Source organism: Nicotiana tomentosiformis, chromosome 5 (genome assembly GCF_000390325.3).
Source record: "Nicotiana tomentosiformis chromosome 5, ASM39032v3, whole genome shotgun sequence".
NCBI lineage: Eukaryota > Viridiplantae > Streptophyta > Magnoliopsida > Solanales > Solanaceae > Nicotiana > Nicotiana tomentosiformis.
Window position 1 is genome coordinate 124,902,986 of NC_090816.1, and position 72,089 is coordinate 124,975,074.

The 72,089-nt window shown below is 37.4% G+C and overlaps 5 protein-coding genes across 6 annotated transcripts; 2 read left to right on the forward strand and 3 right to left on the reverse strand.

Moving 5' to 3' along the window:
• Positions 1–4,061: 4,061 nt before the first annotated feature.
• LOC138893117 (uncharacterized) lies at positions 4,062–4,646 on the forward strand. The gene has a single exon (XM_070176886.1). The coding sequence runs from the start codon at positions 4,062–4,064 to the stop codon at positions 4,644–4,646; it is 585 nt and encodes a 194-aa protein (XP_070032987.1).
• A 15,560-nt stretch (positions 4,647–20,206) lies between these two features.
• On the reverse strand, positions 20,207–29,320 carry LOC104091338 (glycerol-3-phosphate dehydrogenase SDP6, mitochondrial). Of its 2 annotated transcripts, XM_009596659.4 has the most exons (7): positions 28,880–29,319; positions 25,566–26,039; positions 24,717–25,048; positions 22,961–23,121; positions 21,860–22,118; positions 20,671–20,966; positions 20,207–20,587 (listed from the first exon to the last, which is right to left on the reverse strand). In XM_009596659.4, coding segments are annotated over exons 1-7 (1,887 nt in total). In that variant the 5' UTR covers positions 29,244–29,319; the 3' UTR covers positions 20,207–20,586. The 2 variants fall into 2 exon arrangements, with proteins under 2 accessions (XP_009594954.1, XP_009594955.1); XM_009596660.4 differs by lacking the exon at positions 20,207–20,587 and having other exon boundaries at positions 20,670–20,966; positions 28,880–29,320.
• A 2,593-nt stretch (positions 29,321–31,913) lies between these two features.
• LOC104091337 (U-box domain-containing protein 14) lies at positions 31,914–36,857 on the reverse strand. The gene is made up of 4 exons (XM_070175306.1): positions 35,975–36,857; positions 33,910–34,026; positions 33,406–33,819; positions 31,914–33,286 (listed from the first exon to the last, which is right to left on the reverse strand). Exons 1-4 carry the CDS (start codon positions 36,245–36,247, stop codon positions 32,216–32,218), a joined length of 1,875 nt encoding a protein of 624 aa, XP_070031407.1. The 5' UTR covers positions 36,248–36,857; the 3' UTR covers positions 31,914–32,215.
• A 16,223-nt stretch (positions 36,858–53,080) lies between these two features.
• On the forward strand, positions 53,081–54,847 carry LOC104091336 (SKP1-like protein 1). Its single transcript, XM_009596657.4, has 2 exons — positions 53,081–53,464; positions 54,170–54,847. The coding sequence occupies exons 1-2, from the start codon at positions 53,206–53,208 to the stop codon at positions 54,445–54,447; spliced, it is 537 nt and encodes a 178-aa protein (XP_009594952.1). The 5' UTR covers positions 53,081–53,205; the 3' UTR covers positions 54,448–54,847.
• Positions 54,848–55,698: 851 nt separating this feature from the next.
• Positions 55,699–56,410, reverse strand: LOC104091339 (heat stress transcription factor A-9-like). Its single transcript, XM_070176887.1, has 2 exons — positions 56,312–56,410; positions 55,699–56,061 (listed from the first exon to the last, which is right to left on the reverse strand). The coding sequence occupies exons 1-2, from the start codon at positions 56,408–56,410 to the stop codon at positions 55,699–55,701; spliced, it is 462 nt and encodes a 153-aa protein (XP_070032988.1).
• Between the last annotated feature and the right edge of the window lie 15,679 nt (positions 56,411–72,089).

The window sequence follows — 72,089 nt, forward strand, 5'->3', positions numbered from 1 at the left end:
GTGAAAAATGGATTAAAATGTGAAATAGAGCCTTAAAACTCAACTGAGTTGACTTTGGTCAATATTTTGAGAAAACGGACCCGAATCAGTGTTTTGACAATTCCGGTAGGTCCGTATCATGATTTGGGACTTGGGCGTATGCCCGAAATTTAATTTGGAGGTCCCTAGCTCAAGTTATGACCATTTAACGAAAACTAGAAATTTAAAGGTTAAAGATTTCCAAGTTTGACCACAAAGTTGACTTTTTGATATCGGAGCCAGAATCCGATTCAGGAAATTTGAATAGCTCTGTTATGTCATTTATTACTTGTGTGCCAAATTTGAAGTTATTCCGTATTCATTTAACATGTTTCGACACAAGTTTTGTAAATTGAAATGTTTGAAACTCAAAAGTTCGAATCGAGGTGTGAATTGAAATTTCGATGTTGTTTGATGTGATTTGAGACCCCGAGTAAGTCCGTGTTATATTACGGGACTGATTGGTATAATTGGACGAGGTCTCGAGGGGCTCGGGTGAGTTTCAGATCATTTTTTGCAAAAACTACCAGTTCTGGTTCTGATGTTTCGCACTGGCGACTTTTGGAGCGCAGATGCGGTATCGCTTTTGCGGCTTAGCCATCGCAAATGCGGAAAATACCGCTTCTGCGGCTCCTTCATGCACATCTGTGCAGCTGCAATTGCGGCTCAAGTTCCGCAGATACGGATATACGTTGGACAAGCCATTTCACAGATGCGAGTTTTTTCTCGCAAATGCTAGCTCGCAGGGGCGAGCCCAAGCACCACATGTGCGGAAATGCCTGGGCAGTGTTAAAAACGAAGGCTTCCGAGATTTGTTTTCTCATTTTGGTTATTTTGAGCTCGGGTAAGGCGAATGTTTGGGTGATTTTCACGGAAAAAATTGGGCTAAGTGTTCCTTATCCTATATTGATTATATTTCATGATTCCATACTCATTTACATCATGAATCCGTGAATTTATGGAAGAAAAATCAGTTTTTTATAAAATCTTCCAAAAATGTAAAATGAGGATTTGAAAGCCAATCTGATGTCGGAATTTGGTAATTTTTGTATAGTTAGACTTGTCTCAGAATGGGTGTACGGATTTCGTAAGTTTTTTTGAGATTCGAGACGTCGGCCCCACTGTTGATTTTTGAGATGAATTTCGGATTTTAATCCGGAAAATTAGCAATTTGAGGATTTCGGACACGAATTCGCGAGGAAAAGGTTTATTGGATTCTTGAATTTGGTTGCAAGCGAGGTAAGTGTCGTGGTTAACCTTGACTTGAGGGAGTAGGAATTATTTGTCTATTTGCTATATGATTTAATGTGCGGGTACAACGTATATGTGAGGTGACTTGCACTTATGCATTGTGGCTGAGTCAAAGCATGCGGGTGGAATTTGTTTATTGTGAATAATTGTCTCTTTAATTAAAGATATTCATGTTCAAGTATTATTGATTATTTGATCATTCGTGAAATTATTATTTATTTAATTATTGTTGAATATTTTGGAAGGTGAAGTCGGTATTTTGGTATTAAATTGATTGATAAGTGTATATCTCCGCATTTAAATACTCTTCCGAATTTATATTATCATTTTCATGGTAAGGAAGAGTGTAAAAGCATGAAGGGTGTTGCCGTGCCATTTGTGATTGTAAAAGCACGAAAGGTGTTGCCGTGCCATTTGTGAGTGTAAAAGCACGAAGGGTGTTGCCGTGCCATTTGTGAGTATAAAATCACAAAGGGTGATATTGTTTCAAATGAGAGTAAAAGCACAAAGGGTGGTGCCATGACATTTTCATATTATCATTTGCTCATTTTCTTGTTGATGAATTAATTGACTGCTAAGTGATACATCTCCTGCTGAAATTATTATATCTTTCCCCTTCGCATGTTCCCTCCCAATTTATAAATTGTTATTTATTGTATCATTGTTACTTCGTATTTGTATATACTTGTACATGTTGTGTATGTACGTGTCTTGTCATAGACTCGTCACTACTTCGTCGAGGTTAGGCTCGGCACTTACCGGTACATGGGGTCGGTTGAACTGATACTGCACTCTGCACTTCTTGTGCAGATTACGGAGTTGGTCCTAGTGGCGTATAGTAGATTTGCCCGGATGCAGCTACCATTGGAGACTTGAGGTATAACTGCACATCGTTCACAATTCTAAAGTCCCCTTCTATCTTGTCTCAGCTGTATATTATATTTCAAACAACTTGAATTTTATTTAGAGCTTTATTTGTATTATTCTAGAAGCTCGTGCACTTGTGACTCCAGTTCTGGGATGGTATTTAGACATCGCTATTATTATGGATTATTCACTACATTTCAGACTTTACTTCCGCATTTGTTTCTTTGTTATTAATTAATTTAAAATTATTTTAAAATGGCTAATATTATTCTTACGTTGGCTTGCCTAGCAAGTGAAATGTTAGGCGCCATCACGGTCCCGAAGGTGGAAATTTCGGGTCGTGACAGTTGGTATCATATCACTAGGTTACATAGGTCTTACGAGTCACGGGCAAACTTAGTAGAGTCTTAAGGATCGGTACAGAGATGTTTTTACTTATCTTTCATAGGCTATGAAGTTTAGGAACAATATCACTTCTTTCTTATCCTGTAGTGCGATTTTATTCTATCATTGATAATTGAACCATTCTATTCTTATTCTTTCGCAGATGGTGAGAACACGTGATACATCTACCGACGGACAGGGACCAGAGCCCCCGGTGACAACTATGGCCAGGGGTAGAGGTCGAGGCCGAGGTCGTGCTAGAGGCCGAGGCAGGGGCAGAGGTAGAGCTCAGTCTAGAGCTCGAGCGGCAGCACTTGTTGTAGAACCTCAGGTGGATCTTCAGGAGAAGGTTCCCGTTCAGACTGTACCGGTTGGACCAGTTCAGGTCCCGGAAGGATTTATAGCTACTCCAGTATTTCAGGACGCTCTAGTCTGTTTGGTGAGTCTGATGGAGGGCGTGGCCCAGAATGGTACATTTCTAGTGGCACCAGCCGTCTCACAGGCTGGGGGAGGAGCACAAACTCCCACTACTCCCGCTTCGAAATAGATTACCCCTAGAATCAGGCTCCAGCAGCCTCCCCCAGTTGGGATAGTTCAGCCAGTTATTGCGGCACATACCGGTGATAGGCCCGCCATGTCTTTTGAGGCCTTATTGAGATTGGATAAGTTTACTAAGATCTTTTCAGCTCACTTCAGTGGTACACCTTCTGAGGACCCACAGGATTATCTTGACCGCTGCCGTGAGGTACTGCAGAACATGGGTATAGTTGAGACCAATAAGGTCGATTTTGTTGTATTCCAGGTGAAGGGTTCTGCCAAGAGGTGGTGGAGAGATTATACATTGACCAGATCAGTTGGATCGCCTGCATTGACTTGGGAACAGTTCTCACGGCTATTTCTAGAGAAGTTTCTCCCTATCACATTGAGAGAGGATTATCGCAGGCAATTTGAGCGTCTACAGCAGGGCAGTATGACTGTTACTCAATATGAATCCCATTTTTTGGATTTAGCCCGCCGTGCTCTCCTTTTACTACCTAATGAGGGAGAGAGAGTGGGGAGGTTTATTAAGGGACTCACTCACCCTATCAGGCTTCAGATAGCCAAGGAGGTCGGAAGTGAGATTTCCTTTCGGGTAGATGCTAATGTCGCGAGGAGGATCGAGATGGTTCTTGCACATGAGAGAGGGCACAGGTCTGATAAGAGGCCTCGTTAGTTCGGTAGATTCAGTGGTGCCTCGTCTAGAGGCAGGGGTAATTTTGGTAGGGGTCATCCTCCTAGACCATTTCATTCAGCACTTCAGGCATCTTCCGGTGCTTCAGGGAGTCACAGTCCGATTATGCCTTACTCTGGGCAGCCAACGTTTAGTGCACATTCAACTCCTATCAGTGCACCACCACTCCAGAGTTACTACAACGGTTACTCGGCCCATTCGGGTCAGCAGTCACAGTAGCCGAGATCTTTATACTTGTGGTGATCCGAGGCACATTGCTAGATTCTGCCACATGTCTTAGGGTAGCATGCAACAGTAGGGTTCTCATACTATGGTTCCAGCACCGGTTGTTTCATCGCCTGCTCAGCTAACTAGAGGTAGGGGTCAGGCAGCTAGAGGCGGAGGTCAGACAGTTAAAGGTGGAGGTCAAGCCGTTAGAGGTGGAAGCCCGCCAGTTAGAGGCCGCCCTAGGGACGCAATTCAGAGTGGCGGGGCCCAGCCCCGATTTTATGCCTTTCCAGCTAGGCCTGAGGCTAAATCATCCGATGCCATGATTACAGGTATTGTTCCAATTTGCCATAGAGATTCTTTAGTTCTATTTGATCCAGTATTTACTTATTCCTATTTGTCATCTTATTTTGCTTCATATCTGGTGATGCCTCGTGATTCTCTGAGTGTTCCTGTGTGTGTGTCCACTCCGCTAGGAGATTCTATTATAGTAGATCATGTCTATCATTCATGTGTGGTTACTATTGGGAGCCTCGAGACTAGTGTGGATCTTCTACTTCTTGATAAGGTAGATTTTGATGACATCTTGGGAATGGATTGGCTGTCACCTTATCATGCTATATTGGATTGTCATGCCAAGACGGTGACCTTGGCCATGCCGGAGTTACCACGATTAGAGTGGAAATGAACTCTTGGCCATTCTACCAGCAGGGTTATTTCTTATATGAAGGCTCGGCGTATGGTCAAGAAAGGGTATCTAGCCTATTGGCTTATATTCACGATCCCAGTACGGATGTTCCTTCTATGGACTCAGTACCAGTTGTTCGTGAATTTCCAGAAGTATTTCCTGCAGATTTGTCGGGGATGCCACTCGACAGAGATATTGACTTCTATATTGATTTAGCTCCGGGCACTCAACCTATTTCTATCCCACCATACCGTATGGCCCTGCCATAGTTGAAAGAATTGAAGGAGCAGTTACAAGACTTGCTTGATCAGGGATTGATTAGATCTAGTGTCTTACCCTGGGGTGCACCAGTACTATTTGTAAAGAAGAAAGATGGTTCAATGCAAATGTGTATAGATTATCGGCAGTTGAACAAGGTTACTATCAAGAACAAGTATCCACTGCCAAGAATTGATGACTTATTCGATCAGCTTCATGGTGCCAAGGTATTTTCAAAGATCGACTTGAGTTCTGGTTACTATCAGTTGAAGATTAGGGCATCTGATGTCCCTAAGACAGCTTTTCGGACTCGGTATGGGAATTACGAATTCCTAGTGATGTCATTTGGGTTGACAAATGCTCTAGCAACATTTATGGATTTCATGAATCGGGTGTTCAAGCCCTATTTAGATTCCTTTATAGTTGTATTCATTGATGATATCTTGATTTACTCCAGCAGTCGAGAGAGTATGAGCAGCATCTTCGGAGTGTGCTTCAGACTTTGAAAAATAATCAATTATATGCCAAATTTTCAAAATATGAATTTTGGTTAGACTCAGTTGCTTTTTGGGGGCATGTTGTATCGGCAGAAGGCATAAAAGTGGATCCTAAGAAGATTGAGGATGTCCAGATTTGGCCTAGACCTACTTCAGTTACAGAGATCCAGAGTTTCCTAGGTTTGTCAGATTATTTTCGTCGGTTCGTGGAGGGGTTTTCATCTATAGCAAGCCCATTGACCAGACTGACCCATAAAGGTGTTCCATTCGGATGGTCAGACGAGTGTGAGTTGAGCTTTCAGAAGCTCAAGACTGCTTTGACTACGATGCTAGTGTAGGTATTACCCATAGGTTCAGGATCGTATACGGTGTATTGTGATGCATCTCGCATTGGGCTTGGTGCAGTATTGATGCAAGATGGCAGGGTGATTGCATATGCGTCGTGGTAGTTGAAAGTTCATGAGAAGAACTATCCTGTTCATGACTTAGAATTGGCAGCCATTGTCCACGCTTTGAAGATTTAGAGACATTACTTTTACGGTGTCTCATGTGAGGTATTTACTGATCATCGTAGCCTCCAGTATCTATTCAGGCAAAAAGATCTCAATTTGAGGTAGAGAAGATGATTGGAGTTGTTGAAAGATTATGATATCACTATTTTGTATCACCCCGGAAAGGCCAATGTGGTGGCTGATGCTTTGAGTAGAAAGGCTGTGAGTATGGGCAGTCTTGCGTATATTCCGGTTATTGAGAGACCGTTAGCTGCAGATGTTCAGACTTTGGCTAATCAGTTCGTGAGGTTAGATGTTTTGGAACTCAGTCAGGTTCTAGCTTGCACAGTCGCTCGGTCTTCTTTATATGACCGCATCAGAGAGTGACAGTGTGATAATCCTCATTTACTTGTCCTTAAGGGGCACGGTGATGCTAAGCAGGTTGTTGTGGGGGAAGATGGAGTTCTGCGAATGCAGGGTCGTATTTGTGTGCCTAATGTGGATGGGCATCGTGAATTAATTCTGGAAGAGTCCATAGTTTCAGGTATTCTATTCATTTAGGTACCGCCAAAATATATCAAGATTTGCGGCAACATTATTGGTGGAGGAGGATGAAGAAGGAATAGTTGCATACGTAGCTCGGTGTCTGAATTGTCAGCAAGTTAAGTACGAGCATCAGAGACCTGGTGGTTTGCTCTAGAGGTTAGAAATTCCTGAGTGGAAGTGGGAGCATATCACTATGGATTTTGTTGTTGGGATCCCATGGACTCAGAGAAAGTTTGACGCAGTTTGGCTCATTGTGGACATGTTGACCAAGTCAGCACATTTCATTCCGGTGGCAGTTACCATTCTTTAGAGCGGTTCACTATGGATTTTGAATCGGGAGAGGCTCGGTTGTTGGGTACCGATTTGGTACAGGATGCCTTGGATAAGGTCAAGGTTATTCAGGATCGACTTCGCACAACTCAGTCTAGGAAAAAGAGTTATGCCGACCATAAAGTTTGTGATATTGCATTCATGGTTGGAGAAAGAATATTGCTCCGGGTTTCACCTATGAAAGGTGTAATGAGATTCGGGAAAAGGGGCAAGTTGAGCTCTAGGTATATTGGACCCTTCGAAATTCTTGAAAGGGTGGGTGAAGTAGCCTACAGGCTTGCAATACCACCTAGTTTATCAGTAGTTCATCCGGTATTCCATGTGTCTATGCTTCGAAAATATCATGGTGATCCGTCCCATTTGTTAGATTTCAGCTCAGTCCAATTGGACAAAGATTTGACTTATGAAGAGGAGGCGGTACCTATTCTAGCCCGACAGACCCGATAGTTGAGGTCTAAGAGTTATCCTTCAGTTCGGGTACAATGGAGAGGTCAGGCGATAGAAGCATCTACTTAGGAGTCCGAGTCGGACATGCAGAGTAAATATCCACACCTTTTCATCAGCTCAGGTACTTTTTCTAATTCAGTTCGAGGACGAACGTTTGTTTTAGAGGTGGAGAATGTGATGACCCAAAAGGTCATCTTTAAATTTAATAATTAATTATGAGTTTTAAGACGTCGAAAAGACTATTTATCACTCCTCGACTTGTGTGCGCAGTTCGTATAATTTTTCGAAAAGCTTTTGTGTGAAAAATGGATTAAAATGTGAAATAGAGCCTTAAAACTCAACTGAGTTGACTTTGGTCAACATTTTGTAAAAACGGACCCGGATCAGTGTTCCTTATCCTATATTGATTATATTTCATGATTCCATACTTTTTACATCATGAATCCATGAATTTATGGAAGAAAAATCAGATTTTTATAAAATCTTCCAAAAATGTAAAATGAGGATTTGAAAGCCAATACGATGTCAGAATTTTGTAATTTTTATATGGTTGGACTCGTCTCGGAATGGGTGTTTGGATTTCGCAAGTTTTTCCGAGATTCGATACATCGGCCCCACTGTTGATTTTGAGATGAATTTCAGATTTTAATCCGAAAAATTAGCAAATTCATATGGAATTAATTCTTACGATTTGTATTGAATATATTGAATTGTTTATGACTAGATTTGAGGATTTCGGACACGAATTCGCGAGGCAAAGGTTTATTGGATTCTTGAATTTGGTTGCAAGCGAGGTAAGTGTCGTGGTTAACCTTGACTTGAGGGAGTAGGAATTAGTTGTCTATTTGCTTCATGATTTAATGTGCGGGTACAATATATATGTGAGGTGACGAGTACTTATGCGTTGTGGTTGAGTCAAAGCATGCAGGTAGAATTTGTTTATTGTGAATAATTGTCTCTTTAATTAAAGATGTTCCTATTTAAGTATTATTGATTATTTGATCATCATTCGTGAAATTATTATTCATTTAGTTATTGTTGAATATTTTGGAAGGTAAAGTCGGTATTTTGGTATTGAATTGATTGATAAGTGTATATCCCTACATTTAAATACTCTTTCGAATATATATTATCATTTTCATGGTAAGAAAGAGTGTAAAAGAACAAAGGGTGTTGTTGTGCTATTTGTGAGTGTAAAAGCACGAAGAGTGTTGCTGTGCCATTTGTGAGTGTAAAAGCACGAAGGGTGTTGCCGTGCCATTTGTGAGTGTAAAAACACGAAGGGTGATGCCGTGTCAAATGAGAGTAAAAGCACGAAGGGTGGTGTCGTGCCATTTTCTTATTATCATTTGCTTATTTTATTGTAGATGAATTAATTGACTGCTAAGTGATACATCTCCTGCTGAAATTATTATATCTTTCCCCTTCGCATGTTCCCTCCCAATTTATAATTGTTATTTATTGTATTATTGTTACTTCGTATTTGTATATACTTGTACATGTTGTGTATGTACGTGTCTTGTCATAGCCTCATCACTACTTCGTCGAGGTTAGGCTCGGCACTTACCGGTACGTGGTGTTGGTTGTACTGATACTACACTCTGCACTTTTTGTGCAGATTTCGGAGTTGATCCCAATGGCGTATAGTAGATTTGCCCGGATACAGCTACTAGTGGAGACTTGAGGTATACTGCACAACGTTCGCAGTTCTAAAGTCCCCTTCTATCTTGTCTCAGCTGTGTATTATATTTCAAACAGCTTGAATTTTATTTAGATCTTTATTTGTATTATTCTAGAAGCTCGTGCACTTATGACTCTAGTTCTGGGATGGTATTTAGACATCGCTATTATTATGGATTATTCACTACATTTCAGGCTTTACTTCCGCATTTGTTTCTTTGTTATTAATTAATTTAAAATTATTTTAAAATTGCGAATATTATTCTAACGTTAGCTTGCCTAGCAAGTGAAATGTTAGGAGCCATCACGGTCCCGAAGGTGGGAATTTCGGGTCGTGACACAAAGCGAGAAATTGAGTTTGCTATTGACCTCTTACCAGATACTCGGCCAATATCTATTCCTCCATATAGAATGGCACCTGCAGAGCTGAGAGAGTTAAAGGAACAACTAAGGGATTTGCTTGAAAAAGGCTTTATCAGACCTAGTACATCACAGTGGGGAGCACCTGTGATATTTGTGAGGAAGAAAGATGGTTCCTTGTGGATGTGTATTGATTATAAACAGTTGAATAAGGTGACGATCAAGAATAAGTACCCGCTCCCGAGGATTGATGATTTATTTGATCAGTTGCAAGGTGCCAAGTGTTTCTCGAAGATAGACTTGAGGTCCGGGTACCATCAGGTAAGGGTTAAGGAGAAAGATATTCCGAAGACAACATTCAGGACCAAATAAGGGCACTTTGAGTTTTGTGTTATGTCATTCGGTTTGACTAAGGCCCCAACAATATACATGGACTTGATGAACCGAGTGTTCAGACTCTTTCTAGATCTATTCATGATTGTATTTATCGATGATATATTGGTTTACTCCCGTTCAGAGGCTGAGCATGCAGATCATTTGCGTACGGTGCTCAGAGTTCTTCAAAAAGAGAAGTTGTACGCAAAACTCTCTAAATGTGAATTCTGGTTGAATTATGTAGCTTTCCTTGGGCATATTATTTCAGGTGAAGGTATCCGGGTTGATACCCAAAAGATTGAGGCAGTGAAGACTTGGCCTAGACCCACGACACCAACGGAGGTTCGTAGCTTTCTCGGTTTGGCTGGTTATTACAGGAGATTTGTAGAGGGATTTTCTTCTCTTTCAGCACCATTGACAAAGTTGACTTAGAAGGGAGCTAAGTTTCAATGGACTGATGCTTGCGAGAGGAGTCTCCAAGCATTGGAGGACAAATTAACTTTAGCACCGGTTCTAACACTCCCAGAAGGAACCGGGGGTTATACTATTTATTGTGATGCTTCGGGCGTTGGATTAGGTTGCGTGCTGATGCAACATGGTAAGGTTGTAACTTATGCTTCTAGAAAGCACAAGAAGAATTACCCGACCCACGATTTAGAGTTAACAGCAGTGATTTATGCACTAAAGATGTGGAGGCACTATTTTGTATGGCATTCATGCTGATATCTATACAGATCATAAAAGTCTTCAGTATATCTTCAAGCAAAAGGAAATGAATTTACGTCAAAAGGAGATTGTTGGAGCTACCAAAAGACTATAACGTTTATATTTTATACCATCCAGGGAAGGTGAATGTAGTAGCCTATGCCCTCAGCCAAAGATCTATGGGTAGCCTATCATATTTACAGCCAGAGAAGAGGGGGATATCCCATGAGATTCATCAGCTAGTTAGTCTTGGAGTTCGATTACTGGATTCAAGTGATACCGGAGGTACTATTCTGGACACGGCAACATCATCTTTAGTAACTGAAGTGAAGGAACGCCAGTACGAGGATCATGTGTTAGCTCATTATAAAGATACCACCCCTTAGAAGGAGAAGACACCTTTTGAGATTACAGAATATGGGGTCCTCAGGTATTGAGGATGATTATGTGTCCCTAATGTTGCAGGGTTGCGTCAGGAGGTTATGGGAGAAACTCACTATTCTCATTATTCTGTCCATCCAGGAGCAACAAAGATGTACCATGATATCAGGAAAATATATTGGTGGGACGGAATGAAATAGGATATATCGGAGTTTGTTGCTCAGTGCCCTAACTACCAACATGTTAAGATTGAGCATCAAAAACTTGATGGATTATTGCAGGCTATAGAGATTCCGACTTGGAAATGGAAAGTAATTAATATGGATTTCGTCATAGGCTAACCTCGTACCCAGTTTAAGTTTGATTATATATGGGTGATTATTGATAGACTTACAAAATCAGCCCATTTTCTACCCGTTAGGACTACATATTCCGCAGAAGATTATGCAAGGCTTTACATTAATGAGATAGTACAACTTCATGGTGTCCCTATATCTATTATCTCGGATAGAGGAGCTTAGTTTGCAGCCAATTTCTGGAGGTCCTTCCAAAAAGGATTGGGAACTCAGGTAAGTTTCAGTACAATATTTCATCCCAGACAGACGGACAGGCTGAGCGTACTATTCAGACACTTGAGGATATGTTACGGGCTTGTGTGATAGACTTCAAGGGTAGATGGGATGATCATTTGCCGCTTATTGAGTTCACGTATAATAATAACTATCATTCCAGTATTCAGATGGCTACATACGAAGCTCTTTATAGACGGAAGTGTAGGTCGCCTATAGGATGGATCGATGTTGGGGAAACTAAGTTAGTATGACCAGAGCTGGTAAAACAGGCAATCTAGAAGATTAAGCTTATACAGGAAAGGTTATTAGCATCTCAAAGCCGTCAGAAGTCTTATGCAGATAATCGACAATGAGACTTGGAGTTTCAGGTTGACAACTGGGTATTCCTAAAGGTATCACCGATGAAAGGTGTTATGAAGTTCGGTAAGAAAGGAAAACTTAGCCCTCGGTACATTGGAGCATATAAGATCATACGCAAGGTAGGCCAGGTAGCATATGAGTTAGACTTGCCTTCTGACTTGGATTCTGTATATGCAGTCTTTCATGTGTCTATGCTTCGTAAATATATCGGAGATCCTTCCAGAGTCATGTCAGTTGACGATGTTCAGGTTACAAAGCATATATCATATGAGAAAACTCCCATTGCTATACTAGATAGACAGGTTCAGAGATTGAGGACTAAAGACGTAGCTTCGGTGAAAGTACGTTGGAAAAACAAAAATGTGGAAGAAATGACTTGGGAAGATGAAGAGGACATGAAGTCTAGGTATCCTCACTTGTTTCCTCTTCCAGAGGAGGATCCGACTGAGACATCACAGCCTTAAGGTACGATTGTGGATTCTTGTGTTAATTATTTTCATTGGTCGTGTGAGGCCATTGTCGTGATTGATGATTGTGGCAATATGTGGCATTGCATTATTGAGTTTTTTACAGGAAGGGTTGATAGTAGTACTATTACAAAGGCGACTCTGCTAAAATTTATATAGATCCCGAGGAGTTAAACATTCGAGGACGAATGTTTCTAAGGGGAGAAGGATGTTACATCCCGCATTTCGTACGTTAAAGTTTCGCCGTAAGTTAATCGACGTAAGATCGGGAATGAGATTAGTTTTGAGGTTATAAGCACTTATGTTATTTATAACATGCGATAAGTAAGAGTCGTGAAGGTTAGAGGGTAAACGAATCAAAAAAATGCGTTTCGTTTAAGGTTGTCAATTTGGGATAAAATACGGTCCGAGCTATAATACTCGGTATTTATGGACTAGTGCCATATAAGGTACCACATGACCATGATAGTAAGGTGTATAAGGTATGTTAAAAGTGAGTAGTAATTTAAGTAATTTAGGATAATTCTTAATTATCTGGGTAATTGATTAATTATTGGATTAGTGGAGGATTAACAAGTTAATTAAGGAATTGGTGGATAATTATTAGGTGGAAAATTTCCCCCCAACGTGGCAGCAAGCTATGCCCAATTAAGTGACTCTTTACTCACAAAACAAGGAGGCACATTTAGAGGAACTCTTGGCTAAGTCATCATCTACGTAGGGCCCACACCCACTAAGGTAAAAGACTTCTCAAATTCACAAAGAGAGATATCATATGGAATGGCAATGTGATTGCTTCAACAAAAGTCATACAAGATTATGTAATAGCAGCGTGAGATGTAATTCTAAGAGAACACGGTACAATCTTTCTCAAGAATATCATACGGATTTTTCCCTACTTCGATCTGCCGTTACGTGTTTTGTCGCAATTAACATGTGTTAGAGGGATTGTCAAGAGAATCGGCTCAGGTATGTTAAGGCTATCTCTTCTTTCTTTTTGGCATGATTCATACGATACAAACGAAATGAGCAAACGCGCAGCTTTCATAAATACCTCTATTCATAGAAGCACTAGGGGTGCCTATGTTCTTGAATTTCCATGTGTCTCATTATTATATCTTCTATTCATGGGTCTCAGAAAAATATATAGTTGATTAAGTTTATCCCAAGGTATATTGATCTTATGACATTCCGAGAAATCTTATTAACGTACTTCTTATGCATTTCATTCATTTATACATGTACATTGACCCATGACCAGATGGCGTTATATACGTGTATATTTTATATATATATATATATATATATATATATATATATATATATATATGGGAAAAGGTTACGGCGTTATATACGCATCACCACCTGATCAGCTGGTATATATTGATGATTTTGCCCACAGTGGCCAAGATGATATGATAGGATGCCCTCAAAGGTTTGATGATGTTATGTACACCTATACCTATGCATGATACAATATTTATACGCACGTGCATGGCATTATAAATGTTTTAGGATTCATAAAGTTATTTAGACTCACAGGTGAAATTTTTTATTCCATGTTTCACCTATGTCTTTATGTACTGATTTTTATGCCTTACATACTCAATACATTATTCGTACTGACGCCCCTATTTCCCGGGACCTGCGTTTCATGCTTGCAGGTGCAGGTAGATAGGCTGACGATCCCCTTTTTTAGGATCCTTGATCAGCGAGAGTTGGTGTGCTCCACTTGATCTGTAGCTGTTACTTGTTTTGGTAAGCTATTTTTTGTATGTAGATATAGGTACGACGGGGTCCAGTCCCATCCTTTATACAGTTATACACTCTATTAGAGGTTTGTAGACAGTCATGTATAGTTGGATAGTACGTGGACTTGTCGACTTCTAGTTTTGGATATGTAGTTGTCTATAGCCTTGTCGGCTTTCCCTACTGTTTTTCGCATGTATATGTATATATGTCTTTTGGACATGATTTCCTCACGTATGTTATTCACGTGATTCAGCAGTTTCATGACAGATGTTATTCATGACTTACCCTTAATTAATATTTATATCTTAGACGCATGATTAAGGGTATTCGATAGGTAGGACTCGGGCATTCGTCATGGCCCATCGGTTTGGGTCGTGACATTAAGTTATGAAGTAGATAAAATGATATGGTGATATAATGGTTTCTTAATTCATTGTCAAAATAAATAATTGACAATATAATCTATTCCAAGATAACAAAAGTTTTGTGTAAGGAGCCCGATGACAGGTTTGGACAGTCCAATGGAGCAAAACTTTATCACCTGCAAAAGCAGTTAAGCGATTTGGTGTAGTGGTCAAATGACATTGCATGATACTTCACAAAAATCAAAGAATTGTGAGATGAACTAGATGCCCTAAATACTAATATTAACTACACTTGTGCATGTTATTGTGGAGGAAAATCAAAAGTGGCAAAGTCTCTTCAAGATGTGAGGTTGATTCAATTTTTGATGGGTTTGAATGATGTTTACTCAGATATAAAGATACATACTAATGATGTCACCACTGCCTAATGTCAACCATACATATGCACTTCTGATGCAAGATGAGAAACAAAGAGAGGTTTATGTAAACTCACAGTTCCCTAGAGAGTCTGCATCATTCTTGGCAGGAAATCAAGGCAGTTTCAATCAGAAATCTGGAAACTTTGAGTCCAAAGGAAAGAGGAACAATTTGCTTTGCTCTCAATGCAATAAAACTGGACACACAATTGATAAGTGCTACATGATAATATGATTTCCAAGTGATTTAAAGTTCAATAAATCTAAGAGATTTCAGGGAAATGTGAGAAGCAATGCAGTTTTTACAACAGAGGGAGAACAGGACGAAGGTGCAAACTCATTTGATGCAGGAAATAAGGGGCAACAAATCACTCAACAATAGTACTCATAGCTCATGCAACTTCTTCAGAATGTGAATGCAAACCAGGCAGTAACATCAGCACTCAGAGATTGCAGTAAATGTTGCAAGTTGTTCTGGTAACATTTTCAAGAACTCAATTTTCAGAATTGTTCATTTCAAACAAACCACCTGGATATTGGACGCTGGTGCAACAAAGCACTTGTGTTTTGATTCAAAGACTTTCTTAGAACTAAAACCTCTTATTTTTCCTCATTTTGTCAAACTTCCCAACTCATTTAGGGTTAAAGTCACTCAAGCTGAAAATGACATTCTTAACTCCAATATTACTCTTAGGAATGTACTGTTTGTTTTTAGTTTCAAGTATAATCTGATTTCAATTCAAAGATTATGTCAACAATTATAATATTTGCTAATTTTTTCCTCATATGGTTGTCAGTTGCAGGCCCCTTCAATGAAGAGGCCTCCAGAGTTTGGTGAAGCTAAGACATGCCTTTAACTTCTAGATTTTATCATTCAGCATCATAAGAAGTTAGCTTTATAGAATACAGTTTCTTTATGTAGTCAAGAGCAATCTAGTTGCTTTTCAATTTCCAGTTGTGTTTCAATTCCTGTAAATAATGCTTCTGATGTAAGGTTGTGGTACCTTAGATTAGGGCATATGCCGTTTTCAGAAATGAAGAATATTTGTTTAAAATCATTGTCTCCCTTTCATTTAGATTCTACTTGCAATATTTTCTTGCAATATTTGTCCATTAGCAAGATAATCAAGGTTGCCATTTTTATCCAGTGATATCGGTTCTAGAAATGTCTTTGAATTAATACACAGACCCATACAAAATATCTACACATGATGGACATAAATATTTTCTAACTATAGTTGATGATTATAGTAGAGGTACATGGAGTTATCTGATCTTAAAAACCAAGAGCAATGCATTTTATCCACTGAAGTATTTTTTTGGCCATGGTGGAAAGACAATTCAATATAAAAGTGAAAGTAATTGGATCAGACCATGCTTTAGAGCTTGGGGGAGTACAATTTCTTCTGAATTATTTGCATCTCATGGCGTAATTCATCAGACATCATGTGTTCATACTCCACAACAAAATGAGGTTATGGAGAGGAAACATATACATCTATTTGAAGTTTCTAGGGCACTGCTACATCAATCTAAGGTACCTATGTCCTATTGAGGAGAAGTTTGTTGACTGTAACTTTTTTAATCAATAGATATCCCTCCAGAATTCTTAAGAACAGAACACCATATTAGATTTTGTTTGGGAGGGTACCCTCTTATTCATTTATAAGAAGCTTTGGTTGTCTGTGTTACACTTCCAAAATTTCACACAACAGAGGAAAGTTCAAACAGAGCCAATGCATGTATATTTATGGGATATCCTTATAGAAAGAAGGGATATAAAGTGCAAGAATTAAAGAGCAAGAGAATGATAGTATCTAGAAATGTGAAGTTCTATGAACATATTTACCCATTTTCTGATTCTTTTTCGCCAACAAATGAATATTCTACACCTTTTTTCCAGTCCAACACCTTCACAAAAACAATCTGAATTCACACCTTCAACTACTAAAGACATCAGTAATGTCCCTTCTCAGCCAACAGTTGTCTCAGACCCTCATCTCACATCTGACTATTCTTCTCATCCTATTTCACCAAGTAGAGAGAGTCCACAACTCCCATATTATCCTTCTTCTTCTCCCATATCACCAATCAGACAGAGCCCTGCACAAGTTTCTGAAAGTCATTTAAGAAGATCAGAAAGGCCATATACAAAGTCAGGATATTTAAATGATTATATATGCAATTCAGTTTATCTTACTGATTTGACAGACTTTTGCTTCAACCAACCCATTAGCCCCTAACATACTCTTTCTCTGCTTTATCAACTTCCAACCAGCAGGTTATAAACTCCATTTGTAATATCACTGAACCAACTAGTTTCTATGAAGCATCCTTGCATCCAGGATGGAAACACGCAATGGAGTCTGAAATTTAAACTCTAATTGATAATCAGACTTGAGAGGTTGTTAATTTCCAAAAGGAATAAAGGCTTTACCTTGTAAGTAAGTGTATAAGGTAAAACATAAGTCAAATGAAAGCATAGAAAGATTAAAGGCAAGATTGGTAATTAGAGGGGACATTCAAAGGGAATGGATTAATTTCAATGAAACACTTAGCCACGTGGTAAATATCACCACTATTAGATGTATTCTGACAATAGTAGTCAAGAAAGGTTGGAGAATTTCACAACTAGATGTAAATAATGCATTTCTGCATGGTGAGTTGGAAGAGCAAGTCTACATGAGATTTTATGCAGGAATAACTTGCCCCAGTTCAAATCATGTATGTAAACTCAAAAAGTCTTTGTATGGACTAAGACAGGCATCACGACAGTAGTATGTAAGGCTTACGACAGCTTTGAACTTCAAAGTTTTGTCTCTTCTATGAACGATTATTCATTATTTTTTAAGAGGACAAGCACTTCTATTTCTATCATAGTAGTCTATGTAGACGATATCGTCCTAACATGGAACAATCTTGAGGAATTGTCTGATTTAAAGGGTTTTCTAGACTTAGAATTCAGAATCAAAGATCTAGGGGATTTGGATTATTTTTTGGGTTTGGAAATACTCAGAAAAACGCATGAAATGATAGTTAATCGGAGAAAGTTTATCTTGGAACTCTTGGATAAGTACAATTGCAGTCATCTCTCAATGGTTTCATCACTTTGGATCCTTTACGCAAATTAAGTGCAGATTCTAGAGAATTGTCAAAGGATCCAACTTCATATCGGAGGATTTTTGAAAAATTAAATTGCTTGACTCATACTCGACCGAATCTCTCTTTTGTGGTACATCATTTAAGTCAATTCATGCAACAACCTCACACTTCCCATTTCTCTGCTGCTCTTGGAGTGATTCGCTATTTGCGTTTGGATCCAGTTCAAGGGCTCTTCATTTCAACAGATCCCCTACTCACTCTGTTAGCATTTTGCGATGCTGATTGGGATTCTTGTATAGACTCGCATCGATCGATTAGTGGATTCTTCATCACTCTTGGAGGCTCTCCCATCTCCTGAAAATCAAAGAAACAATCCTCAGTATCTCTCTCTTCCGCCGAGGCAGAATATCATTCCATGAGAAGAGTTGTGACAGAAATTACTTGGCTAGCTCGTTTACTTATAAATCTGAACACTGCTCCATCTCTTCTTATTCTGGTGCACTCCGACAACCAAGCAACAATCCATATTGCTCGGAATTCGGTCTTTCACGAAAGGACCAAGCATGTGGAACTTGATTGCCACTTTGTTAAGCAACAATTCATCTCTGGACCGATCTCTCTCTCGTTTGTCCCTTCATCCTCACAACTAGACAATCTATTCGCAAAATCTTTGTCTGGTCCTTCCCATCATTTGATTCTTGGCAAGTTGGGGGTTTCTTTACTACCCTCCAACTTGAGGGGAGTATTGAAATTGAAACCTTCAATTCCAATTCTCATAATTCTCATCTCAAGGATTCACAAAAGAAAAGCAGAATGATTAAAGAGTTCGAAAGATAGAGTTTTGATGAAAGCAAGAAGAAGGTTCAGGAATGCAAACAAGTACAAGAGACTAAAAACTTGGTCTCTCAATTATCTGATAAAGTTAATGGGACATGTGGGGTTGCCCAGCCCACAAGATCAAGCACTAAAAGACTCAACTAGAGCCGTCCGATTATTTTGAATAGAGCTTGCAAAAATGCAAACAAGCCAAGTGGAGGAATGTGTGCTTTTAGATCAGATATTGCTGCTTCATCACAGCCATTAGATCAGGCTGATTCATTACACAAACTAACATATATATATATATATATATATGGAAATTGTACAACCAGTACATTAGCTGTATAGGTACAATAGTTGTATACTAAATAGGTACAATAACTGGATTTGAATTATAGTGTATAACCAATAGATAATGTACAAATATAGCAGGTTTTTCTTTTCTGTTTTTAGCAAAATACTTGTATAAATGCATTACACTATAGCAATGAAAACGCAAGGAGTATTTCCTAAATTCAGTCTCTAAATTCCTACAACCTACTGGGGTAAGAAGGTCTAAAGAAGCAAATTTTACATAACCTTTGACTCTGAACATCATAAAATCTAGTATCTCATAACCAAAACTATGTAGATACAATAATATCAAGAAAAAAAAAGAAGCCAAACCAAAATATGTAGGTCACACCGTGGATGTTGTGGTTAGGTCCATTCATATAGAGGATAAAGCACAAACAAAATAGAGATCTTGGTGGACAGAGGTACCAGATATCTACTAGAATAGTTGAGCTATCTATACCACCTTAAAAGAAAACAACACATACAATAGAAAGAAACAGAGATACCTTTATAGATATGATAGGAAAGTATTGGTTTCTTTATCTTCTTATGTTGACATCTCGAAAGCTTAAACTTTAGCGTTCCTTCTAGTTTTAGAGGTAACGAAAAGGGAACCCTTTTGACCCATAAGTCAACCCAAAAAATGGAAAAGATCTAGCCATGTTTACAAAATGTCATTACTATCCCTTGGTTGGAGTTCCGGATTAATATGATTAATTATTTTCATTTAAAGAAAAACATATATTTAAAAAGGCATATCATTACATTAATAACATAAACTTGGAGTTTAAATATATTATTATTATTATTATGAATTCCTTTTCAAAGGAAAAAGGGAACTAATTTTTTTGTGATCTCCTTTGCATTATTCTTTTTACTTATCAACAACTTTACTATCCTTACTATGGTCATCTAACGTCAAGAGCCTTTGAGCAATACAGATTTTATATATTCCATTTCTCTTCAATATTCCTTGATTAATGCAAGCAGCCAAATAGCTAATCTTCTCAAAACTATCTGATAGTTACTTGAAAAAGGTTGAGAAATATCCAACTCAAGAACCAAAGTTATTTGTTCTTGAATAAAGCAGAAAAAGGGTCTCAACCTTATAATACAAGAAAGTTTAAAGTCCTAAAAAACAAGCTTTTTCTGATACCATGTATTCAAGCTGAATCATTTTTATAAAGTTTGGTACGTATTGTAAGCTATAAGTGGAATTTGTTCCATTTCACTTTCCCACATTCATGAACAGTACACCATCCCAAAAAGAAAAAAGAAGAGGAAAAGGATGGAGAGAATAATTGAACCAAATTAATACTAAACAAATGAATCAACAATATTGAAGTGCATTAATCTATGCTAAATCAAATTAGAAATTATTACATCTGAGGGGCCATGAACCATGATTTCCCGTCCTAAATCCAATAACTATAAGATCGAGAAAAATTATTTCATTGATGGTTGCAATAGGCAACTGACCGAGCAAAAATGATTTGTTTCTAAGAAATTTATAAGCTTTGACAAAATGGGTCATTCTGCAGCTTTAAGGCATATATAACGCGTACACGAAAAAAGGGATGTATAATATTTTTGTCACTCCTCGTAACAAGATTTGCTAGATAACACGGAAGAATGTAAAAGCGAAATCCTCCGCTTGAAGATTGATATACAGCTTTATGAACCTAGAACAATGATTAGGTGAATGTCAGAAAGAGGAAATACCACTCTAAAAGAACTTGTTTCGTATATGATAGAATTAACTTACTAGTGCTTCCCGTCATGGAATTGTGCATTTTTTGATGACTTGAAAGTTTCTAAAAATTGTTTTCCCTTCTGCAACTCTTGTTTCTGCCTAGCCCTGTCCCATTTGTGCTCTGCAGCCAGTATCTCTATTATTCGCGGCAGTGCTCGCTGTGCAGCATCAGTGTCGAGGAAGGCAAGACGACATCTTCTAGCTACAAAATCTACAGCGGATTCACAGTACTCTTCCCGAGCACAGTAGGCAACCTCAGCTTCCAAGAAAGGGTATCCATGTGCCAGTCGTTTTCCCAAATTTTCGTTCTATCATTCAGATCAATCAATTAAGCTGGAATCTCATAGAAGTAGACATGAAAATGCCAGAAAATACCCTCCTCACTAAATGACTTTGAAGTGAAACATGAAGGAGCCGATTGAACAACTTTAGTATAAAGTACTTTGAGAAACTCTTTCGGGAAAAAATTGTGCAAAAAGAAAATGTGCTTGGAAAATCGTACTTTTATGAGCATTTTCCGAGTGTTGTGTGAGTAGAAAAGAACCTTTTTCTTTAAAAGACGCTCAAACTTTTGTTTTTGATTTTTTGGCAATAACTTCTTGGAAAAACTTAAACAAAAAAGTACTTTGGAAAACCCTTTTGCATGATTATAAAATATCTTCCATGACAAATGCCTTGTAAAGATCTTGAAATCATACCGAGGGGCTGTGAAATCGTGTACGTTTTCCTAAAGTATTTTCAAAATTCTGCTTGACAAGGGCTATAAAGCCAGAATGTCTAATCGACCTTGCATTTATCATGCATCCTATTCAACAAGTTCTAGTACCTACTGACAGTACAAGATTCTCAAACAGCAAAAGTTCTTATTCCAGAGTGATACTGCCATGACTCTTTCATAACATAGGAAGCTTGTATCAAAAATCAAAATTTACTCCATATGCAAGTGTTGTTGAGAATGAATTTTAATTCAAAGTTGACATGCTCCTCTCCAAAGAATGAACTAGTGTCTAAATCAGCAAGCATGTTATTGCCTAACACCTTTTATGTTTAGTTTTGTCCTCTTCATGTATTATAGAGTAGTTTGTATTGCGATGAACTACCTTAAGAAGCACTTAACATAAAATGATTAAGGTCAGTATAAAGTTATATACCCAAAGAGCCAGCAGAAAAAGGAACAGTTGGAACCAAGAAGAACGCGAACCTGAGCAATAGCAGCCACTCGTTCAGACAAAGCACCATATGCATGAGATAGATGTTTAGCGGCAGCGGTGTCCATCACTCCTGGAACAACCTTTCCTCCATGTGACCTTTTCATGCGGACATACTGTTGAGCAAGTATCGTAAAAGATGCAGGTTCCCATCCATCTGCACCTATAAGTTGTAGGTTGTATGTCAAGCATTTATTCGCTGGGTTCAATTTTCCAGATTTTACAGCCGCATCAACCGCATCTTCTGCCATGCTGAAATGGGTTAAACCTTCAAAATCTTAATAATGGAGAAAAAGAACTTAAGCAATGGACATTCATAAGATAAGCAGATCTTGGACCGACAACCTTGTATACTTGCATATTGATCTATGATTTAAGCCGTTTAAAGGAAAGCTCCAAAGATAAAGGAGTATGAAAGACTCAAACAGTGAGCTAACCTAGTCAGCCTGCCTTGAAGAGAGAAATTAGGAGGTGTTCCATTCTACCTTGCGTTTGGATTAGAATTTTTTGTTGGGGCTCTGCAAGAAATGGATTCTATTTCCTTTTTTTCCAGAAAACAGTTGAGTGGTCAGATTCAGTTTTTAGGAAAATGGTTTTGGGTTTGGCCTTTAGATAGTATCACTATAACCACAAAACATTTTCTGAAGCTTTCACAGGGGTGAGTTTTTTAATATATAAAATCAAATTGATTTCCCCAAGATGGTGTAAAAAACTATTAAATTCTATAAATTTATTAAACCAACTAAACAACTTCAGATGTTACAAAACGTGTCCCCTAATAGTAAATTTTTATTGAAGAATAAACAAAAATTTCCAAGTTAAAATGAAAACACGACTATGGTCCAAATAGCAATTTGGCTGAAAAGGGGGCACCCAAAAAAGAGGAAGCTGAACCACTGTTCTCGGAACAAAAAACACCCTCTGCTTCGTGTATAAAAAGTAGCCTAAGCTGGTTTCCAATTGAACAGAACTGCACCATTACAAAAACAACTTGGGCTTCTTTCTAATCCAAACAGGCCTCTTTCCGATATTGAAATGGATCCGTATCTCTCAAGACAGCTAATACTACAACCATTAGTTGAGATGTATGTTACCTTCTATATGTAGTCCATTTTCCACCAGTAATTGTCACCAAACCAGGATGCTCTTCAGCGACAACATGATCTCTGGAGATGCTCTCTGTACTCTTTGCCTTGGGATCAATTGCTAGAGGGCGGATACCACTCCAAGCAGATAGGACATCAGTACGCCGTACCTAAATTTGAAATCTAACATCATTCTCCATAAGCAAGAAAGAACGCTATAGGTGACACATAGAACAAGAAAAACTGTATAAACTGGCATTTTGGCTGCCCTCAAGAAAACAGGGAAAATTAGCATGCAAATACAGGATGACAAACATGCTCATTGTATTGACAACTTCAATGCTGCTCACTGAAACAAGAAGCTCAAACCTAGGAAAATCCATAAGCTACTGAGAAATTTTAATTCAAGTATTGAGCAAGTCTGTGCAAAGGAAATGTTTCCCTCCCATCAAGAGTGTCACCACATACATAACTGCTAACAAGCCCACTAGTGAAGTTCCTACGTCTCACGAACAAAAAGATGGACCACGTTAACTGCTAAGAAGCTCATGATATGGGTTTTAAATTCATGTCATTCACAAAGTCCTTTTGTCTTCTATCTTTTTTGCTTTGTCCTTTTTCTGCTCCCCTCTTTCTCTCTCTCTCTCTCTCTCAATATTTCCCTAGGGTCAGACATTTTCCTCTGGAATTTCTGGGTCCTCACACAATTTGTTGGCTACTATATTCACTGGAGTTGAGATTAGTCACTAAGTTTTCCCATGTTGTCAATACAATCTTTTAACACATTAAAATATTATTCACAAGTCCTACACACCACACCGAGGGACTTAAAGCTCAGTTTCATGAAGAAGTTTTGTTATCAAACAATATAATCAAGAAACCGTCATCCACTGTTTGTAAGTTAACAGTGGAACAAGATTTTGCAAATTACAAAGACGTCTCTGTTTCTAGTTTCTTTTTGGTGTACTCATGAGGTCCCTACTTGCATAGAGGATTGGACCTCCTTTGTTGAGAACCATATTATGGTGTGGGTTCTCCTCTTTTGGTATAAGTATTGTATATGAGATTTCCCCCAATTGTTAATAAAATTATTTACCTTATCAAAAATAAAAAAGTTAACATGGCTTTGATGGATATGCATACGTGCAGCTTGACCACAGCAGTACTACCATCTAATTGTGGAGTTAGCAGTTTACCCCAGATAAGAAAGAGGACCTGTATTTATTTATCAAATATAAATTTGGCAAATAATTCTTTATGCAATATCATTTATATAACAAGAAGATCTTACCACACACTATTACCATAATCTACTTCAAACATGTTGGATAGCAAGACTAGATCCCAATTGGAATATATAGTAAATGGTCCATGATCTATTCATGGATTCAATACAATATACATCAGACTCTGGCTTAACTGATTGTTTAGTCAGTAATCCAAGATATCACCTGTAGATAAGCTACCAATTTGTTCAATTAAAATGCACGAAAAGAAATGATGAGATAATAGTTAGCTCAGTGAAAGTGATAGAGGAAATATGCTATTGATCAAGAAAACTAACATTTGAAATTTGATATCAAGCCAAAACGGAGATGAAGAGGCCAGAAGGGGTCAAAATATAAACCTATATTCCAGGTGCCCAATGAAGAATAGCAATTATATAAATAATTGGCTTACAGGGATTTATATTAGAGGCACTCTATGATATTAAGAGAAGGGAATAGAGATGAGGATTGCTATCATATCACCGACATCAACACACCTTAACATTAAGATAATCAGAGATGGCATCCAAAATGAATTCGATCTCATTCTCATGAGGTTCTGGCAGCATCGTTATGCTGGTGTTTGAATCAGTAGTACCAGCTACTGTTCTACCCAACCATGGAAGCATAAAGACCACTCGACCATCCTTAGTTTTAGGGACAATTAAGCCCATTCCTTCTGGAGAATAGTAATCAGGAAGTACAACATGAACACCACTACTGGGACAGATCATGGGTTTTGCATCTTTATCAGCCAACTTCCGTACAGCATCACAAAAGGGCCCAGCAGCATTAACAACAACTTTTGCATATGCATCAAACTCCTTACCTGTAAACTTTAACCTAGAGTGAGACCTTAGAGACAGATGAGTAACACACGAACAAAAGGAGCAAACCATAAGAGGTCAAATTAATAAATTGTACTAAAAGCATTTCTAATCGTCTAAAAATTGAACAGTCACACACATGGACATATATAATTGGGTTGGCAGTGCTCTAAGGACAAGTGATACACCTAAGATATCTTTTCTATTCACCCCTCCCCATTTTGTCGTCTTGACCAACTTTCTGCTATGTTGAACCAAAACTTAGTCTAGGTCCAGGGAAATAGGAAGCTGAAGTGTCAGCAGCTAACTTGTTCACACGTTTATGCATACAGAAAATGTAGTGTTCTTTTTTTATCAAGTTGTGCAAGTAAAGCCACTATAAATTTTTTTTCTTTTTCAAATCAGGAAATTAAAACTATAGTTTATTTAACAACCTTAATGAGTCATGCAGGATTACAAGGTAACTGTAACCAGTGAACTGAGTAGGAAAACAAATTATAAATAAAATTCATGAAGTACCTGACAAGTTGTTCCGAATACGTGCACCAATTATTCTACCATCACCCTCATCTTTGAGAAGGGATACAACCTCTGCATGGTTAAGCACTGCTGCACCAGCCAAAGCAGCAGAGCATGCTATTGCAACATTGAGGCGCGAGTCGTTCATTTGTCCATCATAATATACCACAGTTCCCTTCAGAGTTTTATCTTTACCATTTCGTGCGAGGGTAGGAAACAATTCAACCGACTCTTGTGCAGAGTAATACCTAGACAAATGCAGTAGGTGTCGCCCTGCGACCAGATCATACATTTTCAGGCCAGCCCAGTAGTAGATCGCTTCAAACCAATCAAAACAAGGAGTCATGCATGGTAAAGCATGACAAAGGTGCGGAGCATTGTCAATGACCTGTTTACGCTCCTCTAGGGCATGGAAAACTAGCTTTAACTGCCCGTAATCTAAGTTGAAAAATGCTTTCTCCAAATAGCGAACTCCTGAAACATGGGTCTTAGGATAAGCAGTTTGCACATCTTAGATAAAAGAAGGTAACCATGACAAATGAAGGACAGATTCATGGAAATATCTAACTACTAATTCAGAGATGCCTCAATGAAGAAATCAAAAGGGACCCTCTAAATTCCTCAGTAATGTTATTCACATTATCTGCAGGGTCAAGTGGAATCCATTCTCAAACCACCACCAAGCATTTAAGGTAGTACAAAGAATAACGAGTTAACCTGTAAGGCAGTCGCTAGCTATACCATTCAAAGCTTAGAGTGGTCTTATAGAAGAGAAAACAAGATAATTTGATATGAGAATCTTAACTCACTGGCATTTTCTTTGATTTTTTTGGCTTTCCCCAATTCCCTGGTCAAGATGCACCTATTATTTTGGACGTGATAGAAGTTTTAAAGGGCTAATGGCTAACGAAAAGTTGTGAGGGAGACAAAGCACCTATTGCAAATGGTTTTAGAGACAATGTCCCCAGGCTGAGATAAATGTTTGAAGCATTTTATACCGAGCAGTGTCAATTGAAAAGAGTCTTAACTCTTCCTTCATCGTGCCTATCCCAAAGAAAAGCCAGAGGCTAAGGATACATTGGAGTTTTGGCCTATTAGTTTGTTCTGGAGTATATGCAAAGTAACAGCGAATGTATTAGCAATGAGACTTAAAGATGATGGATAATCTCATATCCACATTTTACCCATCACAGAAAAAAATCTCATATCCACATTTCAGAATGCCTTTGAGAAAAGAAGAATTTTTTTTGACGGAATACTGAAAGGAAATAAGCAAGTGGATTTAAGATTAGCGGAGAGTAGGGTTAGTCATGCAACTTGGATATCCATGAAGCTAACAGATCATATAATCTAAAAGTTCCTATTCTAAATGTTTGGGAGAATGGTTGAAATAGTTTCATAGATGATTGTGGTTGATCCAGTTACATACTCTGAACATATTTTTGACACCGCCTCGGTAAAATATTGACTAATAAAAATGGCTAATGACTTTGATTTCGGTAGTTCCTATTCAAGGAGCTGAAAACATCAAGATTTTTTCCCTAGGGAAAAAATGGGAGGCATAATCACTTAGATAAAATATTAAGAAATCACACAACCAAGTAACTACTGAGCATACTAAATTGATGAATTTAGTAATTCTTCTCCTATTGGAACTCTTGAGATTCTTAAATAATAAGATAAGCTTCCTAATCCTTTCTCATGTACCCTCATGTACCCTGTCTGATGAGAGATACATGTGTATCCAAGCTCCAAAGTCAACATTACAAAGAAATTTCAGTTGGATATTTTTTTTGATATTCCCGTATAATTATCTCACAAAGTCTTTCTCTTCAATCCAAATTTTCCTTATGTTGCCAATTCAGACGCCCAACAATCGAGTAACAATGTTCCTAACATCAAGACCCCTCCTCCTCAAGGATAGCTTCCAGAATTTTTAGAAACATAGACAAAAATACTCTCCAAGAAAGTTTTCGTAAACCACACTAAATCAACTTTTGAGATTTCACTTTAAACGCATTTATTAGCAGTGTTGTCAAAGGCGAAAAGCTCTAAAAAGCGCTCTAGATCTATTAAGGCTTTAAGCGCAAAGCGCACTTAAAGTGACGGCTTCACTAAAAAAAGGCACAATGAAGGGAAAAAATAAAAATATATTTGTAATTCAAGAACAAAGTAACAAATTCATTCATAGTGCTTCCCTTAGCAACTGATACACTAATTTTCAATTACATTTGTTGTTTAGTGCCACTTGATTCAACAGAGAACTCGTGGGCAATGAGACGCAAGCCTTAGTGCCTTGCCTTACACTGAAGCTCAACTTAAGTGAGGCGAAGCGCCCTCCTTGCGTCTTAAATGAGCATTTGACACCACTGGTTATTAGCGCCCCAAACAAGAATATATAGTGTAGCACGCAGCAAAAATATGGTGTCCCAAAACTAATGTTGCTTGCCTATTATAAAGATACTACACAAGTTCCAAATTTAAAAGTTCCATCTTCTATATTAAGTTGTCCTGAAATTGTGTCCACTTTCATAAAAGAGAATATGATGATCCACACTCTTCAATTCTTTTAAATATCTTATTATTATTATCAAAAAGAGAATTTGTACACTACTTTTATCTTTACAAAAATTAATTTTAAAAAGAAAACTACTAGTTTTTATTCTCTTTTTTATCTATGGACACCACTATTGTTTTCACAAGTGTTACCTCATCCCTAAGCTTGAAACTTTTATTTATGAGTTTAAGATCTATGAACTAAAGGTGTAAGACTTAATTTATACAATAAGGCCGCTTAAAAGAAAAAATAGTAAGTAACCTGCTATAAGATGTGTAAAAAGATCATTACACTGTCGGTTTGTACTCATCCCTACGCCCGAATCACTTTTATTTATTTATTTATAACTAACTAAAAAATGACTACGTGTTAGCCAATATTCCAATAGCTAGGTATTGTGGACACCATATAGGAAATAAAAGCTCGCATCTCAATCACAATTCAGTACCCATCAACTATATGAATCCTCTATATCCATAAGCGGATTCCTCGTTATTTGAATATTTTAAGCTGACTGTTATCACACCATTTACTTTAACACGTAACTGAATTAACTTAAGCCTGGTATACCATATCGGTAAGTTTTTACCTGTAGCGTTTACGCCAAATAAAGCAATTTAACCTTAGCAATTAAAATTAAAGTGAGAATATACATCACTTAAGCATGATGACTTTAAGAAAGACACGTGTTATCAATTCATTGGTTTGACATAAAATGACTACACATCAAAATTGATGAAATTTTTTAAAGGCTAACCTCCATGAATTAACTTAGTGGACCTTGAAGAAGTGCCAGAAGAAAAATCATCTCGTTCGACAAGGCCAACACGGAGCCCACGCGTTGCAGCATCAAGTGCGACACCACAGCCGGTGGCACCGCCGCCGACAACAAGGATGTCGAGAGGATTAGACAAGCTGGAGCCGATCAGAGCCGCTTCCTGAGTGGCTCGAGACGGAACGACGGCGAAAGGATCAGCAATTTTCCGGCGGAAGGTGTCGAGTGCGGTGGACTTGTCGCCGCGGTCGTTTGATGAGAATGAAGGATTCCGTACAATTGTGTATGCTCCGCCGGCTACGACGGCGATAGCGCCGAGACGACGGAGGCGAATGGAGGTGGCCATACGGTGGTGTAGAGGTGACGAGTATGGAGTGACCCGAAGATGGAGCTGAGATTTTGAAGATTGAATTGTTTTGCATTTTAAAAGGTTGCATTGGGAATCTAAAAATGGAATGTGTACGCTCTCAAATGACTAGAATACCCTTTTACGTAAGTCTCGTGCTGGTTTCTTTTCTTAACTTTTTAAAGTTTTTATTTTGCTTTTTTTTTTCTTAATTTTTTATTTTTAAGGGGAAAGATATAATGAGAATGGAACTCCCATCTATGAGTTTTAAAGCTTTGATTTTTTATGTTTGGAGCAATAATTATAGCAAACTTAAGAAAATACCCCACCTATAAGGAATAATTCAAAAGAATTAATGAAATTTCATATTTTTATATACTTTTAAGTAATAGAATACTCCTAAGAGAAATTAAATGCTAATAGAACAATATGTTGAATAATATTTTCATATTTTGCATGTACTTATGATGTCATTTCATTTAATAAAATAATATACTTCTAACTCCTATTCTAGTTATATATATATTGGTCAATATAAATCTTATTTGTCGTGCATATTAAATTTCTTAACATGTGAAAAATCAATTGTAAATTTACTTTGCAATTTAACTCTTGATGAAAAATCAGTTGTAAATATTCTTTGCAATTTAACTATGAAGTTTGAGTTGAACACTTAGGGGTCCGTTTGGCCATAATTTTTTTTATTTTTTTCGGAAATGTTTAGTCATAAAAATTTTAAATTTCACTTGAAGTAGAAATTTGAATTTTTTTGATAATTTAAAAAATTCAAAAAAACTATTTTTCAAAATTTTGACTTCAAATCACTCACAAAAATTCAAAAACAACTTCAAGTTATATTCATGTCCAGATACAATTTTAATTTTTAAATATCATTTTCACTTGAAAAAAATATCACTTTTTTTAAAAATTTTACAATTTCTTATGTCCGAACGCCCACTTAAAGTTGATTGTCTCTTAATATCTAAATCATTTTCATTGTCTTCTTTTACCTAAAAATCTAGCTTTTATTGCTATGTTAAAGTTTTTTATAAAAGAAATAGCAAAAATTCACAATGATGGACCAATTTTGTCATTACGTAGTGGAATAAGGACATAAAAGTAATTAAATTAGTGGGTCAACAATTTCAACTACTGCCGCGCAGAAGAAGCATGGGCTCGTGACACGCCCACCCACCTTTTATTAGCGCTAACAAACATATTGCTAACTGTTTCCCAAATTCTTCTACTTTTGAATTTTCAACCTCGTAGTTTGAATTAATGCCTTTCCGCCCCCAACTCAAGTTTCTTGTGATCCTATTCAATTCATTGATTCAACAAAATTACTTGCTTCAAATTACTTCTTCCAATTTTGCTTTTATGGTGGACGGATTTCCATTCAAATAGATGCAAGTAGTAACCATGACTGTACTTCTTTATGCTGGTTTTCGATGATTTTTTTTAATGATCGAGGTATCCGAGTCAGCTTGTGCGCACTTCGACTAATTCCACGCGATGCATATCACCTAGTATGTTTTTCTCCGCTGGGATTTGAATCTGAGATTTCATGGTTCTTTATGCTGATTTTTGATATTTTTTTAACAACTGTGGTGTCCGAGTCAACTTGTGCGCACCTCCACTAATTTCACGGGATGCATATCACCTAGTGTTTTTGTCTCCGCTAGAATTTGAACCTAAGACCTCATAGTTTTTTATGCTGATTTTCGATGATTTGTTTTTCATAACAGTGGTGTCCGAGTTAGCTTGTGCGCACCTCGACTAATTACACGAGATGCCTATCACCTAGTATTTTTACCTCCGCTGGAATTTGAATATGAAATCTCATGGTTCTCAAATCACTAGACCACACCCTTGGATGTACAATTATGAGGATAATGAACAAAGATTATCAAAAGATTAATCCAATTGAATTGGTTTAGAAAAGATCCAAGGGTTGAATTTCAACCGCAAGTCAATTTGACGATATTTATGCGGTACAAAATTGAGTTTTGACTTCAGTACTATGTAACAAATGAATCAAAATAAATTTTGTGACTTTTTAAGTTATAGCGAGTGAAGTTCAATGACTATACTGTTATAGCGCGTACGGTTCGGTTATATTAACGGGACAAAAAAAGTTTTTGTAACTTCATTGTTATAATATATAAAAATACATAATAATATAAAAATTATTTACACTAACTGTCTAAAGATTTGTTTATACTATTAGTACATTTTGACATGTTATAACAAGTTATTAACTATTTCATGTAACAGATTAATATGCTATGTACAACTTACCTGTCGTTGTAAGTAATCTTAACCTGATAGCGTTAACAAACTGTACAATCAGTGCCCAAAAGTTAAACTCAAAAAATAAACAAGAATTGGAGCCGGTTATGGGTGGTCAAAGCTTCATTTCTAAGGGCAGCCCGGTGCAATAAGCTCTCGCTATGCGCGGGATCCGGAGAAGGGGCGGACCACAAGGGTCTATTGTACGCAACCTTACCCTGCATTTCTGCAAAAGGCTGTTTTCACGGCTTGAACCCGTTACCTCCTGATCACATGGCAGCAATTTTACCAGTTACGCAGAACCTTGTCAAAAGCTTCTTTTCCGATTCCAATAATCCTTAGCACTGAAATGGTAGAGCAGTGTGTAACACTTGTGATAGATTGAACACTAAGAACAGCACACTTTCTCTTCATTTCTCATATTCAAAAGTGGAAATCACAGTGCTTACTTAATAAAAAACTATGAAGAAAGTATAAACAACAAAATTTTACATCTACAAACAAACACTGATTTAAAAAATAACCCATTGCCCCTGGACCAAGCTGTCAAAAAGAAGATGAAAACATACATATAGAGGTACAGTTCTATATCTTTGTACATTCATAGACGTGGTCGTGCAATTACTGGATCGTCTGACCTCAGTTCTCAGGTTGAATTTAGTCCTTCACTGCCAATCTAGGTGTCATGAATCAACTGCATCAGCTCGTTGGAGAAGTTCCAAAACACTTCCGGCTTTTCTTTTGGCTCTATCAGTGCCATTCTCGGACAGTTCCTTCAGTACCTCTTCTACTCCAAGATCCCTAGCTACCTTTAAGTTCTGTACATCACCTGTACATAGAGACCACAAAATAGCTGCTGCATTTTCTCGGTTCCGAGAAGAACCTGTCCTAATTACCTCAACTAAGATGGGGATTGGCTCTGCTTGACCAATAGCGGCCTTACCCTCCTGATGACTTGCAAGTATTGCCAATATTGCGAGTGCTTCATCCATCATTCCACCTCCGGGATCCTTGAGCAATCTCATTAGCGGTGGCACAATCCCTGCCCGTACTGCCCTTACCTTGTTTCCTTGATAGATTGAGAGGTTGAATATAGCAGTGGCTGCATCCTTCTTTCCCCTTGGAGTTCCCTGACAAAGCAAATCAATAAGTGCTGGGATAGCACCAGCGGCTCCTATTGCCACTTTGTTTTCGTCAACCACCGATAAACTAAAAAGGGTAGCGGCTGCATTTTCCCTTGCTTCCATGCTTCCATTTCTTAGTACATCTACTATATCAGGTATAGCACCAGCATTTACAATAGTTCCCTTGTTAGATTCATTTATGGATAGGTTAAGGAGTGCAGTAACAGCATGCTCCTGAGTACGAGAATCTGATGAGGATAGCAGTTCAACAAGAAGAGGAATTGCTCCGGCTTCAGCAATGCAGACTCTGTTATCAGCATTTCTTTTGGCCAGCAAACGGAGCTCGCCAGCAGCTGCTCTTTGCTGTTCCGGATTACCATTGGCAAGTTTTTGTAACAACGCATCAATAGCAGCACGATCACAGTCCGAACCACCAGCTCCAGACCTTTTGTTCCTACAATTTCCTTGGTTTTTAGGCAGCTCAACACCATTGTTCTCACACCACAAGGCAATCAGGCTCTTCAAAACATAGTTTGGAGTCAACGCAGTGTGCAACAATGTCTGCTGAGTCTTAGGGCAGGTCTTGTGTCCTGCATCCAGCCACTTTTGAATGCAAGACCTTTCATAGGTCTGCACATGAAAGAAAAGCAGACAGCGTTTAATCTAAGCAAGTTATACAAAGAGCAATTAATTTAATCCTATAATCTGCCAAGGTAAAGTGAACTATCAAGAAAATAAAGGTACTAAACCTGTCCCGTAGATACAATAACAGGATCTTTCATCAACTCAAGTGATATTGGACAGCGGAAATCATCTGGAATGACCGGGGATCTGTGCTTAATCATACTCTTGTCACCCTCAAGGGCATCCATTTCAGGATTCCCCGTCATTGCGCAGTCCTTTAGCTTTCTAAGGAGGAACGCAATCGTTTCAAAGCACTCTTCGGGAACTCCACCACTAGAAATGACCATGTCATGGATGGCGAGTGACTCCTTCTTTAGATCATTTACGGTCCTGAGATGCAGCTTCTCCGACAACCGTTTAAAAATCATGGATTCAGGATCTTGTTCCCTTTCTGCCATAGCTAAATCGATTACCAGTTGCACATCTGGTGATTCCATCTTTCCTTTTGCTCTTTTAAATTGAGTATGCACAAGTTCAATCTGGAAGAAGCCAAACATTGTAAAGATTTTCAGTAAAATAGAATGGACATCGGCCATAACTAACTAGTAAAGGATTGCTAAATGAAGTACTTGTTCTCGGACTTCCTCGGATATATCAAGCTTATTGTAAGGAATGTGGCTTAGTGCATCTTCAATTTGCTCTGTTACGTTTAGGAACCTTAATGATATGGTGTCCATCTGCAGAGCCTGCAAGACGAAAGGCACAGGTGACATTTAGAAATATGAAGCAAGAGACAACCATGATGATAATGTTTAGCACAGCGACAGAACGCGCTTGATGATACTGCACAAAAATCATCCTCCATGCAGAGTGTAAAACTAGAGCAGAGAGCATTCATTTGACCCCTCGATTATGGAAGTACAGATCGGGTACAATCTATAGTAAAAATGGCAACTTGGTGCAGTCCACATCTCAACAGAAACACAATTAAATGAATCATACTGGGTTCACACAGATGACGCTTTTAGATGTGATGCTTTACATGTTTCGACATGGTATCAAGGAAGGCAGAGACATTGGTTTGAATCTCACGTCAACTGTCAATGAAAATATTTCCATGTACTCGGGCCAAGGAAAAAAAATAGGCTAGCACGTGAGGAGGTGCTTTGAAGACCAAATTAAATACTGAAAAGTGTTCTCTTTCAAACTGTTCGAGCTTTTAGATGAGATGGTTCACACAATTTAACAAATCTCATTGTCACATGAGAAAATTCAAGTACCGGATATCCTAAGAAACTGAATTTTCCATATGAGAGATCCAAGGAACAATTCATTCTATTTCCTTTTTATGTTTAATAATATATGTTAGTGTGTCTAGAACATAAGCCAGAAGGAAATTAGACTTAGAACAGAAGGAAACTGGAACCATTTCCAAATTTTATTAAAAAACAGAGAATTTCAGTTGAAATAGAATATACCACTCCCCAAATTCTTGCCTTGAAAGTTTCAAATAGTAGGAGTAAGATACCAAGATGACTTAAGTTGAAAACTAACCAATTTCAAAAATCAAATCAAAAAGCCTAAAACATTTTGAAAACACTAAGATCTTGTCATTTGGCAAACAGTACTTGCTACAACTTCATTTTGGCATACTTCTTGAATTTTCATACTCTTTACAAAATCCTGTCATTGGACATACAGTAATTGCTACAACCCTATGTTGCTCGGACTCTCCAAAAGTATTGCCGCACCCGTGTCGGATCCTTCAAAAATGCACTAAATTTGGAGGATCCGACACGCACCCACCAACATTTTTGAAGAGTCCGAGTAACATAGCTACAACCCGCTTTGAAATTAGAACCACCAAAAATATACTGGAAATGGAACATGGTAAAAGGTGAGACGGAAAGTGTAGATTTTGATTCAGGTACTTAGTTAATGACTTCGAACTTCTGAAAAGCTCATAGAATCTACAAAAGCTTCAAACTTAACAAGGAAAGATCAAAAGTTTCAAGCCAGGGCTGTCTGATGAGTCTACTAAGAGAAAGGTTCGTAACACAATTATATGAAGACAGGAACTACTCAAAAACACGTAATGTAAAGGCTTAGAAATCCATATTTCTACTGCCTAGATAAGATTATGATTTGAATATTTCTAGACCTTACTGCCTTTCAGGAGTACTTAATCCGATTTTACCTAAGTAATTAAAATATATGATTCAACTTTGTTTTGGTTGACAAATATGTAGGACAATTACCAACTAAACTCAACACCTAAATTTCACCACAGAGTATAAAAAGGGAAAAAGTTGAATATCACATTGATCTTTCCAGCAGCCATACAATCAGCAAAACATACATAAAAGGCAGCCCGGTGCACGAAGTATCCCGTGTTTAGAGGGTCTGGGAAAGGCCGCACCCCAAGAGGGTATAATATAGGTAGCCTAACCTGATGCAGGCATCAGTGGCTGATTCCACGGCTTGAACCCGTGACCTATAGGTCACAAGGAGACAACTTTACCGTTGCTCCAAGGCTCCCCTTCAATCAGTAAAACATACAGTAAGATACAAATTGATAGCTCTTATACTTAGATTACCTATATAATTGATCACTTATATTACTTTCTCATTTTCCGAAAAAACGCAATTGGCATATATCATTCAGCAGTGAAAGATTAAGGTAGAAAACAATACCTGAAAAATCTTACTGCCTTCATTTACAGATTTGAGAAACTCCAAAGCTGAATTAAGAGCAATTCTCAACAACTCAAGCCCATGAACCACCTCATCTCCAACCTCAACAATATCACTATCTTTCATTTCCTCAACTAAAGGGCTCAAAAGCTTCACCCTTCTCACCAAATTACTGTACATCCTCTTAGACACATTCTTGCACTCCGGCAAACCTGAAACGGCGTCGATTAACTCCGTCAGCTCATTGATTAAGGCCTCTTTCTCATGATCCATGTGTGCACCTCCTTATAGAAAATGGATTCTTTAATCAAATTGGGAAAACCCCAGTTGGAAAAATTGAGCAAAACCCCAGTTGGAAAAATTGAATCTTTGATCAAATTGGGAGAACCCCAGCTGAAAGAATTGAATCTTTAATCAAATTGAGCAAAACCCCAATTGGAAAAATTGAATCTTTGATCAAATTGGGAGAACCCCAGCTGGAAAAATTGAATCTTTGATCAAATTTGGAGAACCCCAGCTGGAAAATTTGAGTCTTTAATCAAATTGGGAAAACCCCAGTTTGAAAAATGGAATCTTTAATCAAATTGGGAGAGACCCAGTTGGAAAAAGAGCAATAATTTGGCAAATCTTTGCTGAGTTGGTGGTTGGTTGTTGAGTTGACTGAGGAAATTACAACTGATCTTCACCAATTATTTTAGGGAAAATTTTGAGAAAAGCCATGAGGTTTTGGGTTCTAGAGATAATTTTAAGAAGAGCCAGCTCAAAGAACTGATTGAATTTCAAGAATCAAGAGAGAAATTCAAAGCTCTGTGTGAACATACAAGGAAACTGAGCAGGTGAAGCAAAAGATGAAATGAGCAATTGATTAGTGGAGTTTCCATTTAGTCATTTTAAAAGGAGTTATTATTAATACTATAGTTTTTGGGGGTAGATTTGACAGATATAATCATGATTATGATAACTAATAACGAGAGTAATGGTACAACTAAGGGGTTTGTAATGAAAATTAATGCTTCCCTCGGTAGATAATAAGTTATTTTTTAATTTTTTTATTTTGATCCAAAATAATTTTTTTTTATATTAGAGTAAAATATATTTTACCTCCTCAACCTTTTGGAAAATAATACCCCTCACGTTTTGAATGGGAAAGGGACCCTCTTATGCAATTATTTTCCGGTGAGAATTTATATTTTTGAGTAAAGAATTTTTTTTTTCTAGTCTTTCAAAGGTGAAGTTTAATATTTTTTATCCAAACCAATATTTGAGTTTCGTCTTTTTTGCTTGCAAAATTTAAGATGTTTTTTTGTTACATTGAGGTCATTGTTAAAATTTTTATAATAAAAAAAAATATCTTGTATACAAAATTCAAGAACTATACTAAACACACATTCACCGTAGATGCTTTAGCATATCAATTAGAAGGGAAAAAATATACTAAATTAGTTAATTCTCTAACTTATCTATTAGATAAAAGAATTGTTACATGAGTATTAATTTATTTATGTATTTTTGTGTATATTAAAATTATTATGCTAAAGCAATTATTAAACTTTACTTATTTTAAAAATATCTTTATCAAACAGAAATTATAGTTGACAAGGTCATATTTGAAAATTTATTACGGAGGCATTTTAGCATTACATCATATCTTAAACTAGTAGGAAAAGGCTAAAGGGGGCACTCCAAAAATTATATAGATCATAATTGTTGTCATATGCAGAGCTTTTGGCTATAATGAAAGAAGTTGGTTATTTTAAAAATTATTTATTCAAAAAAAAAAGATTTTTATTCCAAACAAAATGTTTCACCGGAAAGTTATTGTACAAGGGGATTCCCTTTCCCATTCAAAAAGTGAGGGGTTATCATTTCCCAACCATCAAAGGTTGAGGGGTATCCTTTCCCATTCATAAGTTTTTTTTTATCTTTTTATTTTGGTCCAAAATAAGTATTTTTTTTATATTATCAATACGGTATTAACTTTATTTTTCAAAAATTTGCCCTTATTTACATATTCCAAGGTGTCAAGTTAATAATATACAAATTTTAATTAAGGATAATTTAGTCAAAATATTTTTTTTCTCTATGAATTAGTATTTTCTTAAGGGATATGTCGAAGGCCAAAAAAGTCATTTATTATGAATCGGAGAAAATAAAATATAGTGGATTACTGTAATGTGTGAATTGGCAATTTAAGAAGTGAGGGAGAAGAGGGAAAATACGGGTATGATCAATCTCAACATAAGATAAATTTGTATCATCTGTTTTTTGGACAATACCGCCCTTCTAACATTTCTGGTGTTCTTTTTGGGGCAATAAGTAGTTGAAGATACATTGAAAATATGTTGGAATTGTTCCCCATCACATTAAACCAACTCAAAGAGTATATAACTTGTCACACATGCTAATGTGTACCTTATCCAGAAGAAAAAAAAGTAGATTATAATTATATGAGTATTCGTTTGTAAGGAAAATGTTGTTCACACAATTTGATGATGATTAGGGTACAATTACTATTAAAACATTTCACTGCATGCATCATGCTTGAATCAAAGAAAAAACCCAAAAAAAATCTTGTTACACATAATTTACATATATTTTTATTATTTAACCATGGTTATTTTACATGCTCAGAGACAACCGTTGTATCCAAAACAAATGTTACAATCCAAGTCGGTGACAAGTATTGTCCATTTTGGATCTAGGCCCACATAGATTTATCTTTCGAATTACGTCACATCGAGTACCATGTGAACTTGTGTCATGCTTTATATAACTCTTTATTTTCCTTCCTTATTCCGATATGAGATTCATCTAAGGTGACATGTGCGAGATTCGGCTCTGGTATCATATTTGTCACGACCCAAGCCAATGACACATATTATTCGATTTGGGCATAGGCCCGCATGAATTTATCTTTCGGGCTACGCTACCTCGAGTCCTAAAAGTACACATACTATATGAACTTGTGTCATGCCTTATATAACTCTTTACTTTACACTCGTTCTGATGTAGGATTCGTCTAAGGTGACATGTGCGCCACTTTTTAAAAAACTTGTCAGCCTAAAAACCTGTCAATCCTGCTTGATCCGCTCTCATCAGTATTGCTCCGACATGAGCATCATAAGTCATAACAAAGGAACTAGTCTACTAGCTATGGTCGTACTGGAGTGTCACAATCTAGGTGCAGCTATGTTTCTTTAACTATGTTTATTAAATTGTCAAAGTTTATAGTACTATTTAATTTTACTTGGCGATACTAATTAATATGATTTGGTGGAAATATTGAATATTAAAAATATTTTTCCGAATAAGACACACCTGTCTACTTGCCTATTGGGTGACACAAGATGGGAAAAGGCTGACTTGGCAAAGAGGGGAAGATTTGGTCAAAATTGGGAGCATGAAACATGATGTGTTTTAGACATTTGGCCTATTTTTATTGACGTGTCTGCCGCATGCCTATTGCCTTTTATTACTCCTATTATTATTGTTGTTCTGTAATTATCAATTAATTAGTACATATAACAAAAAATTAAATTATGGTGGATGTCTACTCTTCCTATATGATTTTTCAAATGCTTAATGACATATTCAATGACATATTTCTATGCTTAATGACATATTTTTCTTCACTTTTCATGCCTATATAAATGTCTTGTAATAGATAAGAAAATATACACAATTGAAGAAGAAATAAAAATCTCTCCTCTCTTTCTCTTTATATCTCTTAACTTGTTTTTTCTTGTTCTATATTGTTACTTTGAGTCATATTTCATAACACGTTATCAGCACGAAGTCTCTAACCTCAAGGTTGAATTCCACTTATGTGTTACAGGCACGTCTTTCTGCTACAGCAACAAGTCCGAGCTTTAAACCATATAAGTTTATATCAATATTTGGAATAAGCAATGGTCCGATTATTAAAAAATTAGTATTTATGTGGCTGCTAAGGATGTCACCTTGTTAAATTTTTTATTAACTAAATAATAGGTGGCATGCGATATACTAAATAATCTACAAAATTAAAATTATATATTATTATGTATGCTTATGGTTTTACCTTATAATACGATTTTAGTATGCCTAGTATAATGATTATACATTAGTTTACTATCAAATATAATATAATAATAATAATAATAAACGTAACTATTTTATTTTAATAAGATAAAATATTAGTACAAGAAGTGTGTACTACACTAAATTTTTCATTGATGATAGTTCTTATCAAATTAACATATTGAATCATTTCTATATGGAAAGCATATAGTAGTAGATAGTAGACAAAGATTTGTCCCTTATTTTTTTTTGATTTCCTGATTAACCTAAAGATTCTGCTATATCTCTTTATTTTTCTAGAGAGCATAATACTTAATTTCCATAAAAGTGCATGGTAACTAGTAGTACTATATTATTCTATTTGATACATCATTTTTCTTTAATGTTCTGGTCATATCACTTTCATCCTGAAGTAAGCTTATTGTAGCAAAGACCACGTGTGAATTTTTAATATTATTTTGTATTTTCATATATCTGTTTAGCTGATTTGAGCAAACGAAAGTCTATTGTTGAGAATTATATCCAAATGACATTATGAAGAGTTTAACTCAAGAGCTACGCATTTTCTTCGTATTTGAAATTATTTTTGTCCTTTGCTATTAATGATATCAATTTCAATGAGTTCAAGTCGCAATGCACCATGAGGGTAAGACATCAAGATCAAGTCCTGATACTCCATGATGATAAGAGTTGGGTTTGAGTCCCAATTCATTATGGCCTAACATGTCTTTATATTGGTAAGATATTGGGTTTGAGTCTCACTATACCATATTGATGATATAATGATGACTAAAGAAAAATAATATATTTTTCATGAAAAGACATGAATATTGCTCCACTTGATTTGCTCCATTCTTGAAGTAAATGTGATAGATGCGCATAATAAGTCTAAATGAAGAAAAGTGGTTGAATAATGAACGTGAGCGTTCCAAAGATCAAATTAATAATAATCATCAGTATGATTATAAAAGGAGAACAATAAGGGTTCTCAAAATAGTCCTTCAAAATGTGATGGCAATGTTTACCATCAAATTGATATGAAAAATAATAAAGCACGCCGCTGATTATGATCCATTCCTTGAAGAGAATGTGACTTGTAATAAGCATTGAGAATGCAGATCCATTCCTAAAAGTTAATGTGGCAATATGTGATAAAAGTAATGAATAAAGACATGCAATGCATGATTAGATGAATACCACACAACTCACTTCTAAGGGAGGTTTGAGTGAAATAAAGAGAATAAATATTATTGCGTGGTTACATGAATATATCATTGGTCGCGTACATGTGATACGCCAAAAAATATTTTGGTGTGCCTTATAAAAGGTTATTAAAGGCAAAATTAAAGCAAGAAATGATTTTGCTTATGATGATTTTGATCATGACAATTTATTATGATATAATTTTCTCCGTGAATGAGACATTTACCATATGAATGATGTGACAAAAGAACTTGTAGTACAAAAGTTGTTAAGAGCTCTGGAAAAATTAATTTGTTACCACCCGGATGAATAAAATTATTCACGACATTGATATTGTAAAGTCTCAAAAGAAACTTTTTGAGTTTCAAATGTATAAGTCAAAGTAGTTGGCATATTGAGACTACAAATGAAAGGAATATTGAATATCTTCATATTTCTATAATCATAACGGGTAAATATGAAAGATTACCCAATTTTTTTTTATTTGTACTACACAAATATAAGCATGATGATGGAATCATATGTCACAAGTAAACTAGAGGTTTACTAAAACAAATATTAGTTGGCATGACCGGTTGACCATCTCGATTCAATTATGATGTGAGAAATTAATTGAGAATTACATTGGCATATATTGAAGAAATATAAGATTCTTCAAAAATTCTCTTGTGCTGCTTATTCTTATGATATACCAGTTAAGGTTGGGATTGAATCCCTTGATTTCTGGAACGAATAAAAGGTGATAAATATATGGGCCCAGTCACCTTCCATGTGGACCGTTTACTATTATATGATTTTAATAGATGCATCTATTCTATGGTCACATGTGCATTTGTTATCAACTTGCAGTTTGGGTTTTGCAAGATTGATTGCTCAAATTATTAGAGCACAATTGCAGAATATAAATTATGATGATTTATCTTGATAATACTGGTTTAAATTCAAGTTGGTTTAACAGAAATTGTATGCCTCCAATTATATCTAAACCATTGGTTATGAGAAAAAAAACTGCCAATTTGTTTTTTGGTATGTGATGTATTATTTAATATACAACAGCACTTGTACGCATCTAGCCAAGTTATGATAAGTTCTCCCTATCACAATCGGTTCAGGGTCAGGAACCAAATAATTTCCATATAAAAATATGAATATGCTATATGATTTAATTGTTCCACCGCAATGCACAAAGATGGATCCCTAAATAAAGCTAGGGATATGTGTTGGTGATCCCAACAATAGGGGGAGAAAATGGGCAGCTGAAAAAGTAATGAATATAATTAATTATTATGAGTACATCTAGATCCTCGTACGAGAAAATGTGAACTTAAATTTAATTGATAATTCATTTGCAAAATATTGCCAGGCGTATTTGCTGACCCAAAACTAAATGTCATATTCAACTGCTAATGCTCCAAATAAAATAAAGTTCATAATGAATAGAGTCTATGATATGCATGAAGCATAATAGACTAATCGGTTCCAAAGATAAAACTCCTTGAAGAAGGAGAGGAGCAAATGCTCAAGATGGTCATAATAAGGAGGCAAGTGCTCTAGAAGAGCACCTTGACATACCACTTCATAAGACCTCATGGGAGAGGCTCAGGTACCTGAAAATAATAAGATAAAGAGATCTCAATAAGTGATGTTTTTATTGGATAATAGTAGAACCGATATAAAATGATCGTCGACGATATTGTTAATATAATGTAGCGCTTAATATTATTAATATTGACGAGGATCTTGAGCTCAAATCTGTCATGAAATTTGGATAGATATATGATTGGCCAAATGAAAAATACGCAATGAAAATTGATTTTACCTGAAAAATATGAAGTTGGACTGATAGTCCCAACACCTGAAAGTATAAAGCCAGTGGAGGTATAAATATGCTCTTGTGCGAAAAAAAGGTCAAGTCAATAGACAAAAAGACGACTTGTGTCACAAGAAGATTTGTAAATATCCTGCCATTGATTATATAGAGACATGTTCTCCTGTGGTGGATATCGTCATTTCAGGTTTTAATCTTGCAATACAAGAAAAATGTGATATTTGTATAATGAAAATCATTGAAAGATTTATTGTTCTGAAGCATATTAAGGTTTCCAAGAAATTTATTAAATAAAGCTTCAAAAATCCTTATACGGATCGAAACAATCAGGACGCATGTGGTATAATCGCGTGAGTGAGTACCTGTTGAAAGAAGGGTACAAGAATGATTCAATTTGTCCTTGTGTCTTTATAAAAATATATGAATTTAAATTTGTTATAATCGCCGTGTATGTTGATGATTTAAATATCATTGGAACTCCTAGGGAGCTTCCTAAAGCAGTAGACTATTTAAAGAAAGAAATTGAAATGAAAAATCTTGGAAAGACAAAATTTTGTCTTGGTCTAAAAATTGAGTATATGAAAGATGAAAATTTTGTCCAAACATGCACTAAAAAGATTTTTAAGTGATTCTATATGGATAAAGCACATCCATTGAGTACCCCGATGGTTGTGAGATCACTCGATATAAATAAAGATCCATTCTGACCTCATGAAAATAATGAAGAGTTTCTTGGTCCCGAAGTACCATATCTTAGTGCAATTGGTGCACTGATATATCTTTCTAACATTACAAGGTCCGACATAACTTTTTCAGTTAATGTCTTAATAAGATATAACTCTGCTCCTACAAGGAGACATTGGAATAGAATTAAACACATATTGCGGTATCTAAAAGGGACTATGGAATTATTTTATGGCAATGATTGCAGTCCCGATCTTGTTGGTTAGGACGATGCTGGGTATTTATCTGACCCACACAAGGCTCGATCTCAAACAGGCTATATATTTACATATGGAGGCACTGCCATATCTTGGCGATCGACTAAGCAATCAATTGTGGCTACTTCATCTAATCATTTTGAGATAATTGCTATTCATGAAGCAAGTCGAGAATGTGTATGGTTGAGGTCTGTAATACACCTTATTCGAGACAAATGTAGTTTGAAGTGTGACAAACTACCCACAATTTTATATGAAGACAATGCAACATGCATAACCCAATTGAAGGGAGGATTCATAAAAGGGGATAGGACAAAGCACATTTCACCAAAGTTATTTTTCACACATGATCTTCAAAAGAATGGTGATACCAATATGCAACAGATCCGTTCAAGTGATAATATGGTTGATTTGTTCACCAAATCTCTACCGACGTCAACCTTCAAGAAACTAGTGTACAAGATTGGGATGCGAAGGCTCAAGGATGTGAACTGATGCTCTCATCAGGGGGAGTTAATAAGCGTTGTACTTTTTTTCCCTTACAAGGTTTTGTCCCACTGGGTTTTCCTTGCAAGGTTTTTAACGAGGCAACCAAAAGGCGTATTTCTAAACATGTGTACTCTTTTTCCTTCACTAGAATTTTTTTCCCATAGGGTTTTTTTTCCTAATAAGATTTTAACGAGGCACATTATCTATGGACATCCAAGGGGGAGTGTTATAAGAAAAAACAAATTATGGTGGATGTCTACTCTTCCTACATGATTTCTCAAATGCTTAATGACATATTCAATGACATATTTTTATACTTAATGACATATTCAATGACATATTTTTCTTCACTTTTCATGCCTATATAAAGGCCTTGTAATAGATAGAAAAATACACACAATTGAAGAAGAAATAAAAATCTCTCCTCTCTTTCTCTCTATATCTCTTAGCTTATTTTTTCTTGTTCTATATTGTTACTTTGAGTTATATTTCATAACAGTACATAGTATAATTTTTAAAAATAACTTATGCTTACAGTTTTATCTTTCCATATATTTCATCAATGACTGCAACTTACTCTCTATCCGTATACTAAGCTATGAATGGCTTAATATCGAATACTGATAACAATATCAGCAAACGAACGACCTTCTCATATACTTCTAGTTATACATTCTCAAATTAATTTGAATTGAAGAAATGAATATACATAATCTTTTATATTTCACTCACTAATTCTATGTAAAAAAGAGCATCTAACAAAAAGAACATTTATAACGAGTTATAAAACTGAGGGGAACATCTCAAAATAACGAGTTTAATTTAATTCAATTTTCTATTTTATCTTTAATGACATAATTTTATAGTAGTATACTTAAGACCATAAGTTTTAAAAAAAATTCTTTCTTGCTTAAACTTCGTATACAATCAAATAAATTCAAGTAAAATGAATCGGAGGGAGTATTATTTACTAATAAGTTTCTTTTATAATAATATTGTATTAATATAGTACTCATAGTAGTTTCTTAACTTCTTATTCAATTAAATGGTGTTATGGAGTAAGTATTTGGTAATTCAACCAAATTATTTGCTAGGTGCAGAAAATTAAATTTTGTTATCGCCTAGTCGTTATCTATAAGAACTGAGGCCAATTAAACAGCGCAACGTTGGCGACAATGGAGAATAATTCCACCTTTTCCTTTTTTTTGTTTGTGTGTTTTTTCAACTATTTGAAGGGAAGTTTTGAAGCAATAGTAAAGTTGCATTCGGGTTATCTATAGGTTACGAGTTTAAGTCGTGAAAGTAGCCACTAATGTTTGCGTTAGAGAAGATCTACGGGGGCGGAGCTACAGTGTTGGTTGTGGGTTCGGCCGGATATAGTAGCTTTTGTTCAAACCCTGTATTTGTATATGAATAAATTATTAATTTAGAATCCAGTAACTTAAAATAATTATAATTTTGAACCCATAAAATTTAAATCTTAGCTCCGTCTCTGATTGTCTATATCACTTTCTCCCTTTTTCGGGCCCTGTATGAATGCGACATGACTTGGGTAGAGAAGTTTCCCTTTTTTCAACTCTTTGGAAAAGTCTGAAGAATAGACGTTAGTTTGCCTGTTTGCCTTTTGGTGAAGGCATTAACGATGTCCATTGGCTGTTCAGTCTTTGAAATTTAAACTAATTATTACAAAAAGAATATTCAATGAAACAGGAGTCGTTTAGATTTCTCAATTCTTAACATATATTTTAAAAAGTAAAATGTTAAAATAGAGTAATTAAAAATCAAAGGTGACAAACTACAGTTTTTTGTTTAGTGGTCGTTTGGTTAAATTTTGGTTGTTTGATTTGTCATTGTGTAATTAATTAAGGGTGTTAAATAAATAATTTTAATTAAGTACAGATGGATTTAAAACAGGTCGATCAGTAAGCTAATGATCAAACCCACACAAAATTAATTTATTTGAGTTAAAAGTAGTTAAGTTAAAATTAGTCGAGTCAAGTCAAAATTCAAGTCGTTCAACTGAAACTTAACTAAATATTTAGCGCGAGTAATTTTTTTACTGATGAGATAAGACCATTCACACTCTTTACATACACTCTTTTTATTCTCTCTCTGAATCTAGTTCTTTGCATTAAAATCCAATTGACGAATTTTTCCTTTTATTTGGATTTTTTTTCTTCGTTTTATTTTTTTAAAAGAATTGATCATTTGACATGAGATTTCCGAGTTTTATACGCGTTTTCACTTTTCTATGCTTGACTCGCTCTTGTCATCATTTGGTTTCATTTTCAGAACTCTTATTCACAAAGACATAAGTGAACCTCAATAAAATAGACCAACAATATAATGCTTAACATGCATCTTTCATTTTTATTTACATTATAATAAATCAGAATTATTTGGAGTGCATTTGCATCTCTTCTACTCTTTTCGCATTTTCTTCAAAAATTAACTAATCCTTCTTTCTGAAATTAATTTTATCTCTAGTTTACTTTAACAACCAAAATTATTAAAATTTGATGACTGCTAAAGTTTTTTCTAACTTGTTTGAGATTGATGTGTAATAGTTGTTGTTATTCATGATTATCAAAATGCTACTACGAGTTTGTGTTTCAAGAATCATAGGTATAAATATATAATTACTCTAGTAATTGGTCGCTTTGACCAGAAAAATCTATTGAGATTATCTAATTATGTAAAGTGGCTAGTTAGTTGTAAAGTGATTAGTTAGATGCAAAGTGACTATGCCAGACATTCAGTTAATTAGATAGGATATTATTTATATATATAAAACACGTGAGGTTTATTTTCCGAATGCTCTCTCTTTCTTCTCGAATGCTCTCTTTCTCTCTCTCTCTCTCCGACATCCATTGTTGTTCAAGCTGAGCTCGAGCCAACGTTACTTTGAACAATTAACATGGTATCAGATCTTGGTTGTTCCGATATATCATCTCTCAATTATCCATTTCTCCTTTGTGTTCGTCGATTTCTGAGAGCGGTCTTGTTTTTGCCTGACTATCTGATAAGGGGCCTTTTCTTCCAAAGTGTGATACTCACACAATTAATCTCAATCACTCATGGTTGTTGATGATTTGAGCGATGTGGCTAACACAGAAGTGAACATCGGAGTTACAGGAAATTCCAAAATCGATCCAAGTGATCCCTTGTATCTGCACCCGTCGGATAATCCCGGTGCTATGCTTGTTTTCGTTCCCTTCAGTGGAGTTGGTTATTGTTTATGGAGGCGTAGTGTGTTGCGAGGTCTGTCAGTGAAAAATAAGTTAGGGTTTATAATTGGCGAATGCAAGCGTCCAGACCCTCACTCACCCATGTTTCGTCAATGGGAGCGATGTGATGACATGGTGACTTCATGGATCCTTAATTCTCTATCAAAGGCAATCACAGACAGTGTTGAATATGCAAATGACGCTATGGAGACTTGAATTGAGCTAGAAAATCGATATGAGCAGACAAATGGAGCTCGACTGTATCAAATCCAAAAGGAAATAAACGATACATCTCAGGAGACTCTTGATACTACCAATTACTACACCAAATTGAAGAAGCTCCGGGAAGAATTGAGCACCTTGAGTAAAAGGTCTTAATGCAGTTGCAATTGTACTTGTGGCGCGAAGGAAAATCTACAAAGCTGAGCAAGATATGCGACTAATACAATTCCTCATGGGATTGAATGAAACCTACACTGTGATTCGAGGAAGTATCCTCATGATGAACCCATTACCAAACTTAGCTCAAGCCTTTTCTCTCCTAATACTAGATGAGAAGTAGGGGGAAGTCAAACCAAACACTCAGTTGTTTATCGAATCAACCTCTATGAATGCTGCTAGTTTTAGGTCCAACACTTATAGGATCAACTATTCGACCAACAACAACAACTATGGAGGACAAGGAAGGGGAAGACCTATATGTGACTACTGCAAGAAACCAGGGCATACTAAGGATAGGTGTTTCAAATTACATGGCTACCCTGAGAGTTCTGGATATCCTTGCAATCAAAACCAAAATCCAAACCAAAACTTCAACCAGAATCAAGGCTTCAATTGAAACCAGAATTATAACAAGGGAAAAAAATAGTGGCCAATGTACATGGAAATCAACCCTCGGATATGTTATCTAACAAAGGAGAGGAACAAAATAATTTGAATGAAGACCAGAACATCAACCTGTCAAAGGAGCAATATGGACAAATTATGAATCTGCTACAATGCTTTAATTTCAAGCTGGAATGAAGGAGAGAATGCAGGTGCCACCAATCTATCAATGGAGCTATGAACTTTGCAGGGATAATATTTTGTACTTCCTCTATAGATTTTGGTAAATTGTCATGTCAATATCTCAAAAACAAGACTGATTCCTGGATATTAGACTCAGGGGCTTCCAATTATATGATCTTCAATAAGTCCATATTAACCAACATAGTAACATTGCCCTATCCACTCCTAGTTGTCGTACCAAATAGATATAAAGTGAGAGTAACAGAAATTGGTAGTATAACACTTATGCCTGATATCATTTTACATAAAGTAATGTTTGTACCTTCTTTCAAATACAATCTAATTTCCATTCATGGTCTGACCAGTTTTAACCTAGAAGCGTAGTAGCCTTCACTGACAACTTTTGTATTCTGCAGGCCCCTTAAATGAAGAGGGCTCTGGAGATTGGTAAGGCTTGTGATGTGTTGTACCTTCTTTGCCCAAAATGTCTGAGAAACAAGTACTCAAGTTTTGATGTTAGCAACTCAGTCTCTTGTCTTGGAAATAAGGCTCATTGCACACATAACTCACACTGTCATATTGATTCATTTGTACATAGTTCATTGTCCACAAATAAGTGTGTATCCCATCCACCTATAAATGGTTCATGTTTGAATAATAAAAACCTTAGTCTGAATTCTTGTGTATCACCTGATCAAGATGTGAATGTTCTGTGGCATAATAGACTTGGACATGTACTCTTTGTCAAAATGAGGGGGATTTTCTCTATCCCCATTTCCTTTCCTTCAAAGCAACCCTTTCTTTGTTCCATTTGTCCAATGGCCAGGCAGGGAAGACTACTATTTCCCTAGAAAATAATTTTTTCCACAAAAATCTTTCAACTACTACACATAGATATATGGGGACCCTATCATGTGGCAACACATGACAACTACAAGTACTTCCTTACACGGGTAGATGATTATAGTAGGTCCACCTGGACTAACCTTCTCACCTGCAAAAGCAATGCCTTACAAGGTTATAAAAATATTTATCTCTATGGTTGAAACCCAGTTTAATACAAAAGTTAAAACAATCATATCAGGCAATGGCTTGAAATTCACTAGTATAGAGGCACGTATATTTTTTCAATCCAAAGGCATCATTCACCAAAAGACCTGCCCTTATATACCACAACAGAATGGGATAGTATAAAGAAAATATAAACATCTCATGGAAATTTCCAGGGCACTCCTATTTCAATCAAAATTAACTGTAAAATACTGGGGTGAGTGCATCTTGTGTGTAACCTATATCATAAATAGATTACCCTCTTCACACAGTTATCCTAAATCCTTATTCGAATTACTTCATAAGAGAAAACCAACATGCTCTCACATGAGAAGTTTTGGATGCCTGTGTTATCCTTCTATACCAAAAGTACATAGAGACAAGTTTGAACCTAGAACATCCCCACACACATTCATTGATTATCCCTATGGTGTCAAAGGGTACAAGGTCTTAAGTCTTGCCACTAAAAATATGTCTGTTTCCAGGGATGTTGTCTTCGTTGAGAATGTGTTTCCTTTTACTATATCACCTGAAAATACTTCATTTCCTTCTGTTCTTAATTATGTTCCCTTCATTGATTATATACAGAAGGGCACTGAACATACTTATGATAGTGATAATGGCACCAATGTTACACATGGACAATCCCAACACCTTGAGTCCAACACTAGTTCACCCACTTTGAGTCCCTCCAGTCCTTTACCACAACTTGGAGCACCACAATCTTCAAGCCACACCTTATCACCAATTGCCTATCAACCTGTTAACACACCTATTGCCTTAAGGAAATCACAAAGGCCACACATGACACATGTGTATTTACAAGACTACCTACACTCACTCCCTAAGCTAAAATCATCACCATTTGTTGCTCACAACAACTCTGTTGTACCTTTCTCCCTTAATGCCATTTTCTCTAAAAATCATCATGTAACCTCTGATGTCTTAAATCGTGAGAGTCAAAGTCTTGTGAGAGATATCTGCAGTGACAGTGAACCCTCATCGTATGAGGAGGTAGCTATGAATCCTGCTTGGCAAACAACTATGAACCAAGAGTTTGAGGCATTACATGCCAACCATACTTGGGACTTAATTCCCTTACATGTTGGAAAGAAAGCCATAGGATGTAAGTGGGTATATAAAATAAAACATAAAGCAGATGTTAGTATAGAAAGACTCAAAGTTAGACTGGTTGTAAAGGAATATACCCAACATGCTAGAATTAGCTACACAGAAACATTCTCCCCTGTAGTTAAGATGACAACTATGAGGTCCCTAATAGCCATTGCTGTCAAGAGAGGGTGGTACATATCCCAATTAGATGTAAACAATGCATACCTACATGGGGATCTAAATGCAGAAGTGTACATGGAGGTCCCATAGGGCCTAGCAGTAGATAACTCAGAGTTGGTCTGCAAACTCAACAAATTTTTTTATGGCCTAAAACAGGCAAGCAGACAGTGGTATGCCAAACTCACTAAGGCTTTATGCTCAATGGGTTATGCACATTCAATGTATGACTACTCTTTATTTTACAAGAAAACTGAGCTCTCATCTGTTTATATAGCAGTGTATGTCAATGACATTGTAGTTACATGGACTGATACTGTGGAGATTAAAGATTTAAAAACATTCTTGAACAACAACTTCAAAATAAAGGATCCGGGGAGGCTACATTACTTCTTAGGACTTGAGGTTCTTTACAAAGATGATGGGGTAATAATATCCCAGAGAAAGTTCATTCTTAACCTGTTGAAGGAATACTAGTGCATGGATTACAACAACTTCAACTCTCCACTGGACCCCACTGTGAAGCTCAAATCTAAGGAAGGAGAAGCATTAGAAGATCCCGCTTACTACAGAAAATTGGTAGGGAAGTTCAATTTCCTCACCAACACCAGACTAGATATAGCTTACATTGTGCAACACTTGAGCCAATTCATGGATGACCTCAGAGAACCTCATCTAAAAGCAGCCTTTCATTTGCTCAGATACTTAAAAGGGAATCCCACATATTCTTGTCTAAGGATCCAAATTATATAATCAGAACCTATTGTGACTCTGACTAGGCAGCATGCCCAGACTCCAAAAAATCTGTAAGTGGTTACCTTGTGTTGATGGGCAGCAGTCCAGTTAGTTGAAAGTCCAAGAAGCAGGACACTATCTCTTTGTCCTCTGCAGAAGCTGAAAACAGAGACTTGAGGAAGGTAGTAGGAGAACTAGTGTGGCTGAGTAGATTGTTTGAAGAATTCACATCCTTTTTTCCGAAGCCCATTGCAGTGTTTTGTGACAGTCAGTCTACCATGCACATAGCCAGGAACCATGTGTTCCATGAGAGAACAAACATATAGAAGTTTACTGTCACTTTGTGAGAAGCAAGCTACAAGAGGGATTGATTTCACTACATCATGTGGGAACTACAGACCAGCTTGCAGATGTTCTAACAAAGGCCCTGACAGGAGTCAAGCATTCAGCAGCTTTGCACAAGTTGGAAGTGTTTTCCACACCACCAATTTGGGAGAGGGGGGGGGGTATTGAGATTATCTAATTATGCTAGTTAGTTGTAAAGTGGTTAGTTAGATGCAATGTGGCTACACCAGACATTCAATTAATTAGATAGAATATTATGTATATATATTCATTACATGTATCACTAACACGTGAGGTTTATTTCCCAATCCTTTCTCTTTCTTCTCGAATGTTCTCTCTCTTCGACCTCCATTGTTGTTCAAGTTAGCTCGAGCCAGCTTTTACTTTGAGCAATTAACAAATCAACTTTGGGGTTAAGTTGTACAAATTACTCCATCCGTCTCAATTTATATAATATTTTTTTCCTTTTTAATCGGTCCCAAAAAAAATAACACCTTTGTATATATACTAACAATTCAACTTCAAATGCACTCAACGAATAACACGTTGAGCTAAAAAGGAGACATATAATACAGAATATTATTTACGAGAGCTATCCTCTAAAATAGAGATAAGGACAAAAGTTTCAATCGCTCATTTAATATTATTGTATACTTAATTATTCCTACTCTATAAAAAGTGGGAGTTTAAATCAGTAGCACTTATCTAAAGTGAAATCTTCCTCTCTCTAACGACAAAATTAAAAAAGAAAAAGAAAAACACAAAAACAAAATTAAAGTCTCTTGTCCCCGCTATTCACGATCTATCTTGTCCGTAAAAGAACTAGAAAAAATGACACCCTTTTTTCAAACCAAATATGAAATGGTCTTTCGGAATTCGTTACGTTTTTTTTTTTTTTTCAATTTCTAATCAACATGATCCATTACTTACGGGACTTTGTAACCTACATATATACCAATAATAAATCCCAAAATTCCCATAACACTTCACTGCATTTCATCATTCATTTCTTTCTGCTTTTTTGTCTTAAAAATATAGAAAAGTTTTAATTTAATTATGGCAACCGAAGGCAAGAAAATGGTGACATTAAAATCAAATGATGATAAGGTATTTGAAGTTGAAGAAGCTGCAGTTATTCAATCAGAAATGATCAAGAACATGATTGAAGATGGATGTGCTACTAGTGTTATTCCACTCCCAAATATTGATAGCAATACCCTAAGCAAAGTCATTGAGTATCTCAACAAGCACATTACTAGGGACGAGGATGAGGACGAGGATGATGACAAGGACAAAGGAAAGGAGGCGGAAACAGGTGAGTAAAGTTGGAAAATGAACGAGTTGAGTCAAATTTGGACAGGTCTAAATTAAAAAATAAGTCGTAATCCAACTTGCCCAGAATTTGCTCGAGTCAGAATGGAATAAATAATTGGTCATAATTTAAGATGCCCAACATGACTCAATTTTTTGCCCTTTTAGGCTCTTGATAGAATTCTTTCAAATTGACATAAATATCAATTTTTTTGCAAATTGATATAAATTGTAATCTCAAAAATTGATCCGTAATGTTTGGGTTTGGTTAGATTTGACCCGTCAGATCATATAATTTTGGCTCATTTGATATGATATTTTGATGGTCATTTCGAGTTCAATCTGTTAGGTTAAATCAATAATTGAGTCATAACCAACCCCGTTTAATAGTTCACTGGTGGCGGAAGCCAATGTCCAAATATATCGGCGGACTCATTCTAACTGAAACAAGGGGTGAGTCTTTACCAACGTCAAAATATTCTATTTTAGAAAAGCCAAAAAAGGTAAGAGCCTAATGCAAAATGTTGCTTTACTAAGATAAGACAAGAAGCAAGATCGTCATTACTTCTTAGCGCATCCATTTTCTTGCTCGTTAGCGTTTGACTAATAAAATAGAAAGAATCTTTCTTGCTTGTTTAGTAAAGTCTCATTTTTTTGTTTAAGCTCGGACTAGTTACGAATAAATGAGTTGATTTTGCTACCTGTACAGGTGATGAAGAAGATCTCAAGGAATTCGACGAGAAATTCGTGAACATGGGATGGGAAGAGCTTTTCGACATAATAATGGCTGCAAATTATTTGAACATTCACGAGTTGATGGAATTGTGTTGTCAATCTGCAGCTGATAGGTTGAAGAACAAGAGTGTTAGAGCAGTTCGTGAGATGTTAAAGATTACTAATGATCTTACTGAAGAAGAAGAGAAAGAGATTATTAATGATGCTCCTTGGGCATTTGAAGGACCTGAAATTGATGATACTGTTAATTAGACTATAGTAAAATATCAATTTAATTAATAAACAATAGGTAAAGGGATTTGTTTTTGGTAGTGTGGGGATTAAGGAAATAATAATCTCCCCATTAGGTTCTATGGTTATTTTAGGTCTAATGTTACGTTGGTTCTTTAATATTTTTTGGTTATTGTACTCGCATGTTTGAAGGGAGACTTGGCGCAATGGTAAAGTTGTTTCTACGTGATCTATGGGCTCGAGTTGTAGAAGCAGTCATTAATGCGTACATTAGAGTAGGTTGTTTACATCACACCCCTTGGGGTGCAACCTTTCTCCGGACATTGTGTGAACACGGGATGCTTTGTGCACACCGTGCTGCCCTTTTACTCTGCATGTTATTCATGGTGTTTTAATGAATTTGAGTTATTTTGCTTCGTTAGTTTTGTGTTTCTGATTTTTCTTTTAATTGCCTTTTTAATATGCAAAATCTATTGAGGATTATGTGTATCGTTTAATACAGTTTATGGTTCCTGTTTCTTGAATAGAACATGGAAATTTTCATTTCTTGATGATTCAATTGTCATAGGAATTAAAAAAGAAGAATCGATATTGAGGAAAAAGCTGTTTTTTTTAATAGTTAGAAATATCATGATATGGGCTAAAAAATCGATTGTAGTGCTTACGATAACAACCACCTCAGTATAATCCACAAGTGGGATATTGGGAGTATAGTATATACGTACACCTTACCTATCTTAATGGTATAGAAGCTGCTTCCGATAGACACTCGGCTCAAGAAAAGATGAAAAGAAAGTATTAGCATCAAGCAATAACACAATTTTAGTGCTTCTGATCCTAATTTAGTATGTTACCTTTGCTTTCAAAAGATAATCTTTTTAGTTATCAAACACAACCAGAAAGATGAATCAAAACCTGTTGCTACAGATTGGAAAAGAAGTACAAATTTTGAAATATTTAACTTTAACACAACACATATATCTATAGAGTTGATCATATATAAAAGTGGAGTAATTATGTATTTCAAACTATAGCGAGTTTAACTAAACCCTAAACTAATCAACGAAAGGAAAAACAAAAAAGAACAAATAAACTTCAAACACAATAGTTAAACATAATCATACTGTAAAAATAATAATTACCAAGACAAGAGAACACTAGAAATCATCCACTTCTCTTCTCAATCTCAAGCTTCTGCCTCTTCTGCATAATATTAAGTCCTTGTTTTAAAGCTACCAAAACATCCATTTTTTTCACTAAACTTTTGCTACTTTATGTTGTATCCTCTACTTTACGTTTCTTTGTAACTTGTTTAATTCCTCTTGCCAAGAAAAAGAGAAGTTTCCTAAATTTGGCATCTGATTTTTCTAAGTATTCCCTCAACGAAGCGATTCCATTAGCCAAATCGTCTTGTTTCTCCTTCATCTTCTCGATTTCTGACATCAATGTAACGTTGAAATCTCTCTGGCTCCTCAACTCTGTCTCTACCCCATTGCAATAATTTTCTTGATAACAATGTTCTTGAACTTTCTGGTTTTGGTTTCGTCGCTTTATGTTAGACAACAATTGTTTCTTCCCCGGTTGAAACCAATAATGTTCATACTCCCATTTTTGCAATCCAATCTTCTTGAACCCCTGTTGATCATAGTATACAATGAACATTTAAATAAGATTCACTGTTATATTGAAAATAGTAGCATAATATAAACAAGAAATAAACAAGGTAACTTACATAGTTATTGAGTTGGTAAATAAAGCTAGATAGATTTTCATGCTTGAAATATTGAGGTAGAAGTTTGGAACATAGTCTGATATGATCCCAAATAATAAAACTGGTACCAGTTAAACTCCAGCTAATAATAGAATTCGTATTCGGATCATCCACCATTTCATATGTCTTCGTTAAGAAAGGAGGTATACGAGGATTGCGTAATACTATTGCACCATCAGAACCAGAAAATTGACTGATATTGTTCGTCGCCATGTTAATTTCTTGTGTTAAGAGAAAAAGGAGAAGTTTTTTTCTGAAAACTTTGCAGATATGTGCTATTTGTTCTTTGTATTTAGTAGCTTTTCTTTTTATTGTTTAGCCACTAATTTAAATTAGAGTCTTTGGATTTAGAATATATATAAGTGATCACATGATATAGTTCCTTTTGATAGATAGTACTATTTGATTCTCCTTGAATTGCCCTTAGTAACATGCAAATTGAAACTTTTCCTTCTTGTACTATACCATTCTAGAAACAGTACCTTGTCTATAGAACATTGTGAAAATTCGTCATAGATTTCAAAATATTTGAGGGCAAAAAGAGCAAAGGCTAGAGTTAAATGATAAAGTTCAGAAAAGGGGTGTTACTCCAATTAAGAAATTGATGATGGAAAGCAGAACAAGAGATACTTTTTCATATGATCTTTATGTAGAAAAAATACAACAACAACAATTAAACTTTTACATCCGAACAAGTTGGGATCGGCTATATGATCCTTATTGATTATGTTACTCCATATAAACTCATTTCAGGCCAATATGAGTATTTAATAAGAATAGAAATAAAAAAGTGCTAAAAATTCTTTAAATTTTCTACTGACCTATAAATTTATGAAAGGCTAAACAACTCCTAGAAAAGCATGTGACATAAAGTAAAAGTGCTAATATAACTAAAACATAATCTCCACTAATATGTATCACTTATATAAAATAAAATTCTTTACTGTACCCCATCTTTCGACTAAATTTAAATGGATTCCAAGAGATTGTAGGTCTTTCGAACTAACTTCCTTCCAAATTATTTTATGTCTACTTCGTCGCCTTTTAAGACCTTCATAGATGTGAAAATGATGTTTGACTATAATTTCATATTTTTAGTGCATTACTTACCTTATATTTTGGGGTTTTAATGCGAAACTATATTATATTTATGATTAACTGAATTTATTTTATGTGTAGGTACGTATGAGATGAATTTTGAACAAAGTGACGAATTTGGAGTACATGGTGAATTAATTGTAAATAGTGTCTTTATGATCGAGGACCAAAATTATTCAATGTGGAAAAGAAACAATGCAAAGGAGTTGGAAAGGAAAGACAAAAACGTGACTCGGAAAAGTTAGGCAGCAAATCAATTGGAAACAAAGTAAGGCGTCAAAATTCAGCCGCCATATACCAAGCGACGCGAGAGAAATTCCTCGCGTTAGGCTTCGCGACGCGAGGTCCAGCGGCGCAGGCTGCTTCGCGCATTCCACGTGGCGACGCGTGATCCGAGTTTCGAAGTTATTTTGTATTCTATTTGATTTTGGACTTGGTTATTTCGTTTAGGTCTTTTACCTACACATATAAATAGTCATTAAACACCATTTTTTAGGGGTGGATTTGACCTAAGGAGGCAAGAACACACTAGGAGCAAGGCGAATAATTCTTCTACTAGTTTTTCACTTCTGTCTTCCTATTTTCATTATTGGTTATGAATTCTAGTATTATAGTTTTGCATACTATTATGAATAGCTAATTTGTTATCTAGAGTTTTGATAAAACCTTTTGTAGGATTAATTCTTGTTATGTTTCTATATAATTGAGTCGTTGGATTTCTCTACTTATTCAACTACGTGTTTATTGTTGTTGATTGAATATCCATCAAGTGACTGTGCCTATTTAGTATGTATTGCTTGCAAAAGGGTACATATTTAGGTAGTTGTTGAATAACATCACTCCTGACGTATGTGAGGAATCAATACGAAGGGTTTAAAGGTGAGAATAGGAATAACGAAACCTTGGTGCGATCTTAGTAAGCAGTAAACTAGTACCAACTAGCGTAGTTTGGAAGAATATATCTAGTAAATTGTGGTAGTTGCTCGGAAGAGAATTATGACACCCGAAGTACTCACGATCGGTAGAAAATACTTAGGCAAAATTATAGAAGGCATAGCGGGAAAGATTCCAACAATTGGAAAAATCATAACTCTAGACCTCCTTAGTCTTGTCTCAAATTTCATCCTTGTTAGTTGATAATTTTATTGCTTTATAATAGTTGTTAGTTAATTAGTTAGAAATAAATATTATAATCTGTATAATTAGGAAATTATTTGGACTTGTGTTTTTTAGCAATATTGAACAGCTGTAGCTAAACCTTAGTTCTCTATGAGATTCAACTCCGAACTTGTAAACCGGATTATATCTGTAATGACTGCTTAGTCCTTTTTATAAGGTATAGTTGGGCGTGATCAAATTTTGGCGCCGTTGCCGGAAAAGCTAACGGTATATCTGTAGGTGTACATATTGCTAGATTTCAAGTTTGAACTTTGTTTTATTTTATTTGTTTTGTTTTATTTTTTATTTTATTTTATTTTATTCTACTTGTTGATTTGATAAACATGACATCTTGGAATTATAGGAGTTTAGGTGTTGGTAATTCTACTATTGATCCTTATGCATATTGTGGAGAAAACTACCCATTGCAAAATTATCAAAATATTTCCGAGAGCGAGTTATGTGCACCAACTCAATCTTATGTGTGGAATGTGTGTGATATGTGTGGTGGTCAAGATGGTCACTTTCATGGTTGTGCTTATATTTCTTATCTTCCCCTAACCCCTTACTTTGATGGTTCTTCTTTTTCTTGTGAAGTTAATAGGAACAAAGAATCCATGGATGATGACCTGAAAGAGATCAAGGATATGCTAAGGTGCCTTGTGGAACAAGATAATGAGAAACAATTGCACATACAAAGGCAAGATGTTGCTATTCGCAACCTGGAGGCACAAGTGAGTCAACTAGTTGAAGCATTTAATGCTCAACAAGCAAATATTGTAGCCAAGAAGAGCATGGATTAGATGCTGAAATTGAGGTGCACATGGAGGAGGTCAAAGTAGAAAACAAACAATCTAACCAACTAGAATTTGAAGATGTCGATATTGAAGAAGTAATACTAGAGTCAACCAGAGACGTTGGAGATACAAATTTAGTTGACTCTAGTGTGATTGGTGTTGAGGAGGTTAAAAATCTTGAAGTTTATGTATTTGAGCGCGTTGGACCTCATTCCAAACACTTCTCTACATTATGTTCAGATGGTGAAATGGAAATTGATCTGTATGAGCCAATGCAAGAGTCAAAGGAAGAGGTAGATGAGCTCTATATTCTGAAATTTTCAAGGCCGTCTAGGCAAAATGATACCCCTCAGTTGAAAGCCAAAAAGTGCATAAAGAATCATTTAATTTTTGGATCGCAACAATTTGTATCGCTCCAAGAGCATGATCATAGAGTATAATAAAAAATTAGGGTCCAATTCATAAGTTCAAGGTGGAGGCAAAAAGTAGTTCAAGTCGTGTTGCGACGTTAAATCAGGCGCTTGTTGGGAGGTAACTCATCTTTACTGCTTTTTTTATTTTTATAATTATTTTTATCTTATTATTGTTGTAGTGTTTATTTTTGTTTTGTAAGATTATAAGCATATGAGGCAAAGTCATTGGAAGAGTGCAAAAGCGAGTTAGATGGTGAGAACTAAGTGTGGGGTGCCCACACAAAAGACCATGCTTGGGAGAAGTCTGAGTATCCATGAGCCGCTATTGCATCGGCCTTTGGCCTTTCAGGAAATTTCTTGTCCACCCTCGTTATTGTTTTGCTTTATTTGTGCATTGGGGACACTGCACTCTTTTAAATGTGGGGTGAGAGAATTCTCTAGATAATTAGTAGTAGTATGTTAGAAAAATGTTAACTTCTTATTTTTGTTTTCGTAGTTGTGTAGTATGTTAGTAGCTCCTAAGAAAAAAATGAAAAAAAAAGTAGAAAAATTGGACTTTTCCCGACGATGGATCGTCTAGACAATTTTCTTGAGGGGTTTAAGTCTAAAGAAAAAGGACAAAAAGATTTTCGTTGTAGGTAGTGTAGTAATTTCCCCTTGGTTTTTCTTTGTGCCGCAGTTCTTTTTCAAGGATTTTATTTGAACCGGGTATAGTTAGTTTTTTTTTAGGAGTAGGAGCCACTGTGAGATGAATTGAATTGAAACAATATCTCTTGACTTTGTTATGCCTTGAGAATAGTGAGTACTTTGGTTGTGACACTTAGGGTCAGTTTTTAACTTTTGTATAAGTACCTTAAATCGTATGATCTTAACTTTGCTTAACTGCTCTAACTAGAGTGTCTTGATGAGTCCAATCCTGAGTGAGTTATGTGCCGTGTGTGTGTGAGGTTTGTGTGTTATTCTGTGCATTGCATTTGATGTTTAGAACTTGCCTCGTGTGTTTGCGAAGCGAAGTAGTAGTTTTGTTCAATCTTGAAAGTGATATAGGCGTTCTTTGTTGAGCCAGATATATATATATATATGTTTTACCCGCCTAATTGTTATGTATCGTAGTTAACCTCTTTGAGCCTGTAATCATATTTCTTTGGTAACCACATTACAAGCCTTACCCCTTTGTTTGAATTAACTATCTATTTAAACCTTTTCACCGCTCACGAGCACTTGAATTGTTATGAACTTTGTAAGAGTTAAAGTGTGGAGTGGTTGGTTTGGCTTTTGAGTGGAACTAATTAAATAAGAAAAAATGTGCACTGTTTTGAAAAAAATAAAAACCACTTGAATTGAAAAAGAAAGAAAGGAAAAAAAATAGTTGTATTGTTATGATAAAATGTTCCTTGATAGTGGTGACTCTTGATGTAATTGTGCTTAAAGAAGTATGGAGTTAATATACATTGATGTGAATGTGGAGTTATGGTTTGACATAAGTGTGAGATTTAAATATTAAGGTGTATGTATTAAAGTGCTTAGGGAGGTGTAGGCACTCTTATATCAAAATGTATCCTACCCGACCCGCAACCTACATTACAACCAATTAAAATCTTACTTGATCCTAGACTGAATGAGCTTGATTAGTAGAGTAGTACACTACAGGCAAGCCTATGGTGCATCTTTTGTGGCATATGAATGTTATTTCTCAGAGTGAGTGAATTTTTTCTATCTTGAGTTCCTAATTGTTCTTAAATTTTATTGTGTGTGGAACTACTCTTTTTTGTTGTATGAGGGCACTTGATTCACGAAGGAAAGGTAATGTCATTGACCTCTATGTTAGAGTAAGTGAGTGAGTTGTGAATAATGCATGGTACTTGCAAGTCAAATCTTGAGGTGAAGATGTTACACCCTTGTACTTAGTCTATTTTAAAGATTCTTGGTATGATGAGTTAGAAGAATTGTTCAAAAAGGTCGTGTCTGTATAAAGTGTAGTTTGATTGCTCGAGAACGAGCAATGTTTAAGTGTGGGGGTAATGATGTTTGGCTATAATTTTATATTTTTAGTGCATTACTTACCTTACATTTTGGGACTTTAATGCTAAACTATACTATATTTGTGCTTAATTGAGTTTATTTTATGTGTAGGTACGTTGGAGATGAATTTTGAACAAAGTGACGAATTTGGAGTACATGGTGAATTAATTGTAAATGGTGTCTTTATGATGAAGGACCAAAATTATTCAATGTAGAAAAGAAACAATGCAAAGGAGTTGGAAAGGAAAGACAAAAACGTGACTTGAAAAAGTTAAGCAGCAAATCAATTGGAAACAAAGTGAGGCGTCAAAATTCAGCCGCCATATGCGACGTGAGAGAAATTCCTCGCGTTAGGCTTCGCGACGCGAGGTCTAGCGGCGCGGGCTGCTTCGCGCGGCGACGCATGGTCCGGGTTTCAAGTTATTTTGTCTCCTATTTGATTTTGGACTTGGTTATTTCATTTATGTCGTTTCCCTGCACATATAAATAGTCATTAAACACTATTTTTGGGGGGGATTTGACTTAAGGAGGCAAGAACACACTAGGAACAAGGCGAGGAATTCTTCTACTAGTTTTTCACTTATGTTTTCCTATTTCCTATCACGACCCAAACTAACCTCTATCGTGATGGCGCCTATCGTGGAACTAGGCAAGCCGACTCATTTTCAAAACAAACCGATATTTTCATTTCAAAGAAAATTTCAAGGTTATTTAACATAAAACCTCCATTTAAAGAGTTCAAATAAAAGAAAACCAGAAGTGCGGAAAAGAAAAGCCCGACATCGGGGTGCCACTAGTCATGAGCATCAACTACAATCTCTCTAACAATATCAAGGCTAACTCAGCCTCAAAAATAGCTAAATACAACTAGAGGAAGATAAGAGGTAGAAGAGCAGGGGTTGCGATCACCAAAAAACTACCTTTACTATCTCCAAGAGAAACCTGCAACCAGAACACTCAATAACCACTACCGTATCTAGCTACACTTGAATCTACACACAAGGTGCAGAGAGTAACGTGAGTACGCCAACTCAGTAAGTAACAACAATAAATAAAGACTGAGCAGTAGTGACGAGCAATAAAGCATATAACGTTCATATCATGAAATCTCAATAAAGTACAACATGCTTTAAAAATCAGTGTTTGAATCGAATCATCTCGTTTAAACCCAGTTCCAGTAAGAATCATTTAAAGATAATTTTTTCAACAGTTTTTCAAACAAAGGCTAAATGCAAAGGTGAGAAAAAAATGATGAAATCATAAACAACCCCTTGGGAAATACATCACTCATATACAGCCCCTCGGGCAAATCTCACAGTCACTTGTGCCACTCGGGCATACTTCACAATCACTCTTGCCACTCGGGCATACCTCACAATCACTCATGCCTCCCAGCCACTAAGCACTCGGCACTCACTAGGTACCTGTGCTCACTGGGGTGTGTACAGACTCCGGAGGGGCTCCTTCAGCCCAAGCGCTATAATGTGCACGGACAACTCACGTGCTATAATAATAAAGTATGCTACAGGCGGGCAACCCCGATCCACACTCATCCTCACAAATCAGGCCCTCGGCCTCACTCAGTCATAAACCTCTCAAGCCACTCGGGCATTTCAGTAAAATAAGGCATTCAGCCCAAAATAATATTTATATGCATCAAAATAGAGTCATAAAACTGAGTTATGCGGTAAACAAGTATAAACATGACTGAGTATAGATTTTCAATCGAAAACAGTGAGAGGATGATAAGAAACAACCCCTAAGGGTCAAAATAGCATTGGCGCAAGGCCCAAACATGGCATTCAACTCAATTTACAGAAATTCTTTCTAAAACATATAAGTATCAAATGGTTTCAACAAAGTATGCAACTTTACAGTTGCTACGGGACGGACCAAGTCACAATTCCCCAACAATGCATGCCACACGTCCGTCACTTAGCATGTGCATCACTTCAAAATAGTAGAATGATAATAAATTCGGGGTTTCATACCCTCAGGACTAGATTTACAATCGTTACTTACCTCAAACCGCGAAATTCTTATTCTGCAAGGTCCTTTCCTCGTGAATTGGTCTCCAAACGCCTCGAACCTGGTCATAAATAATTTGTTTCAGTCAATAAAATTCATTGGAATTAATTCCACAAGATAATAATGATTTTCCATAAAAATCCGAAAATTAGCTCAAAAATTGCCCATGGGGCCCACGTCTCGGAATTCGACAAAAGTTACAAAATCCGAAAACTCATTCAACCACGAGTCTAACCATACCAATTTTACAAAAATCGGACCCCAACTCGACCATCAAGTCTTTGATTTAAACCAAGAGGGTTTTCAAATTTTCCCAACTCAATTCACAAATTAAATGATAAAAACAACGATGGATTCGGGTAATTTAACCAATACTGAGTTAAGAACACTTACTCCGTTGTTTCCTCTGAAAATCGTCCAAAATTGCCTTACTTCCGAGCTCCAAATCGCCAAGACTTTTCTTCTTCGCGAACGCGGTGAGTGCCTCACGTTCGCGAAGCACAAAATAACTCCCGTCCAAATTCCTCTTTCGCGAACGCGACATCACCCTCGCGTTCGCGAAGCACAAGATATCTCTGCTTCAATGCCTTTTACGTGAACGCGTTCAAACCATCGTGAATGCGATGCTTCGTTCCCTCTCACTACGCAAACGCGACAACCCCTACGTGAACGCGTAGACCAATTGCCTGGGGGCTTCGGCTGCTTCCTCTCTTCTTCTCGAACGCGTAACACATCTCGCGTTCGCGATGCACCCCCGGTCCACCCTTCGTGAACGCGTGCTTCTCTTCGCAAACACGAAGAGCAAATATTACCAGCCTCTTAGTTCCTCTTCGGTAACGCGAGGCTCCACTCGCGAACGCGATGAAGGAAACTAGATGGTGTATCAGAAAAATTCCAGTAGAGTTCCAAGTCCAAAATCCAACTCGGTAACCATCCAAAACTCACCCGAGCCCCTCGGGACCTCAACCAAATATACCAACAAGTCCTAAAATATCATACGGACTTAGTCGAACCCTTAAATCACCTCAAACAACACTAAAACCATGAATTACACCTCAATTCAAGCCTAATGAACTTTGAAATTTCTAATTTCTACAAACAACTCCGGAACCTATCAAATCACGTCCGATTGACCTCAAATTTTGTACACAAATCATTAATGACATAACAGAGGTATTCTAAATTTTAGAATCGGATTTCGACCCCGATATCAAAAATTTAACCCTCCGGTCAAACTTTTCAAAAATTAAACTTTCGGCATTTCAAGCCTAATTCCTCTACGGACTTCCAAATAATATTTCGGACAAGATCCTAAACCTAAAATCACCATACGGAGCTATTGGAATCATCAAATTTCAAATCCGAGATCGTTTACACATAGGTCAACATCCTGTTGACTTTTCCAACTTAAGTTCTATTTAAGAGACTAAGTGTCTCAATTCACTCTGAAACCACTCCGGTCCCGAACCAACTAACCCGATATAACATAATGCAGTTGAATAACACAAAAGAAGTAGAAATGGGGAAAATGGGGCTATAACTCTCGAAATGACCGGCCGGGTCGTTTCATCATCCTCCTCTTAAACATCCGTAGTTCCTCGAACGGGTCTAGAAACATACCTGGAGTCTCGAATATGCGTGAATATCTGCTACGCATCTCCCGGTCGGTCTCCCAGGTGGCCTCCTCCACAGGCTAACCTCTCCACATCATAAGTCATATCACCCTCCAACTGAACCGTGCTTAAATCCAACACATGGGATGAATCTCCAATATACTTCCGGAGCATGGAAACATGAAATACTGGATGCACACTCGACAAGCTGGGTGGCAAGGCAAGCTTATAAGCCACCTCTCCTATCCTCTGAAGCACCTCAAAAGGCCCAATGAACCGGGGGCTCAACTTTCCCCTCTTCCCAAACCTCATAACACCCTTCATGGGTGATACCTTCAGCAAAACCTTCTCCCCAACCATAAAAGACACATCACGGACCTTCCTATCCACGTAGTTTTTCTACCTAGACTGCGCTGTGTGAAGCCGCTCCTGAATCAATTTTGCCTTATCTAATGCGTCCTGGACCAAGTTTTTACCTAAGAGCCTAGGCTCACCCGACTCAAACTATCCAACCGTAGATCTACACCTCCTCCCATATTAAGCCTCGTACGGAGCCATCTGAATACTCGACTGATAACTGTTGTTATATGCAAACTCTACGAGTGGCAGAAACTGGTCCCATGAACCCCCAAAGTCAATGACACAAGCACGCAACATGTCCTCCAATATCTGAATAGTGCGCTCGGACTGCCCGTCCGTCTGAGGGTGAAAAGTTGTGCTCAACTCAACCTGAGTACCCAACTTTCGCTGCACGGCCCTCCAAAACTGCGATGTGAACTGAGTACCCCTATTTGAAATGATGGAAACTGGGACACCATGTAGGCGAACGATCTCTCGGATGAAAATCTCAGCCAACCTCTCTGAAGAGTAAGTAGTACCAACTGGAATAAAGTGCGCGGACTTGGTCAGCCGATCCATAATAACCCAAATAACGTCGAACTTCCTCGAAGTCCATGGGAGCCCAACTACAAAGTCCATAGTGATCCGCTCCCACTTCCACTCTGGGATCTCTAATCTATGAAGCAAGCCACTCGGTCTCTGATGCTCGTACTTAACCTGCTGACAGTTTAGACACCGAGCCACAAACCCAACTATATCCTTCTTCATCCACCTCCACCAATAGTGCTGCCTCAAATCCTGATACATCTTCGCTATACCCGGATGGATGGAATACCGCTAGTTGTGGGCCTCCTCAAGAATCAACTCTCGAAGCCCATCTAGATTAGGCACACATATCCGACACTGCATTCTCAGCACGCCGTCATCACCAATAGTCACATCCCTAGCATCACCTCTCTGAACCCTGTCCTGAAGAATGAGCAAGTGAGGGTTATCATACTGACGCTCCTTGATACGGTCATAAAGAGAAAACTTGGAGACCACACAAGCCAATACCCGACTAGGCTCCGAAATATCCAATCTGACAAGCTGGACCGGTTAGGCCTGAACATCCAATTCCAAAGGTCTCTCTGCTGCTGGAAGATATGCTAAACTCCCCAAACTCTCTGCCCGGCGACTCAAAGCATCGGCCACCACATTGGCCTTCCCCGGATGGTACAGAATTGTGATATCATAGTCCTTAAGAAGCTCCAACCATCTCCGCTGACGCAAATTAAGATCCTTCTGCTTTAACAGATACTGCAGACTCCGGTGATCTGTAAAGATCTCACAATGAACCCCATAATGACGCCAAATCTTCAAGGCATGAACAATGGCTGCTAACTGAAGATCATGGACATGATAGTTCTTCTCATGGGTATTCAACTGGCACGAGGCATAGGCGATCACCCTACCCTCCTGCATCAAAACACAACCAATGCCTATCCTAAAGGCATCATAATACACGGTGTAAGAACCTGAAGCTGATGGCAGAACCAACACTGAAGCTGTGGTCAAAGTAGTCTTGAGCTTCTGAAAGCTCTCCTCACACTCATCTGACCACCTGAATAAAGTACCCTTTTGGGTCAATTTGGTCAAGGGCAATGCAATAGATGAAAATTCCTCCATAAAGCGATGGTAGTAACCCGCCAAACCAAGAAATCTCCTTATCTTCGTGGCTGAGGACGTTCTAGGCCAACTCTACACCGCCTCTATCTTCTTCGGATCCACCTGAATACCCTCACTGGACACCACATGCCCCAGGAATGCTACTGAACTGAGCCAAAACTCACATTTGGAGAACTTTGCATAAAGCTTCTCCTCCCTCAATCTCTGCAATACAATCCTCAGATGCTGAGCGTGCTCCTCCTGGCTACGAGAGTACACCAGGATGTCATCAATGAATACAACAATGAATGAGTCCAAATAGGGTTGGAATACACTATTCATCAAATGCATGAACGATGCTGGGGCATTGGTCAGCCCAAAATACATCACCAAGAACTCATAATGGCCATATCGAGTCCTGAAAGCTGTCTTGAGAATATCTGAATCCCGAATCTTCAGCTGGTGATAACCGGACCTCAAATCAATCTTGGAGAACACCCTCACTCCCTGAAGCTGGTTCGAATAAATCATCAATACGAGGCAAATGATACTTGTTCTTGACTATGACCTTATTCAACTACCTGTAATCAATTCACATTCTCATGGAACCATCTTTCTTCTTCACAAATAGAACCGGTGTACCCCAAGGTGACACACTAGGCCGAATAAATCCCTTATCAAGGAGTTCCTGAAGCTGTTCTTTCAATTCCTTCAACTCCGCCGGTGCCATACGATACAGTGGAATAGAAATAGGCTGAGTGCCTGACACCAAATCAATACCAAAGTCAATATCCCTGTCAGGCGGCATGCCCGGCAGGTCTGCAGGAAATACATCTGAAAAATCACGTACCACCGGAATAGAATCAATGACAGAAGTCTCTGCACTAACATCCCTCACAAAAATCCAAATAAGTTAAACAATCCTTCTCAACCATGCGCTGAGCCTTCAAATATGAAATCACCCTACTTGGTACATAATCTACAGATCCGCTCCACTCAACCCTCAGAATTCCCGACATAGCCAACATCACCGTCTTAGCGTGACAATCTAGAACAACATGACATGGAGATAACCAATCCATACCCAATATCACATCAAAGTCGACCATACTGAGTAGCAAAAGGTTCACTTGTGTCTCCAGACCCCCAATAGTCACCACACATAACCGATATCGCGGTCCACAATAATAGTATCACCCACAGGAGTAGATACATGTACAAATAAAACTAAGGACTCATGGGACATATCCAGAAAATGGGCGAAATACGAGGAAACATATGAATACGTGGAACCAAGGTCAAATAATACTGAGGCATCTCGGTGACAAACAGAGACAATACCTGTAATCATAGCATCTGAAGCAATAGCGTCTGGTCTGGCAGGGAGAGCATAGAAACGGGCCTGACCAGCCCCTGATCTGCCTTCCCCTCTAGGGCGACCCCTAGCTGACTGACCTCCACCCCAAGCTGACTGGGGGGGTGGTGAGGTAGCTGGTGCTGTAGTCGGAGGCTAACTCATCTGCTGAGATAGAATTCCATGACAACGAGGACACTGCCTCCACATATGCCCAAGCTCCCCACACTCAAAACAACTCCCTGGTGCTGGCGGCGGAAACTGAAGGGAACCCCTAGCACCGAGATGACTAGTAGAAGAACCTGGCATGGAAGAGCCCTGAACAGGTGGAGCACGGGACGAACTCTGAACTGTAAAGGCACTAAGTGATGAGTGGCCCTGATGAGAACTGTGAGAACCATGGCCAGATGATGCACCCCGATGAAATCGCCGAGCTGACTAAGCCTATCTGAAATGACGACCTCTACCATGCTGGAACTGACCCCCAAAAGGAGCACCGCTTAATCCACCCTGGCCACGAGACCTTTTGGCCTCCCGCTCAACCCACTCTTGACTGCGAACCATCTCAATCTGTCGAGCAATGTAGACAACCTCATAAAAGGTAGCACCTGAAACCCGCTCCCTGGTCATGAGCAATTGTAGCTGATAAGTGAGCCATCAATAAACCTCATGATCCTCTCTATGTTCGTGGGAACCAACCATATAGCATGATGGACCAACTCAGAGAATCGCATCTCATACTGTGTCACAGACATATCGCCCTGGCGAAGCCACTCAAACTGTCTGCGCAGCTCCTCTCTACGGGATCGAGGCATGAACTTCTCCAAAAAGACCACGGAGAACTAGTACCAAGTAAGGGGTGTTGCGCCAACAGGCCTACGCCTCTCGTAAGTCTCCCACCATCTGAGTGTAGCCCCATAAAACTCAAAGGTAGTGAATGAGACCCCACAAGTCTCCAAAATACCAGCAGTACAAAGTATCCTCTTACACCTGTCCAAAAAGTCCTGAGCATCCTCTCTCTCTGTGCCACTGAAAGGTGGTGGCTGAAGTCTCCCAAACCTCTCCAACCTACGCTGATCATCCTCAGGCGTAGCAAGAACCACATAATCCTGAGCAACAGTAATCGGCTGGGCTGGTGGTAGCTCTGGTGTCTGAAGTCCCTGAATAAACTGCTCGGGTGTGCGAGCGATGGGAGTCTGAGTGCCTCCCTTGGCCTGAGAAGTGGCTGCGACCGTCGAAATAGAGACCGCCTGAGCAAGGCCAGTACACGCTGTCAGAATCTGAGCTAGGGCCTCCTGAAGGCCTGGAATCACAATAGGCACAGGTGGTGCCTGAGCTAGTGCATCAACAACTGGAACTTGGTCCTGATCTGGGACAACCGCTGAATCTGCAGGTACTGCCCCAGCTGTTGTACGGGCTGCACCTCTGCCCCTACCACGGCCTCTACCGCTACCTCAGCCTCTCGCGGCCCCTGGCTGGTGGTACTGGTAGCTGGTCCTCCTGACCGGTAGCACGAGTCCTCACCATCTGTGAGAGAATGAAACAACATATGTTTAGTTACTAGAATCAACAGATTCGCATGATAAGAATTCAAGAATGTGGAGTTTCCTAAAGGTTCTACAGCCTCCTGAAGATAAGTACAGACGTTTCTGTACCGATCCGCAAGACTCTACTAAACCCGCTCATGACTCGTGAGACCTATGAAACCTAGGCTCTGATACCAATCTGTCACGACCTAAACTAACATGTGTCATGATGGCGCCTATCGTGGAACTAGGCAAGCCGACTCATTTTTAAAGCAAACCGATATTTTCATTTCAAAGAAAATTTCAAGGTTATTTAACATAAAACCTCCATTTAAAGAGTACAAATCAAAGAAAAATAGAAGTGCGGAAAAGAAAAGCCCGACATCGGGGTATCACTAGTCATGAGCATCTACTACAATCTGTCTAATAATATCAAGGCTAACTCAACTTGGAAAATAGCTAAATACAACTAGAGGAAGATAAAAGGGAGAAGAGCAGGGGCTACGATCGCCAAACAACTACCTTACTATCCCCAAGAAAACCTGCAACCAGAACACTCAATAACCGCTACCGTATCCAGCTACACCTGAATCTGCACACAAGGTGCAAGGAGTAACGTGAGTACGCCAACTCAGTAAATAACAATAATAAATAAAGACTGAGTAGTAGTGACGAGCAATAAAGCATATATAGTTCATATCATGAAATCTCAGTAAAGTACAACATGCTTTAAAAATCAGTGTTTGAATCGAATCATCTCGTTTAAACTCGGTTCCAGCAAGAATCATTTAAAGATAATTTTTCCAACAGTTTTTCAAACAAAGGCTCAATGCAAAGGTGAGCAAAAATGATGAAATCATAAACAGCCCCTCAGGCAAAATATCACTCATATACATCCCCTCGGGCAAACCTCACAGTCACTCGTGCCACTCGGGCATACCTCACAATCACTCTTGCCACTCGGGCATACCTCACAATCACTCATGCCTCCCAGCCCCTCAGCACTCAGTACTCGCACTCAATAGGTACCTGCGCTCACTAGGGGTGTGTCCAGACTCCGGAGGGGCTCTTTTAGCCCAAGCGCTATAATCTGAACGGACAACTCACATGCTATAATAATAAAATATGCTGCAGGCGAGCAGCCCCGATCCACACTCATCCTCACAAATCAGGCCCTTGGCCTCACTCAGTCATAAATATGTTGCAGACGGGAAGCCCCGATCCACACTCATCCTCACAAATCAGGACCTCGGCCTCACTCAGTCATAAACCTCTCAAGTCACTCGGGCATTTCAGTAAAACAGGGCATTCGGCCCAAAACAATATTTATATGCATCAAAATAGAGACATAAAACTGAGTTATGCGGTAAACAAGTATAAACATGACTGAGTATAGATTTTCAATCGAAAACAGTGAAAGGATGGTAAGAAACAACCCCTAAGGGTCCAAATAGCATTGGCGCAAGGCCCAAACATGGCATTCAACCCAATTTACAGAAATTCTTTCTAAAATATATAAGTATCAAATAGTTTCAATAAAGTATGCAACTTTACAGTTTCTACGGGACATACCAAGTCACAATTCCCCAATAGTGTACGCCCACACGCCCGTCACGTAGCATGTGCGTCACTTCAAAATAGTTGAATGATACGAAATCCGGGGTTTCATACCCTCGGGACTAGATTTACAATCGTTATTTACCTCAAACCACGAAATTCTTATTCTGTAATGTCCTTTCCTCGTGAATTGGTCTCCAAACGCCTCGAATCTAATCATAAATAATTTGTCTTAGTCAATAAAATTCATTGGAATTAATTCCACAAGATAATAATGATTTTCCATAAAAATTCGAAAATTAGCTCAAAAATTGCCCATGGGAACTCGACAAAAGTTATA

Excerpts from the sequence above, each read along its gene's own strand:
- LOC138893117 (XM_070176886.1), top strand. The coding sequence starts at position 4,062 with ATGGTTCCAGCACCGGTTGTTTCATCGCCTGCTCAGCTAACTAGAGGT.
- LOC104091338 (XM_009596659.4), bottom strand. The coding sequence starts at position 29,243 with ATGGCCACCTCCATTCGCCTCCGTCGTCTCGGCGCTATCGCCGTCGTA. Across the intron at positions 26,040-28,879 it reads CACTAAGTTAATTCATGGAG|GAGTTCGCTATTTGGAGAAA; the intron begins GTTAGCCTTTAA and ends CCCATGTTTCAG. Across the intron at positions 25,049-25,565 it reads TATTCGGAACAACTTGTCAG|GTAAGGAGTTTGATGCATAT; the intron begins GTACTTCATGAA and ends TAAAGTTTACAG.
- LOC104091337 (XM_070175306.1), bottom strand. The coding sequence starts at position 36,247 with ATGGATCATGAGAAAGAGGCCTTAATCAATGAGCTGACGGAGTTAATC. Across the intron at positions 33,820-33,909 it reads CCGAGGAAGTCCGAGAACAA|ATTGAACTTGTGCATACTCA; the intron begins GTACTTCATTTA and ends GGCTTCTTCCAG. Across the intron at positions 33,287-33,405 it reads TTATTGTATCTACGGGACAG|ACCTATGAAAGGTCTTGCAT; the intron begins GTTTAGTACCTT and ends TTTCATGTGCAG.
- LOC104091336 (XM_009596657.4), top strand. The coding sequence starts at position 53,206 with ATGGCAACCGAAGGCAAGAAAATGGTGACATTAAAATCAAATGATGAT. Across the intron at positions 53,465-54,169 it reads AGGAAAGGAGGCGGAAACAG|GTGATGAAGAAGATCTCAAG; the intron begins GTGAGTAAAGTT and ends CTACCTGTACAG.
- LOC104091339 (XM_070176887.1), bottom strand. The coding sequence starts at position 56,410 with ATGGCGACGAACAATATCAGTCAATTTTCTGGTTCTGATGGTGCAATA. Across the intron at positions 56,062-56,311 it reads TAACGAAGACATATGAAATG|GGGTTCAAGAAGATTGGATT; the intron begins GTGGATGATCCG and ends TATGATCAACAG.